Genomic DNA, 65,268 nt, shown 5'->3' on the forward strand with positions numbered 1-65,268 from the left:
TTTCAACAACGACTGTATGATTTTGAGATCCATTTTTTCACACTGAGGACAACTAAGGGACTCATATGCAACTATTACAGAGGGTTCAATTGCTCACTGATCCTCTAGAAAGAAACACAATGCATTAGCCAGAGGGTGAAAACTTTTGAACAGAATGAAGATGTGTAAATGTTTCTTATTTTGCCTGAATGTCATATTTTTTTCATTTAGTACTACCCTTCAGAAGCTACAAAATATACTTACATGTTTCCCAGAAGACAAAATAAGTTACATTTACCCTGACCTTCAAATTAAAAAAAAATTATGCATTGTGTTTCCTTTTGAACCATCAGTGAGTGTTTGAACCTTCTGTAATAGTTGCATAGTCCCTCAGTTGTCTTCAGTGTCAAAAGATTAATCTCGAAATCGTACAGTCACTGTTGGAAAGGCTGAAAAACCAAAGAATCTGTGCGACCTGAAGGATTTTTCTGAAGAACAGCGGACAGTTTAACTTTTCAGGACAAACAAGGGACTTATAAAAACTATCACTAAACAGAAAAAACACAGCTGTGGATCGTTCAGGTAACAACAGTCTAAGAATCAGGCGTTTGTAAACTTTTGAACAGAGTCATTTTTATAAATTAAAAAAATAAATTATATACCTAATCAAAAATAACATGCATTTTGTATGATCCATCTTATTTTGGTAAAATAATTAACATTTTGCAAATTCTGCAAGGCGTATGTAAACTTTTGAGTTTAACTGTATATAGGTGAACCATTCCTTTAAGACTTCAGTACGCATGCATTATGGCCTACAAAAGGTGTTTACATTGGTGTTGTCAATGATTGTCCATTAAAGAGCATTTCTTACAGGTCCACCTTGGGTTATTTATTAACATTGGCAAATAGTCCCAACCTTTAGTTTAAACAAACTTTTACCGGAAGCTACATTGTCTATGTGCTACACAGAAAGCAGCTCCCATTTTTTATGAGGACGCCAACCAATACCAAGATTGCGCCTTATCATCTGATGTCATATCCCAGGTAGGTCAGCCGTGTTTCTCAGAACGGGGGGAAGTTTCTACCAGGACAGAACATTCCAGTCGTCCTTGAAGAGGAGATTCAGTGTGTCAACACCCACCTCCATGCTTGAATGGTCCTTTGGTGATTTTGGAGATTCCTGATGTAATTGTGTCAAGGACTCGTACAGACGAACATTGAGCCTCGGTGAACACAAGAGAGAGCACAGAAGAGAGTTTGAAAGGAGAAAGTGCTGAGACATGGCGGCTTTCGGTTTGGAGTTAGTGGGAGTCACGCTCTCGGTTCTTGGCTGGATTCTCGGCATTGTATGCTGTGCTTTGCCAATGTGGAGGGTCTCTGCATTCATCGGCAACAACATCGTCACGGCACAGGTGTACTGGGAGGGAATCTGGATGAGCTGTGTGGTTCAGAGCACTGGACAGATGCAGTGTAAAGTCTACGACTCCATGTTGGCTCTTGCCGCAGACCTACAGGCGGCTCGCGCTCTGGTGGTGGTGTCCATCATCTTGGGCTGTCTTGCACTCTTTGTCGCTATCGTGGGGGCCAAGTGCACCAACTGTATTGAGGATGAAGGGGCCAAAGCCCGTGTGATGATCAGCTCTGGTGCCGCTTTCATAACAGCCGCGGTCATGCTGCTCATTCCCGTGTCCTGGTCAGCGCACACTGTTATTTTGGAGTTCTACAGTCCAGTTGTTCCAGAAGCTCAGAAGATGGAAATAGGGGCATCGCTGTACCTTGGCTGGGCCGCTGCGGCGCTGATGCTGGTTGGAGGCTCCATCCTATGCTGCAGTTGTCCACCTAAGGATGAGACGAGGTACCCGCCGCCACATAGTCGTATCGCCTACTCAGCCCACCACTCAGTGGCTCCAAGTACCTACAACAAGAGAGACTATGTCTGAGAACCTCAGAGGACTTTTGATTTTTACTGTTTGTCTTTCATTGAAAGATAATTGTGACATGTAAGTTGGAGGTAACTCAAAATTTTGTTTACTTTTTCTCCATGTGATATTTCTACATGCTGTTGTATTGTCCAATCAGCGTCTATTGTCACTCCACACTTTTTTTTAAGATATATTTTGGCACCACTTACTGTGTAGTACGTTGTTTTCTGTATGTTTTAAATCAAACTTATAATGGGAAAATGCCAGTGGTTTTATTTTTGTAGTCTTGTGTGCTTTCATTTTTACTTTATTTTTCTTTTACAGTTGAACTTAAGCTGTTTGAGAATATTTTTGTACTTTCATTTAAAAGAGTAATATGGCTTAAACTACAATGGAAAATCTTGTACTAATATGTTTATGTTTAGCTAGAATGGCAATCAACTCTGTTAATGTTTCAGTGGCTTTCTCATTCTCTGAAATGCTGTTAAAAATAGAACGGACAGCTGTCTAGATATGGAACATATCTACATGGCACCTTTGCCCTTTTTCTACAATTTATCTGTGCGTGTTACAAAATGAGTGGATGTATGCAAAACTGACAAAAGGGGAAACACATTTGTTTTGTTTTTCCCACCTGAGAGAGACAGGCAGATTCTACCAGACCAGACTGGATTCTAAGTTCAAGTTCCACTTGACAACACAACAGAGAAACTCTGAGACTATGTGCAGGCACCTCTCAAAGTTTTTGTCATTTTATCGTGCACTTTTGTGTGTTTGTTGTTGTGTTTTTATCACTGAATAATTACAACATGTATTTGAATAAGTATAATTGATTCATAATTGAATTCTTGATTATTAAAACAAAATAACAACTAATAAATTAAAGAATCTCCATGTCTTCCTTTCAGTTTTGAGATTAAGGTCTTTCCACACTGCCTGGTTAACCATGAGTTATCTTTTTAAACATCGGGTAAAGGCCACTTTTACCCCTGGGTTAAGCAGCGTTTTACAAGTTTCAAGATGGTTATCATAGTAACGGTGTAAAACAGTGTTTTTACTATAATGTTTTAGCAACCACTTATAAACCAAAGAGTGCTTACCTCATTACATATTCATGAGCTTTGTACGTTGCGCGCGTACAGTGATGGCAAATACGTTAGCTAAGGAGAAAGACTTTACGCTATTTAAAGCAGCTAGCGCTTCTGTAAGTGGCAAATCTGGCAATAGTTATAATTTAATAGAAAGAGAAACAGATTTTAAAACAGCTCGCACTCTCGTCACGAGTATTTATCGACCTCAAGTAAGTACATCTAGCGTCAATTGAATCATTTGAAAAAAGGGAATAATAAACAGATTAGTTAAGGTAAGTAAATAGGCTATCATCTTAATGAGATATAACGAAAATGTTAGCTAAAATAAAATATTTATTCTATAAATCTATAATAATCAGAAAAAGCCAACTCAACAGAATCACCTTGCCTTGAATGAATGAAGACCTTACTGCTTTATGTTAGTTGACACGAACAGTAGGCTAAATGTTAATACTTCCGTGCGCCTATCGTAATAATTTGGTTCTTTATTTCAACATTTGTGACAATAGTACAAGCCAACAATGCAGTTTCCTCAAATCATAGCACTCCTCTATGAAATAGGCCAGCATATCCTGATAATGTTTTGGATTTGGTTCCACAGCACGCTAATAACTAACAGAAAGACATCTTATCATTCAGACACTAAAATAACCTATTAGTTACGTCTCTAAAGCCTGTTTCTCCTGTTTTATCATGCTGTAGAAAAAGAAGAGGAAACATAGTCAACGATAATGATTTTCTGTACTTCTGCTAAAACCCTATACACCAATTCATGTAAAATAATAAAAAAAAGCTTTTGAAGCCAAGTCAATAAAATACATTAATCAACAAAGTCTCGAATCGTAAGAAAGTTTGAGATCCCTCACATACAACATCATTATGCTCTCACTAAGTGTGAAACATTAAGTGTGATTCAGGTGAAATATTAGCCCTGTTCTCCTCCCCCTTGATTACTGATTTGTGCTTTCAGGTGCTTTTCCTGGCTGAGCTTGTTTCTCTACTCCACACAATGTTAGTAGGAATTAGATTACAAGGGAAAGCCAATACTAACATTGTTCTTCTCCGCGCAGTGGCCATAGCAGGCAGGTGTCGTGCACAAACCTGTATCACATACCCGTCATCACTCTAAGATCCTCCTCCTCTCGCACCTGTTTCTTTGGGAATATAAAGGCTGCTTGGGCTCACAAGGCTACACAAAGAAAGGAAGAATTAGGACGCATACATCTGCATCAACATCTCAGCACTAGGTAAATGACAGTTCTTTATTTTTTAACCCTCTGTTTAATAGTACAGCTTATATTTGTGTACTAAGCTATATCTCCCTTTCCTAGGTTAAAAAGTTCCCCTAAAAGGCACGATGTCGATGGGATTGGAGATCGGGGGCATTGCCCTCGGCATCATCGGTTGGATCATTAGCATTATCGCTTGCGCTCTTCCAATGTGGCGCGTATCGGCCTTCGTTGGTGCAAACATCGTCACGGCGCAAATCATCTGGGAAGGTTTATGGATGAATTGTGTTGTCCAGAGCACCGGACAGATGCAGTGCAAGGTCTACGACTCCATGCTGGCTCTATCACAAGACCTTCAGGCTTCCAGAGCCATGTCGGTCGTCGCCATCATCTTGGCCATCCTTGGCGTGCTGATCTCCATCATGGGCGCCAAATGCACCAACTGCATTGAAGATGAAGCATCCAAGGCTAAAGTGATGATCATCTCTGGCGTGATGTTCATTATCGCCGGCATCCTAGAGCTCATTCCGGCGGCGTGGGTGGCACACCAAACCATTCGGGACTTCTACAACCCGTTACTGAACGCCGCTCAGCAACGAGAGCTTGGGTCGTCCATCTACATAGGGTTTGCCGCTGCTGCTCTGTTACTCATTGGAGGAGCCATGCTGTGCTGCACCTGTCCTCCACGGGAGAAGAAGTACAAGCCACCAAGAATGGGCTACTCGGCTCCACGCTCCGTCAGTGGTGGATATGACAGGAAGGACTATGTTTAAAAAAGTTTCCTTGTAGAAAATAGAATCAAAGAAGAAGGATTTGAAGATCTCACAAAAAGGGTGGAGATGCTTCTGAAAGGACTCCGCAATGAAGGGTCATACGATGCTGTCAATATTTGCTTTTCGGCTGTTTAATACTGGTGTGTGTGTGTGTGTGTGTGTGTGTGTGTGTGTGTGTGTGTGTGTGTGTGTGTGTGTGTGTGTGTGTGTGTGTGTGTGTGTTAAAGGCTGGTTTCGTAGGTTTACCTGTCAGGGATTTTGTGTTTATATATTTCATGTTTTTTAAATGTTCCTGTTTTTTGTGTCATGTGATACCCAAAGGTCAACAAAGAAATAACTAGTGTCAAAATGTATTCTTTGTGACGGAGACAGAGATATTTTTTTAGGGAAACAGTCGCTGTGTCTGTCCAATGGCTTATCTGTCGCTTACGTATGTTGACAGGAAATGAAAGTCTTCAGCTCTTTACATGTATTTGCCTATGAAAATTTCACTGGACACAGAAACTAAAGATATGTTTTGTTTTTCCTTTTAAATTTCAATATTTTTTTGAGGTTGTACATCATTGTCTTTCTGTATAGTTGACTTAAAACTTTTTGTACAATTGTTTTGTTATTCGCTGATATTTTTTACAGATTTAAAACACATTGTTGAGTGTATTTTCTAGATAACCATTTAAATATTTGTCATAATTGAATGCATGGAAGTTGAATAGTACAATAGCTTATATACATAAAACAAATGGTCAGTTACAGCACACAATAGACTGTTGGAGTGGTTGTACCTGTTTGGCCCTTTGTTGTACAATTAGGGCAGTAATGTGAATACACTTTCTGAGGGCGACCACTCAGTTTACAAACCTTAGGCAAGCTGTACTGTTTGCCATAGGTGGTGACAAACAGATCCGACCAAAACCGGTCTGAGTAACTGGCGAGGGAAAGAGGGATAGGGATTGAAAACAAAAAAGAAACTTATAAGGCACAAATGTTTAGTTTAATATATGCAAATACTGTATGTCTGTAAGTCAATTGTAATTTTAACATAACTACAATAAAAACAGAATTCATGCTTTAAGAGTTGCTTAGATATTTTCATCTGATGCACACTGCGGAGCAAACACAACCAAGGAAGTTGCACACAAACTAAATTCTTGATAAGAAATATCTAGTTGGGTTTATTGAGGCATAAAATATATGTGACCCTGGACCACAAAACCAGTTATAAGGGTACATTTTTGCAAATTAAGATTCATACATTATCTAAAAGGTAAATAAATAAGCTTTCCATCAATGTATGGTTTGTTAGGATTAGACAATGGAGTTCATAACAAAGTATTTTACTAATCGAAAATTAAGTTTTGGTAGGAAATTTACTAAATATATTCATGGAACATGATCTTAACTTAATAAATAAATGACCTTTCGCATAAAAGACATTGATAATTTTGATCCATACAATGTTTTTCTGGCTATTGCTCAAAATATACTTGTGCGACTTTTGTGGTCCAGTTTCACATATAACCATAGGTGGAAACTCTTAGTAATGAATTTCTTTTACATAGTCAGGCAACAGGACATGAAACCATGGTGAGTTGCAAACACATAACCCTAAGGGATATTAATACAAGCCTGTACTCTAGAACGCTGTTTCCATAGAGACAATGCTTGTTAAGGTGACGCCCTCTTCTCCACCTGTCTATGGGGGAGGGTAGACTCCATGTAGGAAAATGACTCACCTGCTGTGTTTTCTGTAAGGCTTCTTTCAATTCAATGCTATGCATAACTGTGAATTTAATTCTCATTTAGTGTGAATATGTAAAACAGGGGTGGCGAACTCCGGTCGTGGACTCAGCTCCAACCCTAACAAAAACTCACCTGCCTGTAGCTACCTAGTAACCTTTCTGACTAGCTTGTTCAGGTGTGTTTGATTAGGGTTGAGGCAAAACTCTGCAGGGCTGTGGCTCTCCAGGAGTCAGGACCAACGTTCGCCACCCCTGATATAGAACATTTATGTAATTATACATTTTCTCTTAGGCGGAGGGTGAACCAAATCCAATGAAAGGCTAGTAACCTAACGTTTCTACAAACATCATGAACCCGTCTTTTTGGGCAAGTATCAGGGAGTGATGTAGGCCAATAAAATAAGAAAAGTTGGCGTGGCCATTTGCCAATTCGATATGGCTTCCAGTTTCATCCGCATCCAGCTCTTTTTAGCTTTACAAAACAGCTTGCTTTGCTGCTAGAAAATTGAAAATTGGTGTCTTACCAAATTATTTTAATGTATTTGCCTAATTATGAACACTGGTGTGAACAGTTTTACCATTTACTGCACGTTGTTGTTCTTCTCATTATTTCCCTATAGTGCCTAATAAACTGGAACTCTTGCCCATAGGTTTATGCCATGTTGCAGGCAACCCGTTACTTGTGTTTTTCCAACCTTCTACCTGTGAAAGTGCACTGGAGCGGCAGTCAAACTCGTGACTTCCCACCCGTGAACTCGTACTAGATCGATGTACTCCCAGTTCAGAGTTCTGACGTTACATAGCCCGAGAAACAATAATGGCAGCCCCTACGGGTGTGGTGTTTATGCAAGTGGTACACGGTGGAAAAATAGACTTTCGGACAATATAACGTTCCAATCAAATTAATAATAATATAATAATAATAATAAATGTGCTCAGGCAGTTTGGCATGACTTGCCTGGAACGCTACAAAGTCGTGCGTCGTGGTTTGAAGTCATGATTTACGGGCTCAAAAACCTGCCTGGAATGCAGTATTACTTCCGCATTGAAGAACAGAGGTTTTGCACTTACATCATGATTTGGTCAGTTACCCGGATGCGTGGCCATATTGGCAATACTCAGATGTAAACAACAACATGGATAACAGACGTTGTTCTGCTAATTTATGCTGCCTAAACCATGTGAAAAAATGCGTGGAAGCTGCTAAATCATATAGAGAAGGACTTAGTAAGCAGGAAAGGGTGCAATATTTTGACCAACTAAAGTTAATAGGTGGTAAAGATATGTATGAGCAGTATTAATTAAGATATTAGCCTAATATTTCACTTACCTGACCAGAAATGACGAAAATGATGAAAAAAACATGAATGTTGTCAAGATTCTTGCCTTGGAAATCCTGGTTCAGTTTGGCCAACTACAAATGCCTCTTGTTTCTCAGACACATTTTTGCACTCTTCTCCTTGATTTGTTATAACTTTTGGCGGTCTATATTACTCCAAATGTTTTTCCCAGGTCCGAATAATTAGTAAAGCCCAAAACATGACAATAATTGACCATTTTCAGCAGCAATAATCAGCAAAATATGCGAGTTTCGTTCAGTTCAGTGGCATACTTTGCGGTAAGTGCCGTTAAAATAGTTGATTGATGACGCATCCTGAAAACAATGAGAAGAATAACAACGTGCAGTAAACGGTAAAACTGTTTTCACTACAAACCAGTGTGTTCATAATTAAGATAATACATTAACAGTAGCATGTTTACCCACCACGATTTCTCCCGCGATCCTAATTTCCTCTGACAGGAACGCCATCGCAAATTCTCCTGAGGGGGACCCCTGGAACGCGTTCACGATTTCTCCTGAGGGGGGCGTCATAACCCAGCTTTTAGGGAACCTTCTAGGAACATAAATAGAACGTTCCCTATTGGTTAGCCAGGAAAGTTTTCCTAACATAAATAGAACGTTCCCTTTAGATTAGCGGAACTTTGTGGCAACCTACTGGGAAACATTGCAGGAACGTTCCCAGTAGGTTCCCAGAACAGGAACAGGAAAGGGAACGTTCTATTTTCATTAGGAAAACTTTCCTGGATAACCAATATGGAACGTTCTTGCACTGTAAAAAGTTTTCACCAGATTCAACTTAAAAACCTAAGTTCAGCAGCTGCCTTAAGTTTTTAAGTTAAATCAGCTTAAAACTACAAGTCATTTTAACTTATTACAATCAAAATGAGTCGATTTAACTTGCTTATTAACTTTGCTTATCAAGCAGCAAAACTAGATGTTTTGTACAGCTAAAAATGGATGAGACCCATAAAATGTAGAAATGCTTTGCTCTTACGGAAAAAATAAGGATAGGCTACAAAAAGCAGGTGAAGAACATTACTAACTTAAATCTATCACGAGTTTAACTCTCATAAAAAACAACCAAACAAAAATACTATCATTGTCATCAATAAAGCTGTCTACATTATAAAATAAATCTCTTACTTACATTGTATGTACATCTGCACTCTGTTGTTTACGATGAGAAAATTCGCGGAATTCTGATGTTTCCGCGATGAATCATCTGAATGCGTCTGATTGGCCACTGCATTTATAAACTCAACAGAATCGCGTGTGATTGGTTATAATGCGTGACGCTGTAAAAATGAGTAAAGACAAGTGATAAAACATGAGCAGATCTTAATTTAATGCTGAAATCCACACTTTTTTTATTCAGAAGTAAACTGGTGAGTAAAATTAAACAAATGGCTGCTGTTTTAGGTGTAGAGAAAGAGGAAGAGTTATATAAAAGTTACTGTAATCAGTAAATTAGGAGAGGTCATTGTTAAGATCCATTTCAGGACAAACATGAAGACAAACAAAAAGAACAACAATTTATATATGGTTTATTCTCTGTTATTGTATTCGGCCTTATCAAAAGATCATATGTCCAACAACTCCACCTCTAAGACCTCACCAATATTTACTTTTCATACTGAGAAACATATTTGTCATAGCCTACACTGTTTTACAGACTGTAAAAACAAGGCACAATATACAGTGTTTGCATGAAGGAACATTCCGTATTGATTTTTTTTTTTTATAACCACATTGCATTGTGGTTATATCCATAAATGTTAGTAAACGGCTGGCAGAAAATGGCCAGTACCCTTCCGGTTTTTCTACTTTTTTTCCCAGTCAGCTTAAGTACTTGTTTAATTATACTGATTTAACAAAAAAATCCACAGTTAAGTATTCTGTAGAATATTTTTTTTACTAACTAAGATTACTAATTATATCTACTTAATCTACACTTTATATAATATTTAAGAATTGATTCATAAAATTTCAGAACACAAACCTGTTAATACAGAGGATGAATACTAACATAATCATAATTCTGTCAGCTTGCAGTGCTGGTTATCTCAGGAATGTGAAGTGAAGGTTTCCTCCCCTCATGGGAGAAGGTACAGAAGTAGCAATTTTCTTTCATTCTTTCCAGTCAACAAACTGACTGCTTACAAAAAGAATGATATGCAACCTACTTGCAACAGTAACCATAAAAATGATAATCGGAGGGCAAATTTCTGTGTTGTCCTTTTCTTCACCTTCTCCTCACTAATCAATGGCGTATTAAGTTGATTACAGATATTAGTAACTCAGTGAGTGTAAAACCTACAGCGGACAGGTTCGAAGGTCAACGTCAGATATGCAACGGAAAGATTCCTTTATCATAACATGTTTCATTCATATTTTAAGATAAAACTTAAAACACATCCGTGTATAGGTTCCATGAAGGTGGTGATGTAATTATTAGTGTAAAATGGGTGCTGGGTCATTACCACAATAAACCACAAGAAATCACCGCTGGTTGAAGATTAGTTTACGCAGTTTGTATATGAATATTGTTGGCTTTTCCCCATTGTAAGCTGCTTTGGAAAAAAGCATGTGCAATATCTTAATAAAAACATGGATTTCCTGTCATCATGTGAAGTTACTGTGTATTTTTTAAGATACAAAAATTGAATTCTCACAAAAAAAAGGAAACATTTTATTCGAAAACAGCTAATTTTTGCCTACTGGACATGTCCACTTGGAAATAAAAACTTTTTTCCAGACAAATATTCACAGTAGGCTACTTTCTTGTTCTGTTTGTACAACTGACATCTGAAATCTAATTGTACATACCAGTCAAAAGTTTTTGAACAGTAAGATTTTTTATATTTTTAAAGTAGTCTCTTCTGCTCACCAAGCCTGCTTTTATTTAATCTAAAATACAGCACAAGCTGTAAAATTGTGAAATTACTTTTTAAAATAACTGCTTTTTATTTGAATATATTTTGAAATGTAATTTATTCCTATCAAAGCTCAATTTTCAGCATCATGACTCCAGTCTTTAGTGTCACATGATCCTTCAGAAATCATTCTAATATGCTGATTTGTTCAAGAACCATTTATTCTTCTTTTTATTATTATTATCAATGTTTAAAACAGTTGTGTACATATTTTTTAGGATTCTATGATGAATAGAAAGATCCAATGATCAGCATTTATCAAAAAGCTTACATTGTACACTATACCATTCAAAAGCTTAAGAGTTAGTACATTTTTAAATAGAAATTAATACTTTTATTTAGCAAGGAAGCTTAATCAACAGCGATTATCAAGATTTTTATTTTAGATAAATGCTGTTTTTCTGAACTTTCTATTTATCAAAGAAACCTGACAAAAATTCTACTCAGCTGTTTTCAACATAATAATTGTAACGTTGCTGGAAGATACAAGGCAAAAGAGGATCTAGATGCAGTAGTTTATTGGGAATCCGTGACAAAACAATAAAATCCAGAGGGAACAGGAACGCAGACAAGGGCAGAGACAACCATTACACATTTAACAACTGACAAACCACAGAGGAAACACAAGGACTATTTATACACAAGACAGAGGTAATGAACTAATTGGTAACCATAGAAACTAACAGGGGAGTGGGTGTGGTGCAATGAGTGTCCATGACAACAAATGAGGAAGCACAGAGGCAGGGAAGCAGTAAACAATGAGACACAAAAACTACAAGACAAAAGTCCTTAAAACACAGACACAGAACACACACAGACCGGGATTATGACAATAATAATAATAAATGTTTTTTGTGCAGCAAATCAGAATATTAGAATGATTTCTAAAAGGATCATGTGACACTGAAGACTGGAGTAATGCTAAAAATTCAGCTTTGAAATCACATGAATAAATTACATTTTAAAATATATTCAGTTATTTTAAATAATAAAGATATTTCAATTTTTTACTGTTTTACTTTGGCTCAAATAAATGCAAATCTGTCTTCTTTAATTCTTTATAAAATATTACAAATCTTTCTGTTCAAAAACTTGACTGGTATGTCTATTGCTCAATAACCAGTATTTAATAAATGTTTTCCCACAGTGAGATGACAATATGCTTAGTTTTTTTTTTTTTTTTTAACACTGTGAATTGAGTTAATTTTCTGTTTTCAAAATAACAAAAAATGACGGTAACATTAAATGGTTAAATGGTAAAGTCAGTAGGTTCTTGGAAACATCACGGATTTTCCTAGAGATGCCTAACTGAAGAATTTGGAGTTATGTTACCACATCATTGTGGGCTGTTCTAGTTCACCTGCAGTGTAGAAAATGAAACCTGTAAACCGTCACGTGACCGAAACCATAGCAGGTGAGGAGATTTATTTGCTTATGTTTCCCGAGACTGCCTGGCGGAAGTCAGCTTAAATGTCATACGGTCAGTTCCGTGATCTTCAGGCTACTTCGCAAATAAAGAACATTCTAAACCCCATACAAAGACATAACAGCAACATGTTTATTTAATGAGGGCAAAATAGACTTTCGCCTCAAATAGTCACTTTGTACATATTTTCAAATGTGTATTGTTTGTGCTCTTTGTCTGATAGGCTACTCATTCCCAGGTGTCAAATTAACTTTTACGATTTTAAAATCAATCGCGAAGACGGGACACCCAAGATCACGTGATCATTAACAGGCAAATAACTTATCAGCAGTGACCTCAGTGTTCAGTTGAACGTCTGATAAAACATAATAAAAAATAAATGTAAATATTTCATTTGAAAAGAGCACATTTTTGCCCACTAGGTAGGTACATCAACTTGGAAATTAAAATATTTCCTCTTACTAAAAAGCACGTTTTCCAGACAAATATTCAATCCTAGCTATGTGTCAAATAAATTTACTTCAAAATCACGTTATCATAAACAGGCAAATAACTTATCTCCATTGACCTCATTGTTTTCCAGTGAACGTCTGCTCTTTACTGTGATAAAGCAGGTTAGAATGAAACTGGTCAGGTTTCTGGATTCAGCGTTCAGTTTTCAATTAGTTTACCAAATTAAATTGCCTAAATAGTATTTATGCCCAACATCCCTGGTGAAAAAACAGCATATGCTGGTTAGGTAGCTAGTTTTGATGCTGGTTTAAACTGGTCCTTAGCTGGTTTATGCTTGTCCTTTGCTGGTTTATGCTGGTCCTTAGCTAATAAGGGGACATGACCAGCACATGACCAGTGCTGGTCAAAAGGGATCGCATCTCACAATCACCAACCCCTGTCCCCAGTTTGTTTATCGTTCACAAAATTTAAAAAAAGGACCAAGAAATTTTACAGTCACCATATATGAGTAAAATATTTGGTCAAAAACAGGTTTCATTACAGTACATATGTAAATCCCATAATTTTCTGGGGACTTTAAGTCCAAAACAAACCATTTTTGCCTGTCGCCTACCAAATCATTTCGAGATCGATATGCATCAAGTATAGGCTATTATTCAGCAGTGCTATCCAAAAAAAAAATTCTCATGAGTGTCTCTTCTGCATGTGTCTTCTGCATCTTCTGCATCACTATGGTTACTGTGATCGTTAGCTGCTTTATCCCCACTGCTGGGTTGCCTATGGCAGCAGCAGACATGGAGGAGGATGAAGCTCTCACTGTGTCACTTTCTCTTTAGATGCATGTAAACAAATAGCAGTTGGCCCTCTTAAGTTGTCTGAAATAAGAGAGGGAACGTGAAAGCGGTTAACCCTAAATAACCCTCATTAACAAAACTAGGGTGTAACTAGGCCGGTGTATCCTGTAAATGTAGGAAAACATGTTAAATTATTGTTTACTTTGAACTAAGAATGGTACAAGCTACATGCAAAGCATTAAATGTTCCCAACAAAGTGTATTAAAGCACACACTTTAAACTTCCCATTATGTTTTGTTTGAGGATCTTATTGGTAAAACTTATACTTCTTCTTTTCATTTTCTACTGCCTGTTTTTGTTTTGCTGTGGAATGTTTTGTGTAAATGTGTCCATTTAGTCATGCCATTGTGTGTAGACTTCCCTTTAATGTGGCTTTCTGCATGTCAAAATGTGTCTTTGTTTGTAGGGCAAAGATAAATGATATTAAATGTTGTCAGGTCTAATTCAAAGGTCAACGTATAGGGAGGCTCGTGCCAGTTCTGTTATTAATACACTGGTGGAAGCTTGTTTATGATGAAGATATGAAAATCTTCTCATCCATCTCACAGTCTATGTTCAAATGGCTATGTGATATTTATTTATAGAACTGATGTTGGCTGATAAACCTGAAATGCAAAACTGTTCTCATTTGCTTAGGCAGAGGTGTGTTGACATGAGTCTTAATTTTTGACATTTACAACTGAAAATATTCAAGTGATAAAGGTTAATTTATTATTGTAGTGTGTAATAATACATGTCTGGATATTGAAAACAATCTGAATTAGGATTAATTATTAACTGAACTGATCCTCGTGTTATGTTCCGGTTATTATGACCCAGAGGGGAATTTATTTTCGCTAAATGGTATCACATATTGCACTAACAAAGACTTTGCTCTCTCTCTCTCTCTCTCTCTCTCTCTCTCTCTCTCTCTCTCTCTCTATCTCTCTCTCTCTCTCTCTCTCTCTCTCTCTCTCACACACACACACACACACACACACACACAAATACATATATAGATATATACACATAATAGATCCAAATATTAGATTTAGTGTAAAAAATAATAATAATTGAGTAAGAAATTAGATAAAGGATCAGCCTACAAAATGTGTGTGTATTTAAATTTATTTTTATATAAAAATAAATGAAAAATATAAAATCCAACAACTAGCCTATATATATATATATATATATATATATATATATATATATATATATATATATATATATATATATATATATATATATATGATAATATTAATTTTATAATAAATCATTATAAATCTTTATAATGCATGAAAGCTGTTCCCAAACGTACGAAAAAGACTGTTGTCGTGGTCTGTGGCGCCACTATCTGGTAACACTGACCCATAAGCAGTACTTGTGTATTTGTCAAAATATGTATTTTCCTCTTTATTTTCCAATCTTCCACTACTTTAATTAATTACCTTTCATGTACGTGGTCATACACTAAATATTATTTCCAAGGTTGTGGTGTCTATAATTTCGCTGTTTTTGCAGGGATAATAGACGCACGACGTAATGACATCACGAACAGTTTCTGGGTTGTCGTTCAGCAGTGTTGCCATGACCGTTTATTTTATGCCTCTTCAGATTGTTGTTTTTTTCCATGAAGTAGCTTATTAATATCATGTTATACATAAATCATACAAATGATATAAATACAGTCAGGTTTTTAGGACTGCTAGTGTTTTCAAACTAACCGAATAGTGTGTAAATGCGAATTAGTTTAGACGCAAGGGCAAAAGATTTTAATTTAAATAATTTATTTAGCTAGCTAGTTGTATATGTGAAACATTTGAATCGTTTTTGCAGAATTATTGAAAAATACATTTTAGCTTCGTATAAATTAATTCTAATCATATTTAGAGTGTTTTTGTGCACGTTTTAATCCGTTACTTTATTTTTCCAAAGGACCTGGCAACACGACTGGTTTCCCTAGTGTTAGCTAAACAATATCACGACCTTTGAAGTGGCCAACCCCGGTCGAATGAATGAAGCCCGGACACAGGTTTTAGCATGTCAAATTTTGCCATGAGTGCCCTGAGCCGTATTTTAACCAGGGGAGCGTATTGCGGTCCGTCGTCATGTTTATCTGTAACGGGACTTCGGGATTTTTGCAGCGGAGTCTCACGACTGGACCGTTCTGGTAGTGACAGCGTGCGAGCTGCCAGGTGTTGCACCTTTAATGTTCGGGTTGAAATACTGTTAATTACACAGAACTACATGTGTTTGAGAAGGGTACTGCATTAAAAAAGTTTTTACTTGATTTTAAAAGAGATATCTATGCGTTCTGTGTTGCATTAGCAAATTAGCCAGTTGTAGGTAGTTTTATTGAGATAAGAAAAAAAGAGTAAAACCAAAGTAAAAAGGCCTTATTACACATCTTATGTTCTATTCTGGCTATTTACAGATGAGGGTCAGATAAATAAAGTTATAAAATAGATAGAACTCTATTGTTATATTTCCATAAACAAGGCCATGCTTACTCAACACATATCTTTTCTTAAAATAACGTAAATTAAATTATGACCTCTATGAAAGCTGTCATAATTGTTATTGTTTTGAAATGGGACAGTCTTCATCCTTGTCATCTTCGTCTGTTTTGTTTTCTCTTAGCCCTGTAAATTTGACCTACGATGTGTTTGATGGGAAAGGAGATGGCACACCGTTGGTGTTTCTTCATGGTTTATTTGGGAGCAAATCAAACTTTCACTCCATAGCTAAGTCTCTGGTGCAGCGGACTGGCAGGAAGGTATGCGACTGGTTTCTCCAGTGGTTTAGAGGTGCTGTGGGCTTCAGAAGAGTCTGTCCTGACTGTACTTTGTCTAGTTAGGTGCTGACAGTAGATGCTCGCAACCATGGCAAAAGCCCACACAGTCCTGTCTTGACCTATGAAGCAATGACTTACGATCTGACGCATCTGCTCGGACAGCTGCACATTGGGAAGTGTGTCCTGATTGGACACAGCATGGGCGGCAAGGTTGCAATGACAACAGCTTTGTCACAGGTATTACATGCTGTGTCATTTATTTCATGCTTGTATGGATCTTATTGAAACATCTTAATAGGCCAAGAGTCAATGACATGACATTCATGACGATGTATTAGTTTATACAACAATACATAAAAATGCAATTAATGCACACAGTGAATTGAATACATTAGTTATGATGATGTTTTTAAATTTAGGAATTTAATTTTTATCTTTTTAACAGGCATGAAGTCAAAAACTGCATGGTGATACAATTGTCATTAAATCATAATGAAGATAAAGGGATATTTCCACCAAAAATGAAAATTCTGTCATTAATTACTCACACTCATGTTGTTCCAAACCTGTAAGATTTTCAATTATCTTTGCAACTCAAATTAAGATATATTTGACGAAATCTGAGAGCTTTCTGACCCTGCATAGACAGCAAAGCAACTGATACTGTCAAGGCCCAGAAAGCTAGTTTGATATTGTAGGACCACTTCAGACCCTCATTACTTTGTGCCAAGTTCAATAAGTATTTTGAAATATATAATATTACATAATATATAAATTACATATTATGCACTACCAGTCAAAAGTTTTTGAACAGTTAGATTTTTAAGTATTTTTTTTTTAAAGAAGTCTCTTCTGCTCACCATTTATTTGATCCACGGTACAACAAAAACAGTAAAACTTTGATTTTCACTATTTAAAATCTATTTGCCTCTTTAGCATCGCTTTTTGTATTCCCCAAAAGTCGCATTGGATAAAATGGATAAATGTAAATTTGAATATGTTTTAAAATATAATTTATTCCTGCAACTTCAAAGCTGAATTTTTAGCATAATGACTCTAGTCTTTAGTGTCACACGATCCTTCAGAAATCATTCTAATATGCCAATTTGCTGTTTAAGAAATATTTTATTATTATCATTATGATGTTGAAAACAGCTGAATAGAATTTCTTCAGGTTTCTTTGATGAATAGAAAGTTCAGAAGAACAACATTTATCTGAAATAGAAATCTTTTGTAACATTATAAATGTCTTTATCATCACTTTTGATCAATTTAAAGCATCCTTGCTAAATAAAAGTATTAATTTCTATCATTTCTTTTTTTTTTAAATCCAAGCTTTTGAATGGTATAGTGTATAATGTTACAAAAGTTTCATTTCCGATAAATGTTGATCTTTTGATCTTTCTATTATCTTGAACAGAAAATCAGGATATTAGAATGATTTCTGAAGGATAATCTGACACTGAAGACTAATGATGCTAAAAATGAATAAATTACATTGTAAAATAGATTCAAATAGAAAGCAGTTATTTTAAGTAGTAAAAATATCTCACAATAGGTGAGCAGAAGAGAATTGTTTAAGAAACATTGAAAATCGTACTGTTCAAAAACTTTTGACTGGTAGTGTATATTACCATGAATATTTATCTGTGCTTGTGTGTATTAACGTTATTCATTTTTTTAAAAGATATGTACACATACTTGTATTCAGAGTCTAAGGATGTGATATGACTTTAACTATTTTGTCTCTCTCTCTAATTCAGCCTAGTTTAGTGGAACGTTTGGTGGTTGTGGACATCAGTCCCTCTCCGACTTTAATCCACACCAATTTCCGTGCCTACATTCAGGCAATGAAAGAGGTCAAGATAGCCAGTGATATCCCACGTTCCACAGCACGAAGACTGGCTGAAGACCAGCTCAGGAAGATGGTTAAGGTAACCACATTACTTTTTTATTGATTAGTTGTGGTGTTTTATTGCAACTATAATTTATTTATTTGTTGGCAGGAGCGTTCAGTGCGTCAGTTCCTCCTCACTAACCTGGAGGAGCAAAATGGTCGCTATGGCTGGAGAATTAACCTGGAAGCCATCTCAAACCACCTACAAGACATAATAGGTTTTCCCGATTATAATACCACCTATGAGGGTCCAACTCTTTTCTTGGGTGGCAGTAGTTCAGCCTATATAAGGTAATTTAAATCGCTACTTGTACGCATGTGGTAATTGAATCTCTCTTTATTACTTGTGAACATTATTATTATCCTAAACCCCTTGTTATTCTCTTAGCTCTGAAGATTACCCTGAAATCCAGAGGCTTTTTCCTTGTGCTGATATCCAGTACATCCCAGATGCCAGTCACTGGATTCATGCTGACAAGCCGCTGGATTTCATCAGCTCCATAATAACCTTCTTACAATCATAGTCCATGTCTCATGAGAGGATACGTACAGGTGGGCCCAATCATAAAGGGATAGTCTAAGAATTGTAAGGGTTTGGACCAAGATGACATGTACTGAGTGAAATCTAGTCTCTTACCTTATAATGCACAGCTGAATATTTACATAATTCCTGATAGTTAGTGTATTAATTTTAAATGTGGTATTTGCACTGTGGCTTAACATAGTACATAAAATGCAGTTCTATCAAGAGGAAATTTAGAAATCTGTCGATGGCTTTCAGTCAAGGACATTAGTTTGTAGCTCTCAAGTGTAACATGTTACAATGGATCCAGTGGCTTTAAAAAACAAAATACTTAACAAAATATATTAGATTTTAGCTTTTTGAATTTGATTATTAATTTATAATTAGAGTATATTTAATTTTTTACTTTTCTATTATATTAATTTTTTGAGCATATTGTTGGCATGGACACCCATTCGCTGTTTTCTGATAAGAAATACAAAGATGTCTATGCAACAGTGTGTGACTTATTTAACTGTTTCAAGCTATTAAACGATTAATCGTGATTAATCGCATCCAAAATCATTCTAGTAATTCAAATAATATTTGTTTACATAATATCTGTGTGTACTGTGCATATTTATTATGTATATGTAAAAACACACACATTATGTAAACAAAAACCTTTATTTTGTGGACGATTAATTGTGATTAATCTCGATTAATTGTTTGACTTTTCCGCTTTTTTTCAAGCCAAAAGCATCTCTCACAGACTCATCTTAAGATCCGATAAGACCACAACACTTTGATGTACAGCCCTGGCTGTGTTCAAATTTTTACTCTTTTTCTGCAAACAGAAGGTTGAATTGTTTCTGAGATGTTTTAAGTAATTAATGTTATATGGCTTAAAAGAATAGCTTTTTTGTTGTTTGAAAACTGCTATGCCTGTGTTACAAGTTAGGTGTTTTATTAAAACTATTTCGTTTGGCTTTACAACAAACAAAGATGCTGCAATGTAACTAAGACACTTTTCAGAGTATCAATAGTTATGATGTCTGGTACACCATTTCTGTTTTACTAGAAATCTTTCTCTGTTTTGGCCCTGGGTCCTTTTTCTTTCCGTGTTTTAAAAGTAGTTTTATGTATTTAACGAATAATCAATAAACCAATCAAATACAATAGCATGTGATAAAATACCTGTTTCGGTGCTCGTTCGGCTATTAGATGCTGCACAATTTAACTTTTTGTAACATGTACAGGTATATTAGTGTGATTTATTACAGAGAGAGCAATGTGCCTACCTCTGCACACTGTTTGTCGTCTAATCTTGGTAGGTTTATCAGTTATCATTAGGTTTATCACTGTAATCGATAGTTATTGACGTACCAAAGCAGGAGTTTATGGAAAGATTTTCCTCGACCAGTGGTGTGCTGACATCGTGTCCGGCACACATTTAGGAATAAATGTAAATGTACTGTTTTTGGCAGTCTTTAGTATAAAAACTGCCATTAAAAGGGGATATTTTTGTTCATTGTGAAAGTGTCAATGTTTGTAAATGCCGAGTATTTTGTATATTCATGTACAATACTGGTTATATAAATGTATACTATATTAAATATATATAAAAATATTTATGACTACAATATTATTATGATTGATAAATCAAGAAATATGCTGCAAAATAACATATTCTTAACTTCAGTGTGTGTTCTCTCATGTCAAGTAATAATTGTGTTGAATGTGTATGGTGGAACACTAGAATCATAGCCCTGCCATTGCTTGTTATGTCTATTCGCACACAATTTGTTGTGTATTTGTGTTTACATGGAACTGTATCTTTCAGAAGTAACTGAAGTTTACTGCCAGTGCTAGTTCAATGTTTTTGCTAGTTACCCAGCTAACAGGAAACTTTCTTAGAACTTTGGCATTCAAACGTTCATAGAAAATTCCAGGAACGTTACTAGAATGTTCATTCAAAGTTATTTGGTCTTTAAAAATGTTCTCAAATAGGGCTGTCAAGTGATTAATCACAATTAATTGCACGCAAAATAAAAATTTGCGATTAATCGTTCGACAGCCCTATTCTCAAAACGTACAAAAACATTCTTCATGAAGTGTCTTTTTTTCTGAAGCATTTTAGTTACTACTTGTTTACGATTAATCACGTGCAAAATAAGAGTTTGTGATTAATCGTGAATAATTGATTAATCGTCTGACAACCCTATTCTCAAAACGACAGTACAAAAACATCCTTCATGGAGTGTTTTTCCCCCCGATCGATCATGATTAAACACATGCTAAGTTATTTTGTCTTTAATATGTATAAATATATCTATAAATGTTCTCAAATAGGGCTGTTGAGCGATTAATTATGATTAATCGCATACAAAATAAAAGTTTGTGATTAATCACGATTATTCCTTTGACAGCCCTATTCTTAAAACGTCCTTCATGAAGTGTCTTTTTTTTCGGAAGCATTTTTGTTACTTCTTGTTTACACTTAATCACATGCAAAATAAGAGTTTGTGATGAATCACGAGTAATTGATTAATCGTCTGACAACTCTATTATCAAAACGACAGTACGAAAACATTTAGTTAGGGTTAGGGTTACTTGTTGTAACATTGCTAGAATGTTCATTCTAAGTTATTTGGTCTTTTAATAATGTTCTCATATAGAGCTGTCAAACGATTTATTGCAATTAATCGCATGCAAAATTAAAGTTTTTGATTAATTGTGATTGATCGTTTAACAGCCCTATTCTTAAATTATTATTATTATTTTTTTTTTCCTGAAGCATTTTAGTTATTACTTGTTTTAACAGGAAACTTTCTCAGACCTTTGACGTTCAAACGTTCTTAGAAAATTCCAATAACATTACTAGAATGTTCATTTAAAGTTATTCGGTCTTTAATAATGTTGATGCAAAATGCTAAATGAAAGTTTGTGATTAATCGTGATTGATCGTTTAACAGCCCTATTATTAAAACATTAGTACAAAAACATCCGTCATGGAGTTTTTTTTTCTCTTTCTATGAAGCATTTTAGTTGTTACTTCTTTTAACAGGAAACTTTCTCAGAACTTTTTCGTTCAAACGTTCTTATGCTGCGTTCACACCAAACGCGAATATGCGTCTAAATTCGCGCCTGCCGCGTCTAGTTATACGCGTGACCACTTTGTGTTCATTCGCGCGTCAGATGCGAAAGTTTCAAAATTTTCGAACCCCGTTGGCGGCCATCTTTTTACAAGATGTCTGTTGTTGATCGGTCATTTATCGAGAGAGTCACCGCTCTGTAGAGCAGAACAGCGGTATGGGGTTTATCATCGTCGCCGTATTTGGGTCCACCAGACCCTTCGGAGGCGAACCCAGTTCGGCGAGTTTCATCATTTGCTCCAGGAGCTGCGCCTGGATGACGGCCGCTTTCAGCGGTACTTCCGCCTGTCCCGCGCCCAGTTCGATGACCTGCTGTCCCGCATCGGAGCGAGGATCACCCTCCAGGACACAGCCGCCACAGCATCAAGCAGGCTCCTGATTGGTTAACGCGGCGCGAATTGACGCAGAAGTTCAGATTTTTCAACTCGGGCGGCAGACGCGAATTCGCGTCAAACGCGTGAATGCACAAAAAGCACAATTCGCGCTTAACGCGCGTAACGCTCCAAACGCTCAATTCGCGCCATTCGCGCGAACTAGACGCGCGAATGAGGCGAATTCGCGTCTACCGCGCCGCGCTAACGGTGCGTTCACACTACAGCGTTAAATATGCGCTCAGTGCCGCTGGCAACGCTACAACGCCACTGCTTTGGGGAGTGTCTAATTTAGGGCTGAGCACACCTCTGAAAAACAATGTTCACACCCTATTTATGTTCCATTGTCTTCTTTTAACGGCGGTTCGAAAACTAAACTGTAGCATATAATGAAAACATGCAAAGTACATTTACGTTTGCTTGACTTTTTCAATAATATGTGATTTCAGCTCAGTAATCCACCAGTTTCAGAAACACGCGTCATAATCTTGCCTTGCCTACTCTTCACAGCGATTGGTTGTCGCCGGCGTTTTGCGCTCGAAATTTGCATAAAGTTGAGGAATGCCCAACCTTTTGACGCTCTCAGCCGCTCTCAACGCTTTCTCCGCAACGCTTCCAATCCCAAAATGCACCACGCGACCGTTTACGCTCAACTTGCACATGAATGAATTGAAAACGCTCGCTTCACCCCGCTCGCTACGTGCCAGTGTGAACGCACCGTTAATGCCTCATTCGCGCCGCAAGAACTCCAGACGCGCGTAAACGCGTCTTACCATTGACTTAACATTGAAATCACTCGCGCCAGACGCATATTCGCGTTTGGTGTGAACGCAGCATTAGAAAATTCCAGTAACATTACTAGAATGTTCATTTAAAGTTATTTGCTCTTTAACAATGTTCTCAAATAGGGCTGTCAAATTATTAATTGTGATTAATCGCATGCAAAATAAAAGTTTGCGATTAATTGCGATTAATCTTTTGACAGCCGTATTCTCAAAAAGACAGTGCAAAAATGTCTTTAATGGAGTGTGTGTGAAGCATTTTAGTAACTACTTGTTTTGGAATTTTCAGAGAAATTTCAAAAGTAAAGTTTCAAAAATGATAAAACCGAATGTTTGCTTAACCAAGAAAAAAGCGTAACATTTTTAAACTGGACGTTTAGAACATTTTGAACATTTTTTTAAACTTAGTGTTAGCATTAGCAGAACATTCTTAGAAAATGTTTTTGTTAGCTGGGTACTTTATTCTGCTAGATACAAACAGTGACTTGGGTCTTTATTGATCCTGTAAAAACATTTTTTGAGATTTTGCCTGAACTTTAGCAATTCAATGGACTGTTTCATAAAGCTAGATTAACTCGAAAATGAATTTACAGAGAATACAGTGTATTTTCATTATTAATCCCGAATTCATCCTTATGAAACAGCCCTTTGATTTGAAGAATGTATATGTATGCAATACTAAAGAGATCAATCAGTTGAGAACTTAATGCACAGACATATATGATGTTTTTTAACAATATACTATCTGCTTAGTGTATTCAAAAAGTACTGAAATTAATAAAGAGATTTTGGATTTGTTATCTTGGCACTCACAGTACTTGATATATTTTCATTGTACGTAATGTATACTTAAACTAAATTACAGATTCAGACTATTCTTGTGGCTTCATGCAGTATTGTTTGTTTGTTTGTTTGTTTGAAAGTGGAGAAAACTAAATGTATTGTTAGTATTTGATACATAGTGATACTGGTTCTTGGGTTTTATTGATCTAATGTCATGAAAGAGTGTGTGGTCATTCAGGCAGTAACAGTATGACCGTCTGTGTTGAGCAGTTTGTATGGGTGTATTACCTTTGCATGCTAGAGTGTATCTGTGTGCAGATTTGTTACTACTCAATAAATGTACAAGTCTTAAACCTGTTCATGTGATTGATTTACACTGCCCTACAGATATATTTGCCACATATACAATGCTGTAATTCCACTGCTTTGTTCCTATCAGGAGCAGAAGTCATCGTGAGTAAACATTTGTTCTTACCTCATGTTAAATCTTGCTAAAAATTATAAAAAATACAGCATTTTTAAAAAAAATTTTAAATGGATAGTTCACCCAAAAATGAAAATTCTGTCATTAATTACTCACCCTTGTGTCGTTCCAAACCTGTAAGATATTTGTGATGATATACAAGAGCTTTCTGGCCCTGCATAGACAGCAATGCAACTAAAAACCTTTTTTATTGTAATATTTCAATATTAGTGTTTTTACTGTATATTTAAAAAAATCTTACCGACCCCAATCTTTTGAGAAGTAGTGCAAAAGACCCTTGAGCGTATTAAAACCCAATGAGGATTAACAATTATTGAAGTAAAAAAAAAAACAACTATGTTCCTGAAAAAGTTATTCCAAAGAGCCTTTATAAATCAGTCTTGAAATGTATATTGTTTCACTGTCACCTTTATTCCCTTCTCTTAATATATTACTAGGAAGTCCATGACTGCGGATCAACAGTCTAAAGTGAAAAGCACATTTATAACATAGTTCAAACGTGTCAAAACAATATTCATAGTATTATTTACATCCTTCAGATTGAACAAACAATGAGATCATCTGCAACAGCTTCATCAGTCCAAAGAAACTGTTTGAAAATTGTCCTCTTTGATCCTTTGTGGCTGAGACTCGACAGGTCCTTGTGTGCTGATTCTTCCGCGTCTGAACTTGTCTGTCCATCTCTGTGTTCCTGTAGATGATGAAGTCTGGGGGATCGGGACAGGGACAGGGACAGGGACGTGCGTCATGGAGGAGTAATCGGGTTTGGGAGGAAGGGGCTTATTCGAGCGCCGCAGAACACCGAACCCTCTAGACTTCTTTTGAGCCTGTTCTTCCTGCTGCTGTCTGAGGAGCTGGTGATGAAGAATGGTCTGTACGTCATCCTGTAAGAGACATGATAGAGTTCACAAACTGCACAACTGCTTTTAAGAACATTCAACAAAACCAACAACCAAATCACATGCATGAGTGTTTTTAAGGGTTTGCAGAAAAACCAGACAGGGTCCAGATGGCAACAAAGAGTTTAGATCCAACAGTCCTGCAGAGATGCAACCCTAGCAGATGTTCTTCCAACTGCTTACCTTTCCGTCTTGACGACATCAAATAATATTAATCACATACAGTATTAAAGAGACAGTTCACCCAAAAATGAAAATTACCCCATGATTTACTCACCCTCAAACCATCCTAGGTGTATATGACTTTCTTCTTTCGGACAAATACAATTTGACTTATATTAAAAAATGTCCTGGCTCTTCCCAGCTTTATAATGGCAGTGAATGGGTGTTGAGATTTTGAAATCCAATAAAGTGCATCTATCCATCAGAAAAAGTACTCCACACGGCTCCACAGGGTTAATAAAAACCTCCTTAAGCGAATCAATGCGTTAGTGTACGTAAAATATACATATTTAAAACTTTATAAACCATAATCTCTAGCTTCCGCTAGGCAAACGTGGTAAAGAACATGGAAGTGATGAAAACGGAAGTGCAAAACGAGGATTTGTAAAGAAAAATGTTGGAGGATTTTGATATAAGCCAAAAGTAGACTGGTTTTCCGTTGATGTAAACTAAACTTGGTTCTTGTGAGACTAGAATATTCTCACCAGAGCTTACACTATGCCTACATCATTCGCTGGGACGCAACTGTTTCATGTATGGCTGTACGCTTCAGAAGGCCTTTATTAACTCTTCCGGAGCCAGGTGGAGCACTTTTCATGATAGATAGACACACTTTATTGGACTTTACAATCTCAATAACTATTCACTGCCATTATAAGGACTTATTTTAATATAACTCCAGTTGTATTCGTCGGAAAGAAGAAAGTCATACACAGGATGGCTTGAAGGTGAGTACATCATGGGGTAATTTTCATTTTTGGGTGTACTGTCCCTTTAAATTAAATTAATATTAAAATGTGTGCTTTCTAGAATTTGTTACAGCTTTTTTACTCAATCCAGACTCCAAAAATTCATCTAGTCTGTCAAGGTAAACATGTCTGTTCGATTGTCACCGTTTTGAAATTAACAAAACCAGATTTGAAAAAAAAAAAACAGAAAAAAAATCTGATAATATTTTATAAATTAATGTTAATATTTTATTAACCTTTTTCTTTCCTTTTTATTTTAGACAAATATTCAAAAGAAAACTTTTAGCATTTTTTTTTTGATAATTAAATACACAGTTAAACCTACTTTCCAGGCCTCCAGCTCTATAGACAGTTCTAGTCGACTCTGAACAGCTTCCAGAAGTTGGTTGTTTAGCGTCATCAGTTCGTTCTTGCTTCTCAGTAGCTCAGTCTCCATTGCTTGTTTCCTACATTTTAAAAAAATCCATTCACCGATTCATCACCAAAAACCAAAACTTTATCAGATAGCAGTACTTCCATACACACTTATTTCCTAACACAGACTAATTAGTGTTAAAATTCAACTAAACTCACTTTGCAATGGCTTCGTCTCTATCCCTTAGGGCTTGCTGTAAAATGGCAGCTTCTTCCCCAGACTTCTTTCCCTGTAAATAGTAGCAGATTGGTTTTAACGGGCACTTATTATGCTTTTTTATTATACCTTTCCTTTAATGTGTAATAAAGTTACAAAGTCCACGTGAAAATGAAACTTGTAAATGAGTATAATATGGGCGCTTAAAAAATTTCTGCAATTGTTCAAACAATAATAGCAGCATGCAATGGTTACGCAAGACCTCATAATAGAACAGAGGGATGTGCATATTTAAAAAGGAGGCGTGTCCTGTATGAGCTGATGGGCGTGGCTAAAGCTCACCTGAGAGGTGTTGTTAACGGCAAGTCTCCGTGACACTTTCTGCAGTTGAAGCAGTGCCTTGTCTAAAGGGTTGGTTTGGGATGGCTGATCGACTTCTGCTGACTCTAAGTCTGTCAGAGGGAGTAACAGCTTTACAACGGACTGAACTTCCTCTGCCACCTAGAAACACCACAAAAACATTGACACAAGATGCAATTAGGACAGGCCCTGATTGCATACATTAAATCACAATCCAGTCTGTTATGAACTGTTATCACTTATAAGAGGTGGCATGAGTAAGTTGAGACTTACCCGCTGTCTGTTTTCACTCCAGCGGGGTCCGCTGTCATTCTGCTGTTGCAGTCTATCCACCTGAGCCTTGAGCCTCAGACTGCGCTGCCGAGATAATTCCACTTCCCTTTTCACATGCTTCAGCTGCCACCATAGAGAGAGTGTTGAGTGAGCACAACATACATGCTTCTATTGACATACTGTAGGATTCAGATAGATACACTTGTGGTGCATGTGTATGATATCAGATTGACATATCTGTAAACATAAACACAGAATGTCTTGTGCTTTTTACAAGCTTGCTATTCTGTTTTTTTAAAAACTGGGACAGGTGGAATCCAGCCATTCTGGCGAAACTAACAGGAAACATTTCAAACCAAATCTCGGATGACCTTTACTTCCTAGTGTGAGGTGATTTGGTTACTTAAATCTGCTGAAAAATGTTAAGACTAAATGTTTCACATATCTGAGTATGGTGTGCCGAAAATGTCTGGGATGTTTTAGTTTTAGTCAAACATTCAGTCTTAGGAAAACATTATAAATTGAGCATAAAACCTACATTCCATTGAAAGTTTGTCACATGGACTTGACATGGATTTGCACATAAATAAATAAAAGATAAAAACGTTCACATTCATTATTAGCTTTGAAGAGAAAGCTTTAAAAAGAATTTGGCTGAATGGAGAAAAAGGAGATATTTGTTAAACAATGACTGGCCATCTGGTCCTTTCATTGATTTGCTCCTTTTGTTGTTTGTTTCGTTTTTCTCAAAATAGCTTTTATGATCACTTTAAACTGTTAACAACTGTTTAAACTCTGCCCTGGCAGAAATGTGTCACTTTGTGTGACATTCAAATAAAACAAGTATTTATAATAGTGCTGTCAAATGATTAATTGCGATAAATCGCATCCAAAATAGTTTTTATTTACATAATATATGTGTATATTTATATACTGTATATATTTATTACGTATATATAAATACACACACATGCATGGATATATTTGAGAAAAATATGTTGTGTTTATATATTAAATATATTTATATTAGTGCTGCTGAGTAATGATTAATCGTGATTAATCGCATCCAAAATAAGTTTTTATTTACATACTATATATGTGTGTGTACTGTGTATATTTATTATGTATTTATATATCAACACACACACATGCATAGGTATATTTGAGAAAATATGGTTATATATTAAATATATTTATATTAGTGCTGGGCAACGATTAATTGCAATTAATCACATCCAAAAAAAAAAATTTGTGTACATAATATATGTGTGTGTACTGTGTATATTTATGTATACAAATATATAAATATAAATACTAGGGGTGGGCATAGATTAATTTTTTTAATCTAGATTAATCTAGATTAAATCTTGGAATTAATCTAGATTAATCTAGATTAAAATGGCTAATTTGAATTCTGCTGAAGGCATTCAGAATATGTGTGCTACCCAAATAATGACTTAAAGTCTTTGAGAATGGATCATAAAGCTCATAAAGCTGTTCTATGATAATTTGTTGATGAAAATAAATTATGTTCAATTAGATGTACTTGTGTTTACTAACTAACTAACAATTAAATTATTTTTTCTACCTATTAGATTGTGTTTTTTTTTAACGTCAACACCTACCCAGCCCATTACATGTTACACCGTACTTTTATTTTGACAGGTTGCCGTGAAGTTTCTGTGTCATACAGTATGATATGATGCTAGTTTTCTCAAATGAAACGTTAAAAGTGACACTCACAGCAGTTTGGGAGATTGAGTTTATCTGTTCATGTGAGATGAAAATGCCAAAAATTACCGGGAGCGTCACGTGTGTTTCAGTATGCGTGTAGTAAAAGCTCGTCTCCGCAATGCATACGGAACATATCGGATTCATATTAAAACGGTCTTTTTGCATTTCAGTTTTCACATACACTAGTCCATATCGCGATTTGAATTAAGTGACTGACCAACATTTGATTTATGAATCCAAAAAACGACGAATTTACGTGGCATTTCGCTATAGTAGATTCGGTTTTTATGAATGGAGGACTACGCGATCCCGTCTGTGTTTTGGCGGAGGAGACTTAGGGTGCTTTCACACCTGCCTTATTTAGTTCGGTTGAATCGCACTAGAGTTCGTTTTCCCTGTTGGTGCGGTTCGTTTGGGCAGGTGTGAATATAGCAATCGCACTCGAGTGCGCACCAAAAGCGGACCAAAGAAGCGTACCGAGACCTGCCTGAAGAGGTGGTCTCGGTACGCTTTCAAACGAACACTGGAGCGGTTCGTTTATGGTGAGAACATAAACCGAACTTGAACAGACCCAACCGCAAAAAGTACTGCACCTTTTTGGACTAATCCAGCTGCCGTAGTCTGCTGCGCTGTTCATTATGGGATGAGGACAAGTATTTGTTGACAGTTAGCGCTTTAGCAACATAGCCCCTTGACAGCTCGCGGACAAACTTGGAGTTGTGAGGAGGTGCGGACCCTCTAAATTTGGTCTGATGATCATATAGGTCCCAACTTTCAAAAACTCACAAGAACATCACAATCTTTCTCATTGTTTAAGGTGCCGTTCACATGTCGCGCCTAAAAACGCGTGGAAAGCTATGACCTGCGCTCTCCATAAATACGCTAAAGTTTCAGCAAAGGATAAATGGATTTTCAGCATTAAAAATCGCTTGCAGTAGCTCTGCTATTATATTTATTAAAAAATGTTTATTCCTGTATAAGCTGTTCCTCCAACTTGCCAGTGCTTTCAATGTTATTAAGGGAAAGGATGAAGCTGATTGGTTGGTTCATGTCACATGACCTGCGGTGTGCTTGCAGCCATAGATATGTATATCTATGCTTGCAGCATCCTGAAAAGTTGAGATGTTTTTACCTCGATGCGGCGCGTTCGCGAATTGAAAAAACGTGCCTAACAGTTTAGAAAATACGTTCAATACACTGATCTATATAATTCTCTATTATAGATCAGTGGTTCAATGACACGATCTGGCCAACGAGTGATGTGGATGTTGTCACATGACTGCATTTTGGTTCGTTTCAACTTGTTCGGACCAGAGCAATCAGTGTGGTGTGAAAAGGACCCAAAACGGCAGAAAAATGCTACAATGTATCATTTGTTGCCCTTGGTCCGGACCAAATGAACCGAACCACAGATGTGAAAGCACCCTTAAACGCGCGAACATATTCTATAGTCTTCGGTATACATCCGCGTTAAACTATCAAGGTGAAAGTCATCATATCTTGCGTAGTTTAGACCCAGCTCCCAACCCAAATTTGAGAATAGATTAACGGCGATATTTTTTTTATCGCGCGATAAGAGTTTCACGTTAACGCAGCACGTTAACGCCGATAACGGCCCACCACTAATAAATACACACACACACATGCATGGTTATATATTTTAGAAAAATATGTTAATATAATAAATATATTTATATTAGTGCTGGGCAATGATTAATCATGATTAATCGCATCCAAAATAAAAGTTTGTATTTACATAATGTGTGTACGGTGTATAATATTTATTAATCATGTATATATAAATACAAACACATGCATGGATATATTTAAAACATATATAATTTTAACATATTAAATATATTTATATATAATATAAATTATATGAATATAAATATATACATGTACATGTAAATTTTTTTCAAAATATATGCTGTATGTGTGTGCCTTTTAAATATAAAAAATAAATAAAAACAGTACACACACACATATATTTGTATATATATATATATATATAATATTAAATATATGAGTAAAAAATATATACATGTACATATTTTCAAAATATATACTGTATGTTAGTGTATTTATATGTATACATAATAAATACACACAGTACACACACATATATTATGTACACAAAAACTTTTATTTTGGATGCGATTAATCATGATAAAACATTTCCCAGCACTAATTTATATGCAATATTGATTATATTAATAAAAATGTATACATGTAATATTTTCAAATTATAACATGTATGTGCATGTATTTATATATACATAATAATATACACACACATATATTATATAAACAAAAACTTTTATTTTGAATGCGATTAATCGCAATTAATCGTTTGACAGCACTAATTTGAAATGATTGACATGAATATAGTGACAGCTAGTTTGGAGACAGTGATTATTTGTCATGAAACAATATGAAATACAGGCTATGTAAGTTATAAATAAACAGAAAACGGGTTATTATTTCTTACAAAATCTGGATGAGGGATAGTTGTAAACTAGGCATTCTGTTAACTAGTCACTTTAAAATAAAGACAAATATTTTATAATATTTTTTAAGTTTTATTTAAAACTTTTTACGCATTTCTTATAGTGTTTGAGTGAGGAATAATGCAAAACTAGCCCAATTCTGTCAAATGTAACATGTTAAAACACTTCAAAATGAATAACAAAATAAAGAAAGAGATAGAATGAAATGAAACCAATTAAAAACAGAAACTAAGTCAGAATTTTGAAACGCTTTAAATTAGCAACAAACAACAACAATAATAAAATGAAAGCTAAATGTTTTTTCTTTAAAGTAGTCTAATCATAGAGACAGAAAGGTGCGACTAATTGAATAATAGTCATTACAAGTAACTTCCCCTTTGTTTATTATGAGTTCACTGATTTGAATCACTGCATTCGTATTTCATAGTAAGGATGACTCACCGTGGCGGACACCGGACTGGACACTCGTCTGCGAAGTGGGCTTCCACTCCGGAGCAGATCCGGTAGCGCTTCATCTAAGTATGACCGAGCGGGCTTCGGGGGCCCGTTTGGCTCAGATTGTTCAACCACGGTCATAAACCGCGAGTTATCCGTTTGACCGGTCACAACTGTACGGCTACTGTTGTCATCCACTGCCAGCTGCTCCTGTAACTCATCCAGTGTGCACAGCGGCGAGCTGTTAGAATCTCGGTCAGTGTCATGACTTGAAACTGAATCCTCATCGTCAGTTAATCGTCTGTGGACCTCCTCAGTGGCCAGTGGTGATTCCAGGAGGTCCCTGAAAGTGTGTAGTTTCACTGGTGAATCTCTCCTGTGCGTCTCCATTGTCATCTAAGAGCGGCCAGAGCTGAAATGCATGTTCTTATCAAGACTGAAACTCAGTTGAGAGAATGTCTTCAAACCAGTTCTTCCAGTTTTTTTGACGCTCAGAATGTCATGTGCGTCAACAGCCCTGACAGGGTTTGACATCACAAGAGGGTTTTACCTGTGGGACTGAGGCTTTTGTACCTCAATGTACGTAATTAGCATAAACATTGACGAGATGGTCGTGCGTGTTCAGGCACGTCTGTGAAGTAAGAACGCCCTTTGATTATGTTAGGCTTTGAACACAACACTTAGGCTGTAATTAAGTCTCCCTAAGAGGAAAGTGGAAGCTTGAGAATGAAATTACTTGCATATTATAAAGGCTAAATAAAATGTTGTTAATATTATCAGATGTCTAAAGTAAACACTTGGGTACAAGCTGTTCCGTTTGGCATTATCCTCACTACTCAAATAACAGCTGGTATATTTATAGATGGTAGTAATGGAAGCTCCGACTCAGTTCTGAGAATTCTTTCGAATCGTTTGTCAAAGAACCGTAAACAATTCAGTGATTATTTTATGTCAAATGCCTAGTAAGTGTTGTTTAGCATTATTTTATTAAGGTGTTTATTATAATTTAACATGTCCGACTTGTTTATTACAGTCGTTCATTACATTTGAACGTAACTTCCACGAATATGAACCATATGATTTTACTACAATTAAAACAAAAACATTTCTATAGATAAACAATGGTAACCACAATTAACCATAGTTTAACCAAATTATAGTACGCCAAAAAATGGTTACCACACTTTTACTACAATAAAACCAATTTTTGTATGGGACTTGTATCTACTCTGAACAATGTTTTTTAATTAATAAAATTAATTTTAAAAACCCAAACATTTGTTTACTACAGACGAATCCGTTCTGAGCTGGTTAGTCTAATTGACGAACGAAATGTTCAGACTGAGAATCGGTTCGAGCGATTCAATGATTCGACTCATAAGAACGATTCATTCACGAAACTGGCATAATTTATTTATAGCAAACGCTTCTGGACTGAAAACTGCTGCACTGTAAAGGTTATAATAAAGAAAGGAAAAACAATTCACTTCTCAGGCGTTTTGTTCTTGAGGTGTTGTAACTAAGCGACGCCTGTTATGGATGAACAAAAGTATGAATTATGAGCTTCTATAAATACTAAAGGACGAGCAGCTATAAAGGTGAGTGAACCCAGCTAGTTCAAAAGTAGACTGCTGTTTGCGAATTATTACATAACAAAAACAAAATGATTACACATTGTCATGAAATACTGGTGCAGACAATTTGACTTATGACAAAGTAAAATATGCTATAGGACCTGTGTGTTCTTGTGTATGTGCTAAGGACAAAAAATACAGCACTGGATATCTGGATATCAGAATGACAAAAGAGGAGGAAAACCCTGAGTGGGTTGGTGGTCAAGAATTTTATGACAGATATGAACCAAAGGAGATATTAGGACGGTAAGTGCAAGTCTTGATGAGGTTTGCATCTGATAAAAGTAAATGTGTAAGAGTTTAGTCAGACTATTAATAAAGACAAAATTCTAACATCAAAATTACATTGTAAGTCCTGAATTTGTATGAATGTTTATTTTTCCAGAGGTGTGAGCAGTGTAGTTCGCCGATGTGTGGACAAACGGACTGCCCGAGAATATGCAGTAAAGATCATAGACATTACACCATCAGACAAAATGACACCTCAGGAGATACAGGAAATCCAGCAGGCCACTGTAAAAGAGATTGACATTCTTCGAAAAGTGTCTGGACAAAAAAACATAAGTATGACTGTCCACTAGTAATATGTGGAACATATACCACAAGATATACAGTTGAAGTCAAAAGTTTACATACACCTTGCAGAATCTGCAATTTTTTTATTGTTTTACCAAAATAAGAGGGATCAAACAAAATGCATGCTATTTTTTATTTAGTACTGACCTGAATGAGATATTTCAGATAAAAGATCTTTACAGTCCACACAAGAAAATAATAGTTTGAAAGTACATACAATTGATTCTTAACACTTTGTTACCTGAATGATCCACAGCTTTTTTTATTGATAGTTGTTTGGGAATTCTTTGTTTGTCCCGAACAGTTAAACTGCCTGCTGTTCTTCAGAAAAGTCCTTCAGGTCCCACAGATTCTCTGGTTTTTCAGAATTTTGTGTATTTGAACCCTTTCCAACAATGACTGTATGATTTTGAGATTTATCTTTTCACACTAAGGACAACTGAGGGACTCATATGCAACTATTACAGAAGTTTCAAACGCTCACTGATGCTTCAGAAGGAAAAACAATGCATTAAGAGCCGGGGTCCCTCAGTTGTCCTCAGTGTGAAAAGATAAATCTCAAAATCATGAAGTCATTGTTGGAAAGGGTTCAAATACACAAAAAACACTGAAAAACCAAAGAATTTGTGGGACCTGACAGATTTCTCTGAAGAACAGTGGGCAGCTTAACAGTTCAGGACAAACAAGGACAAACTCTCAAACAACTATCACTAAAAAAAAAAAGAAAAGCTGTGGATTATTTGGGTAACCACACATTATTAAGATCAAGTGTATGTAAACTTCTGAACAGGTCATTTTTATAAATTCAACTATTATTTCCTCTTGTGGACTATATGTAGGCTAAACATCTTTTATGTGAAATCAGTACTAAATAAAAAATAACATGCATTTTGTATAATCCCTCTTATTTTGGTAAAATAATGAACATTTTGCAGATTCTGCAAGGTGTGTGTAAACTTTTGACTTCAACTGTACCTTTTAAGAAATTAAATTTCTTTTTGAATTACAAAAATAAAAATGATACATTCATAGTGTTTCTGCAACAACAATAAATAAGATGTCTTTTCCCCCTCATAGTTCAACTGAAGGATTGCTTTGAATCAAAGGCTTTCTTCTTTTTGGTATTTGATCTGTAAGTACGGCTTCCTGTCCTTTCATGGCATAGAGTCTTCATGTCTATCCTTCACTCTTGCTAGTGGTCACATTTAGCAAACTTTTAGCAAACATGCTTAAAACTCTTTAATTGTGGCTGCAACTTTTGCACAGGCAAACCACTCAAACTTGGCACAGAACAGGTATCCTCAATTTCCCTGGTAGCCAATTTTCACAGCTAACTGCTTGCTTTTCTATTCAGATTTCTAGATGTTCCCTGTGGAGATTATCGGTTGGTTCACACTCCACAGCATACAGATAAGACACTGGCTATTCTAAGAGCCCACAAGAGGGTCTTTGCCAAGATGCCAAGTTTCTGCCAGAGCCAGACTCTAAATACAAACATATGCACAAAATCCCTCCAAATTCCTTCCTTTGACACTTATATTTTGAACAGATGCAGTTACAATTTCTGCAGTTACAAACTTTCTGTCTGTAATGTGCCAATTTTACATCTTTCCTTAGTTTCCGTAGTTTGTATTAAAGTTTATTAGTTTGTTTAAAGAATGATCTTTTTACAGGATGAAGAGAGGAGAACTCTTTGATTACCTCACAGAAAAAGTCACCCTAAGTGAGAAAGAGACAAGGTAATAAGTCTGATATGCATTTGCAATGCTCCTGTTTGTATTTAAACTGTGTAAAACAAATCCTGTGCTAAATGTTGCCAACAACAACAGGGGCATTTTCAATGTTAATGGGTTTAGAGTTAGGTCACGGCACACTGGCATGATCGTAATGTAAATGTAGTGCTCTGATTACTTGAATATGCTACAATAGTAGCATATATGAATATGCTATAATAGTAGCATATATGAATATGCTACTATTTAAAGGGAACCCCATGTAGCAAGACTTGTATGGCTTAATGTAACGTAAATGACCTCTCTTACTGAAATATGTAGTAGAAAACCCTTGAAAGCTTGATGTTATTTTTTTAAATCCACATCGTTTTATATATATTTTGGACTATGTGGGGCGCAATTTTTTCGATGACGTGAAATGGTTGCACTCGGTGAGCTACTACCTGTTTCTATTTTTACCACAACGCAGGCTTTTGTTCGTAATTTTCCATCGAAGGGCAACAAGACAAGCAATGGAAGTCTTTACTGCTTTCCTAGCACTAAGAAGAGGAGAAAAGAATGTGAAAATGCCTGTGGACGAATAAAGCTTCCTCAAGACCTGCATATTTGTTCTCTCCGCTTTAGCCCTTATTCCTTTGAGGCTTTTAGTAGACTACAGCTATTGAAAGAGCTTACATGTGGCAGAGACAAGAAATGCTAGATGCCATCCTGGCAGGATGTAAACATGCCGACAATGTCTATTTTTTAGTAAAACGTAAATTTTTCATGGGTTTTCTACCACATATTTAGCCATACAAGCTTTAATACCTGGGGTTTCCTATTAAAGTTAAACATGTTTCTTTTCAAAAAACCCTAAACATTTGGTAGTGCACATTATTTTCCGTTGTTTTTAGCATATATACCCATAGAATCTCATATTCAAAGTTAATCAGTGAAACATCTTGATTATTGGCATTCCTATTTTTGATAGGAAGATTATGCAAGCTCTTCTGGAGGTGGTTGAGTATCTTCACACCCACAATATTGTCCATCGTGACCTGAAACCAGAGAACATTCTGTTAGATGATGATGTGAATATCAAACTCACTGACTTTGGCTTCTCGATCCAGATTGAGCCAGGACAAAGACTGAATGGTGAGTTCTTATGAGCACCTTTAAATATAAGCTTTAGGAAGGAATGCTTAGTTAGATGAACTTTAGTTTAGATGAACCTGCCTCTGTTTCACCCCTAGAGGTTTGCGGGACACCAGGTTACTTGGCTCCAGAAATCATTGAGTGCTCGATGGATCCCAACCATGCTGGCTATGGGCCTGCTGTTGACCTGTAAGTGCATAAATCAAAGGGGTCCTATTATGCTTTTTCACTTTTTGAACTATAGCCAGTGTGTGGTGTGTATGTTTGGGCATAAAAAACATCTACAAAGTTACAAATCTCAAAGTCCACTCCAAATTTGCTCAACTTTAGCCATGTATTATGGACAGCCGCTTTTGGGATGTTTCAGCGAGCCGCAGGTCGACTCGTTTAAACGCGAGCTTTAACTAAAGGGTCCGCGAACTGCTCCGGTAGCCGTGCTGAAGCCGTGCCGTTCACGTGTGTTGTAAAAAGGGTCCAAACACACGCAGATCCGCGGCTGATGTAAACACCAACGTAGACTAGTGTTCATCCGTGGACGCGTCCCTTGGTTGTCCTGAACAGTTAAACTGCCCACTGTTCTTCAGAAAAAAATCCTTCAGGTACAACAAATTCTTTGGTCTTTCAGCATTTTTGTGTATTTGAACCCTTTCAAACAATGACCATGATTTTGAGATCCATCTTTTCACACTGAGGACAACTGAGCAACTATTACAGAAGGTTCAAATGCTCATTGATGCTTTAGAAGGAAACAATGCATTAAGAGCTAGGGGGCGAAAACTTTTGAAAATGTGTACATTTTTCTTATTTTGCCTAAATATTATATTTTTTCATTTATTACTGTCCTTAAAAAGCTACACAAGATACTTGCATGTTTCCCAGAAGACAAATCTTAAAATTCAAAAGGTTTTTACCCCCTGGCTCTCAATGCATTGTTTTTCCTTTTAAAACATCAGTGAGCATTTGAACCTTCTGTAATAGTTGCATATGAGTCCCTCAGTTGTCCTCAGTGTGAAAAGAGGACAACTGAGTTGAGACTTGAATAAATTAAATTATTATTTTCACTTGTGGACTATATGTAAACGTCGTTAATGTATAATATCTTATTCAGGTCAGTACTACATAAAAAATAATGATCCCTCTTATTTTGGTAAAATAATTGCAAATTCTGCAAGGTCTATGGAAACTTTTGACCTCAACTGTATTTATAATGTACAGTAGTATTTATTGATATTTTAAAATGCTTTTTAAAGGATTAGTTCACTCAAACATTTTAATTTGCTAAAAGTTTAATCACCCTCAGGCCATCCAAGATGTAGATGAATTTGTTCATCTGAACAGATTTGAAGAAATTTAGCATAACATCATATGCTCACCAATGGATCCTCTGCAGTGAATGGGTGCCGTCAAAATGAAAGTTCAAAAAGCTGATAAAAACATCACAATAATCTACAAGTAATCCAAACAACTCCAGTCCATCAATTAACAGTGTGTGAATGTTTGTAAAGAAACAAATATATCATTAAGACATTTTACATTTAAACTGACGCTTAGGGCCAAAATACGAGTCCATAATAATGCTTTCTCCAGTGAAAAAGTCCATTCCCTCTTGTCTTCTCACATCAGAATCCACTAGCTTGTTTCTTTAGAGCTGTTTTTAACTATATCTGTTTCTGTAACTGAGGAAAAAAATAGTACAATAACAGTCAAATAAACCAACCAAATAAATAAATACATGAACTTCCTGGTAGTGACAGTGAACCAGAATAATATGACATGATTACAGCAAACTAGCATATTTAGTTCACTAATGTGTTGTTACATAACCTTCTTTCTGTCTGCTGTTGTGCAGGTGGAGCGCAGGCGTGATCTTTTACACTCTTTTGGCTGGATCTCCACCTTTCTGGCACAGGAAACAAATGTTGATGCTTCGCACGATTCTTGCAGGAAACTATGAATTCAGCTCTCCGGAGTGGGATGACCGCTCAGACACTGTCAAAGACTTGGTGCGTGTTGGTTGTGGTCCTGTTTGTCTTGTTGACAACCAGCTTCAAAAGCAGTATGAAAAAATGCCTTTTCAAAGTCACCTTGTTTTCTTCCCAGTAGATTTCCAGGTTATTAGTTGTGGATCCGAGAAGTCGTTACACAGCCACAGAAGCCCTCAATCACCCGTTCTTCCAGCAATATGTGGTCGCAGAAGTACGTCATTTCAGCCCTTACAGAAAATTCAAGGTAAAGAGCAAATATTCTACATGACTTATCTAAGAAAGCATAGATGTTGAGGTTTTGAGTTTCACCATACACCACTGTTATCCTGCAGGTTATTTGTATGACCATACTCGCCGCCATGCGTATCTACTGCAACTATCGTCGTGCCAAACCGGTCACCAAGGAGGTGATCCGCAGCGACCCGTATGCCATCAAACCTCTACGCAAGATGATCGACGCATGTGCCTTTAAGATCTACGGCCACTGGGTGAAGAAAGGGCAGACTCAGAACAGAGCAGCTTTATTTGAAAACACTCCAAAAGTCATTCTTCTCTCTATTGCAGCTGAGGAGATGGATGGATCACCTAGGACTTGGTGAGGGTTCATCATCTCCGAATAATCCCAGATACCACAATTTACCTCAAAAACATGTTAAAAATGGTCCAAAAATACACCTCAGCATATTTCCTTCTTATATACAAAATGAGAAGAGTAATAAATATGCTAAAAATGTACAATTGAGACCTGAACTATTTAATATGTGTGGTGTTATTTAATACAATTACATTTTATTCTATTTTGAATGTTATGTTATTTCATATAATTTATATCTAAATGATTTTAATAACCATGAACAGAAGATTAAGATGTTAAGATTTTAATTTCACAGTATTTTGTCTAAAAAAAAGCAGATATAACACTGAATTCCAAAAGTTTGTGTCTCCACAGGAGAAATACAGTATCAATCCCATAATGCACCACTGGCATCAGCTCTTAAACATTTGGCTCTTAAAGCTCAGTTCTTTTCTGTTTGGCATTTGAGCTCATAGCACAGCGGAAGCCCAGGTTATCAGAGGCTGAATCTGGTGTGTTTCCCATCCTGCATGTAAGAACATGAAAAAAACAAGTTTTATGTATCATATTCTCATAAACTGCTCATAAACAGCTTAAGCAATTGTTGATGGGAACTGTTACAAGAAGCAATTGTATAATGAATAATAAAAGCCTAATAATAATTGACTTTGATTAATATTGAATGTAGCAGGATGGAGCATGACTGACCTAGTGGTGACACGAGCTCTGTGATTGGCTGAGCCATCGGCTGTGTCGATCCAGGATGCTCCGCGCAGGACATACATTGTCTGAGCACCAGGAAATTGAGAGGAGGTCCACTCCCAGACATTACCCAGCATGTCATATAGTCCTGGAACAAGGTGGGATATTATTCTCTAAATTCAGAGCAATAGTAAGAGAGTTACATTACTGTTCAAATTACTTTTATTTTATTTTTTCAAATAAATGCTGTTCCTTTAAACTTTCTGAAATTAATAAATCCTGAAAAAATGTATCACAATTTCCACAAAAAATATTAAGCAACTGTTTCTTGAGCAACAAAATCATGCAACACTGAAGAATGAAGTAATGATGCTGAAAATTTAGCTTTGCATCGCTATTATTTTAATTTTAAAATTACTATTGTACTGTACTTTTGATAAGTATAAGAAATTAAAAAACACTGTACAAATCGTACCAACCCCAAACTTTTAAATGCAGATTTCCTAGGAAGCTTTATCTCTGTATGAATTATGAATATGTTGCTGATAAAACAATGTTGTGACACAGCGTCAGTGCAGTGTGCAAAACCTTACTGTAGTTACTACATACCATAGTTATTCTGTGGAGGATAGGCAGTGACAGGAGCTACACCATGATAACCATCTTCTGCGGTGTCGCCATCTGGAAATGGGCCCTTTGTACAAAGAGTTTGCAATTCACCAACAGCTAAAGAACTTTAAAACCGCCTTAAAAAAAAAAATCAACTGACCTGCCACAGGTTAGTCCGGTTCAGCAAGAACTTGTTGCCCCATGGGTAGGTCCTGCCTGTAATACAAAACGTGCTGGCTATGTTGGCTACATAAAATGAAGTAAAACAGATGGACAATAGTGCATAACAAGAATAAGACAGCTAGTTTTTAGGGTCTGGGAGGCATAAGGCTTTTTTTGGCTTGCCTTCTAAACCTCCACGTGCAGCCATTTCCCACTCTTCCTCAGTTGGCAGCCTTTTCTTCTTCCACTGACAGTAGGTTTGGGCATCATTCCAGCTGACCTGCACCACGGGGGATTCCAGTCTGTCCTTGATACCACTGCCTGGTCCTGCTGGCTGCACATATTAAAACCAGAGACCCCACGCATTCATACAGTAAGAATAAATACATACTTTAAATTATTTATTTAATAAACAACTATTTAAAAATATATAAAGCTCACCAAGCCTATATTTATTTGATCCAAAGTACAAAAATATATTTTTACTATTTAAAATAACTGCTTTTTATTTGAATACATTTTAAAATGTAATTTATTCCTGTGATCAAAGCTAAATTTTCAGCGTCATTACTCCTGTATTCAGTGTCACATGATCCTTCAGACATACTTCAACATTTGTTATAATTATTTTTAACAATATTTAAAACATGATTCCATAATGAACAGTTGAAGATAAAGACATTTGTAATGTTACAAAAGACTTCTTTTTCAGATAAATGCTGTTCTTCTGAACATTTTATTTATCAAAGAAACCTGAAAAAATTCCACTAAGCTGTTTTCAACATAACAATAATAATAATGTGTTTTGAGCAGCAAATCAAAATATTAGAATGATTTCTGGCTGAGTAATGATGTTAAAAATTCAGCTTTGAAATCACAGGAATAAATTACATTTTAAAATATATTCAAATAGAAAGCAGTTCTTTTAAATAGTAAAAATATTTAAAAATTTGACTATTTTTGTTGAACTTTGGATCAAATAAATGCAGGCTCGATGAGCAGCAGAGACTTAAACTTAAAAATCTTACTGTTGAAAGACTTTTGACTGGTAGTGTATATAAACCACTAATTAAAGTCATTTATACACTTCTAGAATTATTCATAATGCATTTTGAAAGTCTGCACATAAAGTGTTAACTACGTCACCTGTCTCCAGAACACTTTCTCGACTGGTAACCACCATGGAGCCGACTAGGAAAGAAAAAATGGGTCATTTTCAAGAGAACAAAGTGGTTAAGGAGAAAATCTATAAAAGACCATTATTAGACAAATGTAAATTACTTTTAAACACTACAAAAACCAGACACAAGAAATAGACATTCAATTTAGGCCAGTTGATCACTAGATTTTTTTTTTTATGCACCTGCTTTGGATTCTTACCTCAATTTTCTGAGTGACCTTACTTTTCAGTTCATCTGAGACAAAATCCTGGAACACAAAACTCCAACCGAATGTTTCAGCTTCTGTTTTATATTTCTGCTGTCTGACAAATTCCCTGGAATGAACAGAAGCAGTTGTATCAGGCCAGTAAGAAGATACACAAGCAGTAGGTTTTGAGCCAATATCTACAATGAAAAGTACCTAAAGTCAGAGTTTGTGACAGGAAACGTGTCTATCTTAAATGGTTGGAGAGTCACAGCTCGTGTTGGCGATTCCCCATCTCTCCCATCAGCAGCACTGGTTCCCATCATCATTTTTCCACCAGGAATAGACACCATCTCATCAGCTGTCAAAACAAATTGTTGTTCATCATAAACAAAATATCTGCTTACAGCAAATAGTTGCTTCGGGGGCTTACAAACATTTGCACACAGTTTTTACTAAAATATCACATTTGGATTTCTTCAACCTTTGTTCCAAGAGTTCCATTTTTTTTAACTGCTCCAACAGATTTGAATGATTTTCTTTCAAAACGTATCGGAAACTTTATACTAAGCCTATGTTTTTATTTATTTCAGCTACCAAATGCCTTTAATGTAGGCTTTCCCTTGAGTTTCTTCAAAAGTTTGTATTTGTTTACCAGATACAACAAGAGTGTTGGTAAAGAACTAGAGATGAAATATGACACAGATGTGTGAAGAAAATAAAAAGAAACCAAGGTAAGTACTTCTTGTGAAGAGAATGTTTTATTGAGCACCATTTTTGTTGATATAAAATACATAAAACGCCAAATGGTTATTTATATTTTGACATTGATATGACAGTTGTGGTAATGTCAATTTAAAAAAAAAATTTAACGTACCAGGAACACCTTTAAGCTACGACACATTGGCGGAAATGTTAATGTTATGTTTTTAAAGAATACAGATTTTTTTGGGAATTCCTACCTGCTGCACAAGACATGATGCACAATAATACGAGGTATACGGTTTCCCAAGAGATCATCATGATAAATATAAAGAGACGTGGTGTCAAGGGTATGATTTATCAAACTATAAACACAATAAGCAGATTTAAGCGTTATTTAAAAACATGAAAACCCTCGACAATAACACTGTAAAGTTCAGTCATTCAATGTCCCTCTATGCGTCGACGAAGACCGCTGAAAAGTGTTTATCGCCATCTATTGGTTTGGAGAGACGATTTAAAGGAATAGTTCACCCAAAAAAAAAAATTCAGTCACCATTTACTCACTCTCAAGTTGTTTCAAACCTGTATGAATTTCTTTTTTAAGTCACCATTGACTTGTAGAAAGAAGTAGACTATCCCTGCTGAAAAAAAAAATGGTTTTACTAGTTATAATGGGACTTGATTTTATAATGGACCCTGTGGGTTTCTACTGGTAATTGGTCGTCTTCCATTGGTGACTTGTTAAAATCACTGAATCCTAATGGAATGTGTCTCAAAACACACACAAAAGCATTTTTAAATGGTTTTAATGGTTAAAAGTTGATGGTTTGTAATGTCTGTAATGGTATTTGTAGTGAAAACCATTAGAATTTCTGTGAGGGTTTCTATTGTCTTTCTTTGTGTTCTAAAGAAAGACATTCATAGGTTGGAACAACTTGAAGCTGAGTTAAAGATGACAGAATTTAAATTTTTTGGCAAACTCTCTCTTTACTTCTGGTACACCATGTGAGTCCCACTCATTTGTTTTCACTGCTGTTAGTTGTTGTCACAGCCCATTAACTTTTCAGCTATAAAGGCGAATAAACTGCAAATCTTCATTAGTATCATTAGTGTAATGATAGCCACAGACATGGAGATGCAGCTTTTGCTATTGGACTGTATTAGTAAAGAAAAAATAAAATAGTGTCCTTTTTTTGTAGTATTTTATAATTCCTTTTTTTATATTTTCATAGCTACTGTACAACTGCTGACAATTTTTATTCATATCCTTATATCTGTTTTACGCTTTTCTATCTTATCACCAACTGTCCGTCATAAGCAGATACTGATAGCTGAAGTCAAAAGTTTACATACACCTTGCAGAATCTGCAAAATGTGAATGATTTTACCAATAAGAAGGATCATACAAAATGCATGTTATTTTTATGTAGTACTGACCACCTGAAAGAGATATTTCACATAAAAGACATTTACAAATAGTCCAAAAAATAATAGTTGAATTTAAAAAATGACCCTGTTCAAAAGTTTACATAAACTTGATTCTTAATTCTGTGTTGTTATATGAATGATGCACAGGCACAGCTGTTTTTGTTTTGTTTTGTGATAGTTGTTCCTAAGTCCTTTGTTTGTCCTGAACAGTTAAACTGCCTGCTGTTCTTAAGAAAAATACTTCGGGTCCCACAAATTCTTTTTTTTTTTTTTCAGCAGTTTTCTGTATTTGAACCTTTTCCAACAATGACTGGATGATTTTGAGATCCATCTTTTCACACTAGGGGACTCATATGCAACTTTTATAGAAGGTTCAAAGCTCACTAATGCTAAACTTTCGGAATTTGAAGATCAGGGTAAATGTAACTTATTTTGTCTTCTGGGAAACATGTAAGTATCTTCTGTAGCTTCTGAAGGGCAGTACTAAATGAAAAAAAAAAAGCCTATATTTAGGCAAAATAATAAAAATGTTCATTCTGTTCAAAAGTTTTCACCCCAGCTCTTAATGCATTGTATTTCCTTCCTTTCAGTGTGAAAAGATGGATCTCAAAATCATACAGTCATTGTTGGAAAGGTTTCAAATACAAATAACTAATGCATGTGTGTAAACTTTTGACTTCAACCGCATCTGATATTTAAAACACATGCTTCAGGCAGGCTGATTTTTGTTTTCTGGCTTGACCTGAATGCAGTCTTTTATTATAGCCAACCTAATAGTAATGCTGTGAAATTCTCCAGCCCAATTGTCAAAAATTATTCTGAAAAGAAACATTGTTTTGAGGACAGGACATGCTTTAGACACGATCCACACAGCACAGCAGTTCGAAGAACGCATGAATGAGGCATTGGGCTACTTGACTCTGTGAGACAGTGACCGTGAGAGCATGTTCATGATGGGACTACCATGGCTGCTAGTTTTGGAGCTTGTTCTTTATGCTGGTTGTTTCATCTGTGGAGTGATAGCTGCCGCATGGATGACACTCACTCAGGTAACACCAATTAATCATCTCCAAAATGTCTGATCATTGCTATTTTGTGAACACTTAAAGTGTAACATAATTTATTATTAATAAAAAAACTAAAACCACAATGTCTCAAAAGAAATGTGATACACTATAAAGTTTGATGTTAACATGTAATAATATGTGATCATACAGCGTGTTAGTATGTTTATTAATGTGGTCAGATTATGTTCTTACTTTTTGAGGGAGATTAACTGATTTTTAAATCATTTTCAATTATAAGCTATATCTGTTAATCATAATTATTTTGAAATAAAAAGTGTTAAAATGTGCAATAAAACAGAATGTTGCTGATCCCAGGTCAGATCCTTTTGCACTTTAAAATTCAATCACCATGTGATCAGCCGGCATCTCGCTCCATATTATAGCTTATTAGAGTCATATGATACAGGGACAAAAGCTCTTAGCACAGCTCATTCCGATGTGCGTGTCAGAGAAATACACTTTTTTTTTTTTTTCACATTTACCGTACAAAATATAGATGATTTTTGTTGATTGTCCTTTTAGGGTCACTTTGATGGAAGGTGCATCCTCTATGGAAGTGTTCATTATAATGCATCTGGCCAGGCTCTGACCGTGGAAGGCTCCAGTTCTCCTTCCGTCTGCTATTTTGTGTCAGCCATCGCTGTGTGCATGGCTATTTACTGCTTTTCCCTTATTCTTTACTGGATCTATGCCAGCTGTGTAGATGAGGATGTGAGAAGGTGAATGTATTGACTTTTTAGATGTGTATTTTCCATATTCCTTTTAGATATTTCACTTTGTACTTTCTTTTATTCATGCTAGTGGGACTTAACAGTCAAATTAACACTTTTGTTTTTTCTTGAATGTATATGCAGGGGGACTTTTTCTCTCAACATGTCTCTGGGATGCTGTGGCCTTCTTCTGTTTTTTCTTATGGTATCAGGATGTATTCTGAAGATCGGTCGGGACAGCCTGTGTTTCTCTGTCCTTCACAATACTCCCTCCATTACCAGGTGATTTTATCTCCTTTTTTGTGTATAGCAATCTGCATTTTAAAGGAACACTCCACTTTTTTGGAAATAGGCTCATTCTCCAACTCCCCCCGAGTTAATAAGTTGAGTTTTACCGTTTTGAAATCCATTCAGCCGTTCTCCTGTTCTGGTGATATCACTTTTAGCATAGCTTAGCATAGATCATTGAATCCTATTAGACCAATAGCATTGCGTTCAAAAATGACCAACGAGTTTCAATATTTGTCATATTTAAAACTTGACTCTTCTATAGTTATATCGTGTGATAAGACCGGCGGAAATTTTAAAGCTGCAATTTTCTAGGCCGATAAGATTAGGAACTACACTCCCATTCCGGCGTAATAGTCGAGGAAGTTTGCTGCCGTAATATAGCAGGCGGAGTAATATCACCCAGCACCTAAAATTAGTTCCCAGCTAGGTTAGCATTTGCACATGTGCTGCGTGATATTACTGTGCCTGCTTCGGCCATGTCTATTGCCATGACTATTACGCCGGAATGGAAGTGTAGTTCCTAATCTTATCGGCCTAGAAAATCGGTATTAGTACATAATATAACTACAGAAGAGTCAAGTTTTAAATAGGACAAATATCAAAAATTGTTGGTCTTTTTTGAACACGATGCTATTGGTCTAATAGGATTCAATAATCTATGCTAAGCTATGCTAAAAATGATATCGGAGAATGGCCGAATGGATTTCAAACGGTAACGGTTCAAATGGTAAAACTCAACTTATTATCTCGGGGGGAGTTGGAGAATGAGCCTATTTCCAAAAAAAAGTGGAGTGTTCCTTTAAGAACCATATTCTCCACAGAAATATAGAAAATGAGAGACAATGCAAAAAACTGGAAAAGATTATGGTTGCTACCTGATCTCATGATGAAAACGTACCTGTGGGAACTTTTTTGCAAGATGCAAAATACATTCCAATAAGTACACAACATTGCAGTTTACAACAAAAAAAGAACACTAGAGGTGGTAAAATAGCAAGCATCTGTAATAGTTTTCATACACAGTTTACAGCTCCATATGTTTTGCTTTCCGGTGGATGCAGAATCCTTGGGTATGAATCCCTTGAAAAACATGACTTATGATGAAAGATCTTAAAGATGAGAGATCGAAAAACAAGCTAAAACGGCATGCTTGCAATTGCGATACATCACATTCGCTTTTGTTCATACTATCGGGTAGGTTTAGGTAGTGCAGATGGTACATTATTACAAACGTCACGGAGCATTAGAGTTATAGCACCACTCAACGAACATTTCAAGTAAGACACATACAAAACCAGTGTCACATAAAACGCACCATATGTATGTTCATCTTTTCCAGGGGAAAAACAAACACTCTTTTAGCGCCACTCAGTGGACATTTTACATCAAATATGTCACAAAATGTACGTATTTCGCGCCTTGCAAAAATTTTCCCACAGGTACGTTTTCATGAGATCAACATATTTAATGCTTTTATGCTTTAGTACCACTTTTTTGCCCTCCATGTCCCTTTAGGGTTTCCATACAAAAGCAATGTTAAGTTAAAAGTGCGCTGCTGGAAATGTTTTTGTTTTAGTTGTGAGGATGCAGAGAATAAGACATGGGCCCATCCATACACTGGAAATCAGTTCTACACAGGACTGTACAGTACTGAGGTTAGTACTATGGTTTTGTTACTCTTCATAAGGTCATCACCCTTTCATGGTGGTTGCTGAGAAATTTATCTTGCTAACTCTCATAACTGAACACCTTCTGTTACCAAATTAAATTAATCACGAGTAACAAACCTGTAAATAGGGTGTCCTGCTTAGTGCTTCTTAGGGTGCTTTCACACCTGCCTTATTTAGTTCGGTTGAATCGCATTAGAGTTCGTTTTCCCTCTTGGTGTGGTTCGTTTGGGCAGGTGTGAATGTAGCAATCGCACTCGAGTGCGCACCAAAAGCGGACCAAAAAAGCGTACCGAGACCTCCTTGAAGAGGTGGTTTCGGTACGCTTTCAAACGAACACTGGAGCGGTTCGTTTGTGGTGAGAACATGAACCGAACTACAACAGACCCAACCGCAAAAAGTACTGCGCCTTTTTGGACTAATCCAGCTGCCGTAGTCCGCTGCGCTGTTCATTATGGGATGAGGACAAGTATTTGTTGACAGTTAGCGCTTTAGCAACATAGCCCCATGACAGCTCGCGGACAAAGTTGTAAGGAGGTGCGGAGCCTCATAAATTTGGTCTGATGATCATATAGGTTCCAACTTTCGAAAACTCACCAAGAACATCACAATCTTTCTCATTGTTTAAGGGGCCGTTCACATGTCGCGCCTAAAAACACGTAGAAAACGCTAGGTGCGCCGCTTTCTCTTTCTTTCCAAACTGCTCTGTAGCTTGTGCTCCAGTGGCATCTGCCATTGCAACCGTGACCTGCGCTGCGCTCTCCATAAATACGTGAAAGTTTCAGCAAAGGATAAATGGATTTTCAGCATTAAAAATCGCTTGCAGTAGCTCTGCTATTATATTTATTCAAAAATGTTTATTCCTGTACAGCTATGATAAGCTGTTTCTCCAATATGCCAGAGCTTTCAATTTTATTAAGGGAAAGGAAGAAGCTGATTGGTTTGTTCATGTCACATGACCTGTGCGATACGCTTGCATCATTCTGAAAAGTTGAGATGTTTTTATCTTGATGCGGCGCGTTCGCGAATGGAAAAAACATGCGCTTCGCACCGCCTGCGCGTCTCCATTCTGAGCACGCACGGCGCGCGTCTACATTTGAAATAACGAGCTTGAGCGCGCAAAAGACGCGACATGTGAACGGCCCCTAACAGTTTAGAAAATACGTTCAATACACTGATCTATATAATTCTCTATTATAGATCAGTGGTTCAATGACACGATCTGGCCAACGAGTGATGTGGATGTTGTCACATGACTGCATTTTGGTTCGTTTCAACTGGTTCGGACCAGAGCAATCAGTGTGGTGTGAAAAGGACCCAAAACGGCAGAAAAATGCTACTATGTATCATTTGTTGCCCTTGGTCCGGACCAAATGAACCGAACCACAGATGTGAAAGCACCCTTAATGTTAGTGCTTTGTGTTCTTTATGCACATTTTTATTTGTATTAATTAAAGGGATAGTTCACCCAAAAATGAAAAATTACCCCATGATTTACTCACCCTCGAGCACTCTGACTTTCTTCTTAGACAAATATAATCTGAGTTATATTAAAAAAATGTCCTGGCTCTTCCAAGCTTTATAATGGCAGTGAATGGTTGCTGAGTTTTTGAAGTCCAATAAAGTGCATCCATCCATCATAAAAAGTACTCCGTACAGCCTCGGAAAGTTAATAAAAGTCTCCAGAAGCAAATTCAATGTGTTTGTGTAAGAAAAATATCCTAATTTAAAACTTTATAAACCGTAATCTCTAGCTTTCGCTAACTGTTATCCACACGTTCCAGCGGATGATGTAGGATGTAGGCGTAGTGTAAGCTCCAGTGAGAATTTGCTAGTCTCACGAGAATCAAGTTTTGTTTACAGCAAAGGAAAACCAGTCTCCTCATGGCTTATTTCGACAATCCTGTGACATTTTTTCTTTACAAATCCTATTTTGTACTTCTAATTTGTGACCGGTGTTTTGTTTTGCTCTCTCCTCTGCTCTTCCGCATTTGTCACAATGTTCGCCTACGCCTAAGTCATCCACTGAAACGCCACTCTCTAGTGAATGCACATACAACAGTTAGTGGAAGCTAGAGATTATGATTTATAAAGTTTAAATGATTTTTTTTTATGCAAAAGCATTGATTCATTTCAGAAGGCCTTTATTAACCCCCGGAGCCGTGTGGAGTACATTTTATAATGGATGGATGCACTTTATCAGACATCAAAATCTCATCAGCCATTCACTGCTATAATAAAGTCAGAACATTTTTATGTTCTAATATAACTCTGATTGTATTTGTCTGAAAGAAGAAAGTCATATACACCAAGGATGGTTTGAGGGTGAGTAAATCATTTTTGGGTGAACTATCCCTTTAATTCAGTAGAAATAAACCTCTTGTGTTTCTTAAGCAGTCACCCCTTCTGTTTCTTTCCTCTGCAGAAATCCATGTGGGTAAGCTTCTTCTTCTGGGTGTTAATAACGTCTGTGGTGGTCGTACAGAAACGCCAGAGCTCAAGGTTGAAGGTTTGGGGTGATGACGAGTGGAGCCGTGCTGAGACAGAGCCCTTCCTTCATCGCCCAGCCCGCCAGAGATAAATCACCAGAGGCCATGATTAAATGAGCTTATCAATACATATCACAAGCAGTTATGAAATACCTAATAATATTTTCATTGCAATATTTAAGTTTGAATTTAGTTCTATACACAAGTTTAAATATATGTCCAGAAAGAATAGACATGTCTAAGACCATGTCTTTGGACATGATGGATATAAGAAAAATATGAAACGCTAATATACAGTCAACCAACCATTATTGCAAGAAAAAGTAATCAAGGCCCCAAAACAAAAAAGAGGGTTCTTCTATCACCCTAAAGGGGTTTTATTTAGAAAACAAATAAATAAATAGACATAACATTTTAATTGGAGTTGAAATAATTATACAGTATATATGTTATCTTAATTATAGTTTTTTTTCTGATTGGTTATAAATTACACTTAAAGGGATAGTTCAACCAAAAATGACCAAAATCAAAATTCTGCCATTACTAACTCACCCTTTTGTCATTTCAAACAGCCCAGAAAGGTAGTAAGGACTAAGGCAAATGTAACTCTTTGCGCACAAAAAGTATTCTTGTAGCTTCATAAAATTAAGGTTGAACCACTGATGTCGCATGGACTATTTTATTGATGTCCTTACTACCTTTCTGAGCCTTGAACATATCAGTTGCGTTGCTGTCTATGCAGTCAGAAAGCTCTTGAATTTCATCCAAAATACCTTAATTTGTGTTTTGAAGATGAATTTCTTATAAGTTTGGAATGAAATGAATGAAGTGAGTAATTAATGACAGAATTATCATTTTTGGGTGAACTATCCCTTTAAAATCTTAAAATAAGAGTGTGTGAAGATGTGAAGGGGATGTGTATTTTGTATCCATATTTATGTCACTATCTTTCAAAATTCTGAAATTTTGTGCTTGTGTGCGCTTAGTGTAAAAATATTAATTATTTACAAATGTGTGCTGTGGATTGTTTAGAAGATTGAATGACAAATGCCAATATCTGATGGTACCAAGTTAACATTTAGAGTTGAAGTTTGCCAAATACTCCCTCCAACAGCCATTGGTCGAGCAAATAGATAGTCCCGCCCCAAACTCACACTATTGGTTGAGTGATTGTTGTTGTTTTAGGATTAGATTTTAATTTAAATAAAGAAATTCTACGTCTAATGATGTTAACTAGCAGACCACTATTTTTTCTGTCAGTGCCAGATTTGTTGAATTTAAGTGGCTGGACAAACGATTTACCCGCTGTGTTTCAGAGCTGCTTGCTTAATTTGCGAGCCTGTCTCTCTTTGGCTTCAAATGCCACCTTAGTGTCCATCAGAGCTTCCAGCGTTTTGGACATCTCCTCCATGTCCTGTTGAAGCACGTTGCTTTGGCTGAGGAGACTCTGGCTCTCCTCTCTCAGCTGCTCGGCTAGAGCGGCCATCTGCGTGCTCTCCTCCTGACACTGCGCGTGCAGCTGAACGGCCAATGAGAGCAAGCCCTCCGCGTGGCTCACCACTGAGTCCAGCTGGTCCTTCGACATCCTGTTGTTCTTCACTTCACAGCTGCGCCACAACAAGTCCAGATAGATTGAGGAGTAAGAAAAAATGATCAACCAAGACAGAAAGTTAGAATGATTAATATTGATATCCTATATAGGGTACAGTGTATGCAAAAGTATTCATACCCCTTTATTCTTTCACGTTTTAGGTTGCTGCCTTATGTTCAACTGTTTTAAAAACTTTTTTTTCCCCACATCAATCTACAATCCATGCATCATAATGGCAAAGCAAAAACTGAATTGTCACAAGTTCATAAATTTATTAAAAACAAAACAACTGAAATTACATTGCATAAGTATTCATACCCTTAACATAGTACTTAGCTGAAGCACCTTTACAGCCTCAAGTCTTTTTGGGTATGATGCAACAAGATTTACACATCAACATTTGGCAGTTATCTGCTTTTCTTCGCCACACCTATGTCAGCTTAGATGAGATCTGGCAGACATTTTTCAGGTTTCTCCAGAAATGTTTGATTGGGTTCAAGCCCAGACTCTGGCTGGGCCATTCAAGGACATTCACAGAGTTGTCTATAAGCCACTCTTGCTGTGTGCTTAGGGTCATTAGCCCTCTTGGAAGGTAAACCTTCGGCCCGGTTTGAGGTTCTGAATGCTCTGGACTGGATTTTCATTAAGGGTATCTTAATATTTTGGTGCATTGAGCTTTCTTCTACTCAGATGAGTCCCTCAGTCCCTGCCACTGAAAAACAGCCACACAGCATGAGGCTGCTACAAGCACACTTTACTTTTGGGATGGTACTCTGCAGATTATGAGCAGTGCCTGGTTTCCTTCAAACATGATGCTTGGAATTGAGGTTCATCAGACCACAGAATCTTGTTTCTCACAATTCATGTGTCTTTACTGAGGAGAGGACTAAGTCTTGCCACACCACTATAAAGCCCAGATTGGTGAAATGTTATAGTGATGTTTGTCCTTCTATAAGTTTCTCCCATCTGCATATATGATCATGGAGCTCAACTAGAGTGTCCATCAGGTTCTTGGTCACCACTCTAGCCAAGGTCTTTCTCCATCAATTGCTCAGTTTGGCCAGGAGGCCAGCTCTAGGAGTCACCGTGGTTGTTTCAAACTTCTTCCATTAAGAGTAACAGAGACTACATGCTTCTGTGAACCTTTAATTCAGCAGATTTTTTTCTGAACTCTTCCCCAAATGTGTGGCTAGATGCAATCCTGTCTCTGAGCTCTACATGCAGTTTTTTTTTTTACATCAGGGCTTGTTTTTTGCTCTGATATGCATTTTCACCTGTTAGATCTTTTATTAAGATGTGTGCCTTTCCAAATCATACCCATTCGATTGAATTGGCCACAGGTTAACTTCACTCAAAGTGTAGTAACATCTAAATGCAATATGAATGCTCCTAAGCTAAATTTCAACTGTCCCAGACAGGTATGAATACTTATGCAATGGAATCATTTAGGTTTTTAATTTGTAATAAATTTGCAAGGATTTCAAAAACCTGTTTTTTGCTTTGCCATTGTGGTATATGGAGTGTAGATTGATGTGGGGGAAAAGTAATTTAAAACAGTTTAACATAAGGCAGCAACATAAAATGTAAAAACAAATGAAGGGGTATGAATACTTTCGCAAAGCACTGTATATTTTAGTAAATAAATTTGGTAATTTAAATATGGTAGTTGCGTTGCTGTCTATGCAGGTTCATAAAGCTCTAGGATTTCATCAAAAATATCTTAATTTGTGTTCCTAAGATAAATTGAAGGTCTTACAGGTTTGGAACAGCATGAGGATGAGTAATTAATGACAGAATTTTCATTTGTGGGTGAACTATCCCTTTAAATCATCTTTCTTCCACAATCCGGTGCTCAAATTGTATTTCAGCAGATGTATTAAAGAAGGAAATAGGTATTTGAAAAGGTGGTTCTCACCACTGTCACTGGGGCAACATCCTGTGTGACCTAAATCTCTGATGGCAGAACTAGTCTGAATCATCAGGCTCAAGGGAGGTAACAAGCTGCTTAGTGAAACGCTTATCTCAGCCCCACTGTCACTTCCTTATTCTCTTATAACTTATATAAAACATATTCAACAATGAAATCAATTAAACAAAGCAACCACTGAAAGCAGTGGGATGACAATGGAATGCAGTGTTCATTGGAAATGCATGACTAACACTATTAGCAACAAGATCCCATTGTCTTGTAATTAGAGCTTCCAGAGTCAGGCATTAATAGAGTTTCCTGCTATGTACATTTAAAATTCCAATCTATACTAGAGAATGTCCTTCTACTTCTTTCCATGTTTGACTTACCAGGTCTGGTTTATGTCCTTTTTAATGCAGCACACAGTCACTCTCCTTTGGCTCTCTCTCACTTCCTCTATTATTTGTCAGCAGCAGCAATGAGGGAACTGCTGCCCTGTCCTTCAAACACAGATTATGAGCAGAGGGAGGGAGAGGAAAGGAGGACAACATGCCTTGCAAGGTAATTCCCTGAGAGATTCCAGACATTAAATGCAATTTAGACGTAAGCAGGCAATCAATAACATTATCATTTACACCTATATACTGTTTTACATAATTTTGTAGTTCCCTCACAATAACACTTCAAGAGTCCCAAGGCTTCAGTGTGGAAACCTCCACTAGGTGGAGCCATTGGCCAGACACATGTGATTTGAGCCTTTGAACACGTTGTGAGATTATTACTTGCCACACATTAAAACATAAACATGATTTGCTCATCCACAGTGAAAATCCCAAGAAATTCAAAGCACGTTGTTAGGAAGTGCAAAGTTATTATGCATTCAATTACGTAATCATAGACTATATAACAATTGCACTGTTCATGAAACACTGCTGAGCACGTCTCAACAAGAACTGAGGCGTTTGCCAAGTCTGCATTGATCCAACCCTAAAAACAACTCTGGTCCTTAGCCTAGAGTTACTGAGACTAAATCCAGAATTTCACAGCATTATTAATTAATACTAAAGGATCATTCAAAGTCAAAGGCAGCATCTATGACTTTCAGGTTCTGTCAAAACTCGTATTCTTCAACGCAGAAGTACCATAAGCTTATGGGCGAGATTTTCCGGTTCATTAGCCGCAATAGAAAAAAGGCGGGAAGAATAACAACGTGCAGTAAACGATAAAACTGTTTGCGTTGCAAACCAGTGTGTTCATAATTAGGATACTACATTAAAGTAATATGGTAAGACAGACATATTTGCAATATCAAGCAGCAAAACAAGCTGTTTTGTACCTCACGATTTGTTACTACTGAATACTTTGTTTTGCTAACTTATGCTGTCTTAAACCACGGAAAAAACGTGTGTAAGCTGCTAAATCATATCGAGGAGGAGTAAGCAGGTAAGGGTGCAATATTTTGACCGACTAAAGTTAATAGGTGGTAAAGATGTGTTTGAGCATAGCCTAATAATTAAGATATTAGCCTAATATTTCACCTACCTGACCGGAAATAAGAACAAACTGTTGTCAAGATTCTTGCCTTGAAAATCCTGCCTCAGTTTGGCCAACCATAAACGCCTTTTGTTCCTCAAGACAACTTTGTGCACTCTTCTCCTTAATTTGTTATAACTTTTGGTGGTCTATAGTACTCCAATTGTTTTTCCTGGTCTGACCGTTTAGTACAGCCCAAAATATGACAATAATTGATCATTTTCAGCAGCAATAATTACCAAAATATGCGAGTTTCATTCGGTTCAGTGCCATTGTTTACATTCAGTGCGTTCAATACAGCAGTTTTAGTCACATAAATGAATAAATAATAATAATAAAGCACTCAATGAACACATTGTTAATGGTTTGACTTTATTAATAAGAGCATCATGGTCATGTCCACTGTAATCATTTCCTCATCGCTGAAAGATATGCTAGTGCTGTTGACGTATTAGCAATAACTTGATTAGTAGAAACCCTACGAATAATAGAGGGATGCTCTTGGTGTGTGCTTTAGACTCTACCTTTTTTACGTTTTTTAATATCCTCTCCATGTGCAAGGCTGTGTTTATACATTCGTTCCTTCAGTGTTTCCAAGGACAGCTTATTTTAACTCAATCCCTGCACTGTTTAGAAAGTAGGTGACGCTTTGTGCTTTTACTGACCTACACTTATATTTTTAAGCTTGTTTGCTCTTCTAAGTGCATATCACTGAGGTGGCTACATGGGATGGTGGATTGTTGCCCTACTTTGTATCATGTGTTGTCTATTTTATAGCTGTATTAAACTGAAACAAGCTTAATCCAATAGCTTTTTAAACATTCTAACAGTCCAGGAATGAATGTGGAGGCCTACAAATGGATGGATGGATGGATGGATGGATGTCCCAAATCAAGGACACTGGTTTTATAAACACACTAAATAATGTGTTAAAAATGCAAAAACTTTTAGTTTTAAGGGCAGGGGATAGAAAATACATTAGCTCAATATAAAACCAATAGAAGTTGATAGAAAAACAAATGTATGCAGGAGAATAAAAAGGAATACATTGAGTTGCTAAACTGATCTACTTTCAATTGGCTGCAGCAGACATGAGGCTGACATAAGAAACCTCTAAGGCAGAGATAAGTGAAGTCATAAGCACCGTGCTTCTACCAGGCAATTAAAAAGAATGAGATTAAAAGAAGTCATTAGCCAGGACAGTGGATTAAAGCACAGTGTCAAACAGTGAGGGATTACAATTCACCAGCCTACATTCACTTATTGATCTTTTACCATCCTTTTTTATTAGGTCTACTTTTATTTGATTTTTTAATTTTTTTTATACTTCTCCCCCTGAGGCCCATTTGGTTTTGTTTTCATCTGCTCTACCTTAGTAGTCTGAATTAACTAACGTTTACTTCAAACAGCCCCTTTTTCCCGTAAACTACTTGTATGTTGTTGACGCATGGATTTACAAAACTACACCAGCATGGCTTTTTCACGTTAATGTGGAGTCGCAAAAACTGCTTCGCAATGTTAAAAGCAGGTTGCAGACGCCAAGCTTTTCATGTTTTGTACATTACTCCCATGGTCAAAAGGAGGACACGCTGATCTTTTAGTTTGTTATGGACATGATATGCCAGAGATTTCAATAATAGGACATTAAGATCGATATAGGACACTGATGTTCCATGCCTATCAGTATTTTCTAGGTATGTACTACATATATATATTTAGGGTCTGTCTGTATCGACGTGGATATGACATGACCGTACATTATTTTCATTTCAATTCTACACATTCATGAACAAAGTCAGGGTTGTTACACAGAGACACAAATCAGTCTCTTCAACCTTTCTTAAAACTCCCCTTTCTTCCTTGACTTCTCGGTCTCCCATCTGCCTCCAGATGTCAATCTGCTTCTACTTATCGAAAGCCACTTCAATCGATCCTTACATCATATTGGAACTTTTAACCCGTGTCAATGCCATGCCCCCCATGACAGCTCTCTTCCCCGTGAATGATTAACACCGGTAAGTACAGAGCATCTTGGTAAGTAGGTGGCCTGTCTCTCTCATCCTCCCTGGGCTCTCCGTTCTCCCTGTCCTCCACTTGTTCCTGGCCTGTCTCCTCGACGTCATCATCTTCTAGCCCCTCGCTCTCTAACACACCCCTCCTTTCCTCATCTGGCACTCTAAAACCAAGACCAAGGAAACCCCCACCACCTTCTTCCACACGGCCGCCCATCCCACCTCCAAGGCTCCTTGAGTGAAACAGGCAGGGATGGCGGCTTCTTGCGGTATGCAACCGGCCCAGAGAGAAACCACTGCGACTTAGAGAAAGCCTACCGGCGGGTCTAATAGGGAATGAGTTTGTCCCCGCAGCCATGTTCCCTCTGAACCAGGAAGGGAGCGAAGAACTGCTTGTTGAGCGCCGGCACCTGGGGCAACTCTGAAGGAAGTAACTGGAATTGCGTCGCATACGTGCAGCCATTGCAACTGACAACGGTCTGTTTGTATTCATATCCAAATCCATAAGCAAGGCCTCGGAGTAGCTAGGCACCAATTGCTGGTTGCAGCGAATGTGCCATTCCAGTTCGGTCATATCCACCGTGTTGACTCGGGATATGACGCGCAGAGTGGGACCTCCAGTGCCGTGCTCGAAGCCAGTACAGTAATTACCCGTCTCCGTATTATCATTGTCATTTGCGTCCTCGTTCTCGCCGAACAGTTTCTCGACATGATAGTGGACGTAGGCAGTACGGTACTCTGCGATCACACGAAGAGGCCACGATAGCAAGAAAGCCGAGGCCAGCCAGTAGACCCAGCGTCTGGTGTACCAAGGCGGTCGCACTGGGTCGGGGAATGCCAGCATGTGTTCTCGAAAGTCAACGTTTTTAAGGTGCATGCCTTCCCGCGCTTCCATGTAGTCGTCCAAACCCTCATTGTCCCCGAAGAAGCGTGCTCGCTGAGTGAGGTAGGCGGTCTCGGCACGGGCGCTGGCGAAGCTGAAGCACTTGGTGAAGCGCAAGCGAGTGACGGGATGTTCTAGCAGTCCCTGCAGCTCTTTCGAAACGTCTTTGACGCCGAGACGTGAGTAATCAAACTCGGAGCTTGCCGCATGCGTGTTGACTCGTTCATGATACACCTGTGTAGTTGTATAGGCGTCTCCATTCCGGTAGCGCGTTACTTGTCTAGTACGGCGTACGTAATGATAACTAATGGCCTTCCACCAGATGCAGGGTGTGGCTTGTTGCAACCGTTGTATCCTGTCGTACACCTCTGTGATTTCCACCTTGGCAAGGTTAGCGGTTTTCGAGTAGCAGTGCCAGCACTCCACCAAGTAGACGACGTACAGCATAGCCAGGAAGGCTACGGGTATATAGACGTAGCCGTTGGAACACGGGCTGTCATGATAGAGTCGGGCGTTGCCTTTGTAGAAGTAGGCTTGGTCGTCAAAAGTAATTACGGTGATGCGGTATAGAGAACACCAGCCCAGCGTGCCAAAGCAGCCGTACATCAGCAAGGTGAGTAGCAGGCACTTCCAGTGGGATTCTCGGCACAGTGAGCCACTCAGGGACTGCTTGAGGGGACGCTGCTGTAGGTGGGAAGAGGGTGAGCGGATGTGGATGGAAATATAGGATGAGCAGAGGACAGAGGGTTGTGCAGATGGATTAGAAATTGTGAATGGGGTAGGGTACAAGAACAGATGGGTCGGAGGTTATTGGACGGAATGGGAGTGAATAGATGCCAGGGCCGAAAGAGAGCAGAGGGGAGCAGGAGAGAACAGGAGAGAAAGACAGAAAGAAAATGTAAAAATTAGTTCTGGCAGAAATTCATACACTTTTGATACATGTTACAGATACAGTACAGTGTTTTTTCTTTTCTTTTCTTTTTTTTTTTTTACTTTTTTATGCCAAAGATTATGAAAGGCCATTTCATAATAAAAAAATTAAAGTAAAAAATTAAAAAGATTATTGCAACTTCTTATCTCACAAATCTGACTTTTATTTTCAGAATTGCATGATATAAGCTTGCAATTGTGAGATATAAAGTCAGAATTGCAAAACATGAACTCACAATTCTGACATTTTTTCTGTGAATTGTGTGATATAAACTTACAGTTTTAAGAAATAAAGTCAGAATTGCGAAATAAATAATTCTTGTTTCTCACAAATGTGAGTTAGTATCTTGCAATTCTGACTTTTCTGCAAGTTATAATGTCCAGTTTTGAGGGGAAAAAAGATATGTCTGATATGTTTCCAGAATTGCAAAAAAAATTGTGAGATATAGACTCAGAATTGCAAGTTATGAAGTCCAATTTTGATGGGAAAAAAGACTGATATATTCTTAGAATTATGAGTTTATTGCTTGTTATAAAGTCACACACAATAAAGTCACAATTGTGAGATATAAACTCGCAATTCTGAGAAAAAAGCCAGAATTTTAAGTTTATAATCAATTCTGACTTTATTTCTCACAATTGCACGATTTTTCAGAATTGCGAGTTTATATCTTGCAATTCTGACTTTATAACTCACAATAGCGAGTTTATATCTCGCAATTCTGAATTTTTTTTCTTGCAAATGCGAGTTTGTATCTTGCAATTCTGACCTTTTTTCTCAGAATTGTAAGATATAGACTTGGAATTGTGAGTTATAATTTTCCATTTTGACGGGAAAAAAGAGTGATTAGAATTCTGAGTTTACTGTGTGTTATAAAGTCAGAATTGTGACATATAAACTCTCAATTCTGAGAAAAAGAATTACAATTGTGAGATATAGCTAAATGAATTTTGAGTTTATATCTTGCAATTCTGACTTTATAACTCGCAATTGTGAGTTTATATTGCAACTCTGGGGGAAAACAAGTCAGATTTGTGAGTTTATATCTCACAATTCTGATTTTATAACTCGCAATTGTGAGTTTATATTGCAACTTTGGGGGGAAACAAAACAAAACAAATTCTGAAAAAAAGTCTCCTATTGCCATAGGGGTTTTGTAAAAGACCGCCACTGCTTGCCCCTGTTGCAAAAAATGAATTGTAATTGATTTAATACTTATAACTTAATACTACAACTTAAATGATTAGTTCACTTTCATAACAACAATGCACAGATAATGTACTCACCCCCTTGTCATCCAAGATGTTCATGTCTTTCTTTCCTCAGTCGTAAAGAAATTATGTTTTTTGAGGAAAACATTTCAGGATTTCTCTCTTTATAATGGATATGGATGGCGCCCCGAAGTTTGAACTTCCGAAATGCAGTTTAAATGCAGCTTCAAAAGGCTCTAAACTATCCCAGTCGAGAAGGAAGTGTCTTATCTAGCGAAACGATCGGTTATTTTTGAAACAAATTGACAATTTCTATAGTTTTTAACCTCAAATGCTTGTCTTGTCTCATCTCTGCGCAGCGCATGCGAAATCTGTGTGAGTCTGTGTGTTCAGGTAAATACAGTTAGGGTACGTCTAAAAACTCCCATCTTGTTTTCTTCCCTAACTTCAAAATCACCTTAGATCAGTCATTCCCAAAGGCGGGGTCGCGACCCACAAGTGGGTTGCGGGAGATTTTGTATGGGTCGCCAAGTCGAGCACTCTTTTTCAGTGCGCTATATACTCTTGATTAAAATTTATATGTGTAGTTCACCTATTAGCCGCACGAGGGAGCTCGTCGTTTTCTTCTTCTGCTTTCTTTTTTTGTTGTTGTTCTTTAGCCGCGCTCTGCATCGCCTGTTTCACACATACTCCGTCTGCATTGCGTATGCGTTGCGTATTTTTTTTTCGCACCCATGTTATTGGAGCGTTCACACTGCACGCGGTTGCTGTCCAGCAGTACGTCCCAGAAGCAGTGCGTTTGCAGCAGAGCAGCGATCATTTCGGCAGAGTCTATTTTTTTGCTGTGCTGCAAGCGCTGAATTAAAGTGACAGCGCATTGTTCGCTGTAAAACTGAACATGGATTGACACGAAAATGTCCCATAAATGCATATAAATGAAATCCACTTTTTCACAGTCAACACGTGGCTTTTTGGCTAGGTTTAAAATAAGCAAAAATGCAGTTTTAAAGAAAAAGGGAACATAATACTTGCACTTGTCCAGGTAGAAAAGTTCTTTAAAAGGATTGTTTTTAATAAAGATTTAATGCGAAAGAAAAGCATGAGAGCCGACTGTTTCTGTCTGTGGTAAGTTTTAATTAAAATATTTTTTGATAGCCCAATTTTTAATTAAAAAAAGGAAGCTATAGCCTCCCTATGTTGTGTTTAAATGTGTTGCAACTTGCTTGAGCAACTTAATATACAAATCTAGAAGTCAAGTGCATTGAATAATACGTTGTTTTTATTTAGTTTAAACGTAAATATGTCTGTTATTGTATTAGTGTACTGTGATAAAAGAGGATCACAATGCTGAAAAAGCACTTTTTGATTTGATATCAAAATAACGGATAAATATTGTGTTTGTGGTAAACAACATTTTCTGCAAATCTGCAGTTTACTTAAATTTGTCAAATATCTGTATCTCTTTTAAATAGTTAAGTGGAAGCATGACCTTAAAAATGGTCATACATATTTTGTTAATGCATAAATTCTCTTCGTGATATATGAACTATATGGGCCTAATGTTTATTGGGTCACAAGGATTTATCGACTTTAAAATGTGGGTCCCCAGAAAAAAAGTTTGGGAAACACTGCCTTAGATCGCTGCAAAAGTACCAACATAGTGTTTACAAAGTGAACATAAAAGAAAATCAAACTCCCTTTACAAAAAAAAAGGTAAAAACAGCATTATAAGACGATTTTGACATTGAAGACATAAACAAGATGGGAGTTTTTAGACATACCCTAACTGCACTGACCCGGATGCTACTGACTACACATATACTGCTCAGAGACGAGACAAGACGAGCATTTGAGGTTAAAAAGTATATAAATAGTCAATTTGTTTCGAAAATAACCAATCGTTTCGCTAGATAAGACCCTTCCTCCCCGACTGGGATCGTTTAAAGCATTTTGAAGCTGCATTTAAGTGCATTTAAACGAAAGTCCCTTTAAGGCAAGTCATGTCACTTGGCGGCCATCTTTGAAACGCCTCTTGGGCAGGCAAGTGCAGCTCCTATCTGTTTGAATGGGGAAACATCAAATTCTCCAAAACTGTTCACCAAGCTTACGATAAAATTTCACATTTTAAATCTTCAATGAAATCCAACAAGAACTGCCTCATAAATGTGGTTCCTTGTGCTCCAATAGCGTTAAAAAAACGCTTTTTTTTTTCGGCTAGATGAGCCAGTGCGCGTGCGCAGTACTGAGTGCACGCCTTAGAGCGCCCATTGTTTCTATATCAACCGGGACTTCTAACGGCAGCTGCAGTGACGCTCTGACTTTACTAATCAACTATTGGCTCTTTCACTAAGAAGACAGGGCTTCGCGGCCATGATGAACATTGCATTTTTCCCCATTCAAAACTACACGAGTGACATGTCTTGGGTATTCTATAGTCTTTGATTTAAACTGCATTTCGGAAGTTCAAACTTCGGGGCGCCATCCATATCCATTATAAAGAGAGAAATCCTGAAAAGTTTTCCTCAAAAAAACACAATTTCTTTACGACTGAGAAAAGAAAGACATGAACATCTTGGATGACAAGGGGGTGAGTACATTATCTGTAAATTGTTGTTATGAAAGTGAACTAATCCTTTAATACTACAACAAATAAAAAAATGTTTCAGTGTTGGGAAGGTTACTTTGGAAATGCAATAGATTACAGATTACAAGTTAGCAACCTTATTTAAAATGTAATAAGTAGTGTAACTATTTCAGTTACTTTAAGTAATGTAACTGATTACATTTAATAACTTTTCTAAATTTAAATTTCTAAAATTTTCTAAAAAACTGCTAATCATTTTCATACATTCAAACCAGGCAGGGTCTCAGTAGAACTCAACACTGATTACTGTCAGACTTTCAAAATCCTTTATCACTTGAATTAATATTATAAAAAATTCATTTTAAAGCACAGCCAGCACAAAATCAGACTTTAGCACCTCTTTTGACTTTGAATGAGGTTAAATACAGATTTAAAATCATAACAAGATACAGTTTAAAGCTATGATACTGTTTTTAAAATAAAGCATATACACATGCCCAAATAGGAAATGAAACAGTTATCAAAAAACATGTGTCCTAACTCCTAAACATTGGTGTCTCATATTTTAGAGCAGTCAATGCAATTTTGTAAACAAATCAATCAAATCTGAATGTAAAATGTGTCTTGAGCAGCAAATCAGCATATAAGAATGATTTCAAGATGATGTGATGAAGACTGGAGTAATGATGCTGAAAATTCAGCTTTGAAATTATAGGAATGAATTACATTTTAAAATATATTCAAATAAAAAACAGTTATTTGAAATAATTTGAAAGTGTAAATATATTTTAAAATGTTACTGTTTTTGCTGTACTTTGGATCAAATAAAAGCAGGCTCTGTGAGCAGAAGAGGCTTCTTTAAAAACATAAAAAATCATACTGTTCAAAAACATTTGACTGGTAGTGTATAACTGTGTGAAAAATACTAAGCATCGTAAATACATTTGTTTTCACAATTATTATTGCCATTGTACAAGAACAAAACTATATTATGAAAAATTTAACTTTTTCCATACCCATTACTGAACTGATGTTGTGTATTAAAGGATAACTATTGCCAAAATGCAACCTGGGCTGTTTTTTTTTACTGTAAACGAGACAAACTTATATCTAAAAGCATAATTACGTCAAACAAGCTGTTTTTGAGATTGACCGTGATTTAGTTTTGTGATCAATGGCCAGTGAATGGGAATACTAGGGGCATAACTTTGAGCGCATCAAAATCGATATTTTTACAACACTAAGAAGGCTCGACACACCATGAAACTTTGCTCGAAGTATCGCCTGGGTCTCTACACATGAACTCGAGCATTGAGAACATTGTTCGTGTACACAGAGTTTACTAAAAAGAAAGGTTTTGAACAACTCACTTTCACTGTTTGAGTTTCCGCTCGCGGCCGTCTTGCCAGTCAAGAGGTGTCGATCTCCGAATGCAAGGATGGATAGCTCCTAAAGCATATTTCCATATAAATGCACGGCTAATTCGTTGTTTTGTCGCGAGTGAAAAATAACATTAACCTTCTAGTTGTAAAAAGA

At 36.8% G+C, this 65,268-nt stretch overlaps 8 protein-coding genes across 8 annotated transcripts; 5 read left to right on the plus strand and 3 right to left on the minus strand.

Annotated features, from left to right (window-relative positions):
* The first annotated feature begins 1,050 nt into the window (after window positions 1-1,050).
* Window positions 1,051-2,789, plus strand: LOC141292819 (claudin-3-like). Its single transcript, XM_073824882.1, has one exon. The coding sequence runs from the start codon at window positions 1,263-1,265 to the stop codon at window positions 1,920-1,922; it is 660 nt and encodes a 219-aa protein (XP_073680983.1). The 5' UTR covers window positions 1,051-1,262; the 3' UTR covers window positions 1,923-2,789.
* Window positions 2,790-4,203: 1,414 nt separating this feature from the next.
* On the plus strand, window positions 4,204-5,177 carry LOC141292175 (claudin-3-like). The gene is made up of 2 exons (XM_073824127.1): window positions 4,204-4,242; window positions 4,327-5,177. The coding sequence occupies exon 2, from the start codon at window positions 4,353-4,355 to the stop codon at window positions 4,995-4,997; it is 645 nt and encodes a 214-aa protein (XP_073680228.1). The 5' UTR covers window positions 4,204-4,242; window positions 4,327-4,352; the 3' UTR covers window positions 4,998-5,177.
* Window positions 5,178-15,708: 10,531 nt separating this feature from the next.
* Window positions 15,709-20,549, plus strand: abhd11 (abhydrolase domain containing 11). Its single transcript, XM_073824379.1, has 6 exons — window positions 15,709-15,921; window positions 16,367-16,502; window positions 16,584-16,757; window positions 18,284-18,454; window positions 18,527-18,708; window positions 18,806-20,549. The coding sequence occupies exons 1-6, from the start codon at window positions 15,767-15,769 to the stop codon at window positions 18,939-18,941; spliced, it is 954 nt and encodes a 317-aa protein (XP_073680480.1). The 5' UTR covers window positions 15,709-15,766; the 3' UTR covers window positions 18,942-20,549.
* A 4,346-nt stretch (window positions 20,550-24,895) lies between these two features.
* On the minus strand, window positions 24,896-32,776 carry bicdl2l (bicaudal-D-related protein 2-like). The gene is made up of 6 exons (XM_073824891.1): window positions 32,254-32,776; window positions 27,569-27,691; window positions 27,278-27,436; window positions 26,938-27,008; window positions 26,690-26,810; window positions 24,896-25,378 (listed from the first exon to the last, which is right to left on the minus strand). The coding sequence occupies exons 1-6, from the start codon at window positions 32,641-32,643 to the stop codon at window positions 25,070-25,072; spliced, it is 1,173 nt and encodes a 390-aa protein (XP_073680992.1). The 5' UTR covers window positions 32,644-32,776; the 3' UTR covers window positions 24,896-25,069.
* An 896-nt stretch (window positions 32,777-33,672) lies between these two features.
* On the plus strand, window positions 33,673-40,030 carry phkg1b (phosphorylase kinase, gamma 1b (muscle)). The gene is made up of 10 exons (XM_073824890.1): window positions 33,673-33,845; window positions 34,009-34,127; window positions 34,267-34,445; window positions 35,535-35,589; window positions 36,131-36,196; window positions 37,161-37,324; window positions 37,423-37,513; window positions 39,174-39,327; window positions 39,428-39,553; window positions 39,642-40,030. The coding sequence occupies exons 2-10, from the start codon at window positions 34,045-34,047 to the stop codon at window positions 39,906-39,908; spliced, it is 1,185 nt and encodes a 394-aa protein (XP_073680991.1). The 5' UTR covers window positions 33,673-33,845; window positions 34,009-34,044; the 3' UTR covers window positions 39,909-40,030.
* Window positions 40,031-40,171: 141 nt separating this feature from the next.
* Window positions 40,172-44,318, minus strand: sumf2 (sulfatase modifying factor 2). Its single transcript, XM_073824892.1, has 9 exons — window positions 43,684-44,318; window positions 42,938-43,082; window positions 42,737-42,851; window positions 42,503-42,547; window positions 41,540-41,690; window positions 41,355-41,410; window positions 41,195-41,279; window positions 40,592-40,733; window positions 40,172-40,409 (listed from the first exon to the last, which is right to left on the minus strand). Exons 1-9 carry the CDS (start codon window positions 43,742-43,744, stop codon window positions 40,319-40,321), a joined length of 891 nt encoding a protein of 296 aa, XP_073680993.1. The 5' UTR covers window positions 43,745-44,318; the 3' UTR covers window positions 40,172-40,318.
* A 1,038-nt stretch (window positions 44,319-45,356) lies between these two features.
* Window positions 45,357-51,660, plus strand: tmem179bb (transmembrane protein 179Bb). Its single transcript, XM_073825163.1, has 5 exons — window positions 45,357-45,903; window positions 46,444-46,640; window positions 46,776-46,913; window positions 48,499-48,577; window positions 51,015-51,660. Exons 1-5 carry the CDS (start codon window positions 45,799-45,801, stop codon window positions 51,168-51,170), a joined length of 675 nt encoding a protein of 224 aa, XP_073681264.1. The 5' UTR covers window positions 45,357-45,798; the 3' UTR covers window positions 51,171-51,660.
* Window positions 51,661-57,563: 5,903 nt separating this feature from the next.
* LOC141291998 (transmembrane protein 151B-like) lies at window positions 57,564-60,029 on the minus strand. The gene is made up of 2 exons (XM_073823979.1): window positions 60,000-60,029; window positions 57,564-59,690 (listed from the first exon to the last, which is right to left on the minus strand). Exons 1-2 carry the CDS (start codon window positions 60,027-60,029, stop codon window positions 58,065-58,067), a joined length of 1,656 nt encoding a protein of 551 aa, XP_073680080.1. The 3' UTR covers window positions 57,564-58,064.
* Between the last annotated feature and the right edge of the window lie 5,239 nt (window positions 60,030-65,268).

Source organism: Garra rufa, chromosome 19, assembly GCF_049309525.1.
Source record: "Garra rufa chromosome 19, GarRuf1.0, whole genome shotgun sequence".
In the NCBI taxonomy this organism is placed as follows: domain Eukaryota; kingdom Metazoa; phylum Chordata; class Actinopteri; order Cypriniformes; family Cyprinidae; genus Garra; species Garra rufa.

Coding starts and splice junctions, on each gene's coding strand:
- LOC141292819 (XM_073824882.1), top strand. CDS start 1,263: ATGGCGGCTTTCGGTTTGGAGTTAGTGGGAGTCACGCTCTCGGTTCTT.
- LOC141292175 (XM_073824127.1), top strand. CDS start 4,353: ATGTCGATGGGATTGGAGATCGGGGGCATTGCCCTCGGCATCATCGGT.
- abhd11 (XM_073824379.1), top strand. CDS start 15,767: ATGTCAAATTTTGCCATGAGTGCCCTGAGCCGTATTTTAACCAGGGGA. Junction 16,503..16,583: donor TGCAGCGGACTGGCAGGAAG/GTATGCGACTGG, acceptor TTGTCTAGTTAG/GTGCTGACAGTAGATGCTCG. Junction 18,709..18,805: donor AGTAGTTCAGCCTATATAAG/GTAATTTAAATC, acceptor TTATTCTCTTAG/CTCTGAAGATTACCCTGAAA.
- bicdl2l (XM_073824891.1), bottom strand. CDS start 32,643: ATGACAATGGAGACGCACAGGAGAGATTCACCAGTGAAACTACACACT. Junction 27,692..32,253: donor CCAGTCCGGTGTCCGCCACG/GTGAGTCATCCT, acceptor CTATGGTGGCAG/CTGAAGCATGTGAAAAGGGA. Junction 26,811..26,937: donor AGAGACGAAGCCATTGCAAA/GTGAGTTTAGTT, acceptor TTTAAAATGTAG/GAAACAAGCAATGGAGACTG.
- phkg1b (XM_073824890.1), top strand. CDS start 34,045: ATGACAAAAGAGGAGGAAAACCCTGAGTGGGTTGGTGGTCAAGAATTT. Junction 34,128..34,266: donor CCAAAGGAGATATTAGGACG/GTAAGTGCAAGT, acceptor TTATTTTTCCAG/AGGTGTGAGCAGTGTAGTTC. Junction 39,554..39,641: donor GCCCTTACAGAAAATTCAAG/GTAAAGAGCAAA, acceptor GTTATCCTGCAG/GTTATTTGTATGACCATACT.
- sumf2 (XM_073824892.1), bottom strand. CDS start 43,744: ATGATGATCTCTTGGGAAACCGTATACCTCGTATTATTGTGCATCATG. Junction 41,691..42,502: donor AGAAAGTGTTCTGGAGACAG/GTGACGTAGTTA, acceptor TAATATGTGCAG/CCAGCAGGACCAGGCAGTGG. Junction 40,734..41,194: donor TCCTCCACAGAATAACTATG/GTATGTAGTAAC, acceptor ACCTTGTTCCAG/GACTATATGACATGCTGGGT.
- tmem179bb (XM_073825163.1), top strand. CDS start 45,799: ATGTTCATGATGGGACTACCATGGCTGCTAGTTTTGGAGCTTGTTCTT. Junction 46,641..46,775: donor GTAGATGAGGATGTGAGAAG/GTGAATGTATTG, acceptor ATGTATATGCAG/GGGGACTTTTTCTCTCAACA. Junction 46,914..48,498: donor AATACTCCCTCCATTACCAG/GTGATTTTATCT, acceptor TTTTTGTTTTAG/TTGTGAGGATGCAGAGAATA.
- LOC141291998 (XM_073823979.1), bottom strand. CDS start 60,029: ATGGCCTTTCATAATCTTTGGCATAAAAAA. Junction 59,691..59,999: donor ATAATCTTTGGCATAAAAAA/GTAAAAAAAAAA, acceptor TCCCACCTACAG/CAGCGTCCCCTCAAGCAGTC.